We start from the raw sequence: 71716 nt of genomic DNA, 5'->3' as shown, positions 1-71716 counted from the left end.
CCTCCCGTCTTCAAATGACTCGCAGAGACTGCATTTAACCCTTCACATTCCAACAGAAACTGAACAGGCAGATTCGAAGTATTTATTTCTTTGGAAACATTATTTTACACACAATTAAATCAAGTTATTTTGGTAAAACTAATGAAAAATATAACAACAAAAACATATATAAAAAAAAAATATTTAAAAGAAAATGTTTTTTTTTTTTTAATGTTTTCAAATATTATTTCTTAGAATATCTTAGGCCCTCACAGAGGGCCTAGAGGGCCCTGACGGCTCGCCACTGGCTCTGGGAAAAAAACTAAACTTGAGTCTGTTTGTCCGGGAAGACAGGGTGCGCCTGCCTGAGCGCAGCCGTACGAAGTGCTCGTTACCCGGGTGGTGTGGGTCCTTGAGGATTTTGACTGCCTTCTTAAAGGGAAATGGAAACACTTTTCAAACTGCTTTCCATGCGACAATATTACCATTAGGAAATGTATTTATCTAGTCTATTTCCAATGTAAACGATCGAGATACGCGAATTTACTTTTTGAAATACATGCCTAATGACCATGGGCGCTTCCATTGCTCCGGGACTTTTCCAGTGACGTCACTGATTGGGTACGGCTTCCTGGGCCAAAGCTCAATAACAAACAACATGGCGTGCAATGCACCAGTAGTTTACATTACAAGAAAACGGTCGTCGTCAGGAGTTTATTGTATTGCCCCAGGCTGCACAAATGGATTTTATACAAAGAAGGAAGAAGTACATTTCCATAGGCTGCCACTAAAGGATGAGAAGCTGCTCAAAGTCCAGTCTGGATGCCTGGTTCAATACAAAACATTGGATTTGAAGCCAGGATCTGTTCCCACAATATTCGATTTCTCAACGTATGCAGTCGGGAACACCGACCGTCCCAGCACGTCGGCCGCGCAAGACAATGACAGTGTCAACAAACGTGAAGTTCGAGCCACCAAACGAGTTGCTTCAGCTGCCGAGAGAGAGGTAAATATTGCAGCACTACCAGATTACTAGCTCACACATGTATTTACTGACACAGTGTGACCTTATTAATTAACGCAATCGCGTCCAAACTAAATGGTAGCTATTATTATGACGCACAATAGAGAATTGGGGGTGTTCTATAGCTCAACTAATTAAACTGGCACACACACGCTCATCTGTCGAAAACAGCCCTAAAAAGGCTAGTATTGCTATTGATGGATGGTATTGCAGGACCCAGAGCGCACGGAGCACAGAGCGGACAGCAGATAACGGAATTGCAGTTGTATTGCTTATAGATTATCAGAACATTTCAAAGGGGACACAGCCCCATTGGATATTAACCTATGGATTAACTACATCATCGTTTTTAACGTTGTAATGCCATTGAAGACCAGTTTAGATCAGACAATGAGGAAGGTAAGCCGTTAGCCTGGCGTATGTTAGTACCTAGCGCCACTTGTTTTGATGTACGTTTTTGTGGATAACCTCGCGAGTTTGTATCTTCCAGTGTTGAGGTGGGCACCGTTAGATTCTGTGTCTCCTTGCGATCATAAACGATGTGTTGGATGTGCGGCTAGGATAAGTAATAAGGGAGCTAGGAGTGATTTTCGGTGCAGTAATAGGTTAGCATTTTCGCTCGGGGCTAATTCAGAGGCTCACTGTTAGCATTGTGTTTTTTTAATTTTTTTATTCCGGATCGTATGCCACTCTATTCGACCGAATCGGTTCATAAGCATAGGCCATGGGATGCCTGGTAACTGTAGATGCTTCCACATCAATGTCATCTCCCGACGAATAGTCAAATTCATCGTTCAAAACGTCGATCTCATTGCAAAATTCCTCCATCGCTGCCATATCTGCTACGTTGTGTTGACTTCCGGTGGAGCGAAAACACAGCCAGTGACCTCACCATTTGGGACTCCCCTAATGGCGGTGGCCTGGTCCCGGAATTCCCCACCCGGCCGGCGGATAATTAATTTTCTTTTGGCGAGTAATATCATATACAATAAATATTACGATCAATATCCATTGTAAAATGAATAAACTACCGGAATATTATAACTGTAATTGGTGTTTCCTTTCCCCTTTAAAGGAATGGTATGCTCATGACACTCATTTTTAAATAATTATCATCCGATAAAACAGACCAGTCTCTGCCAGTCTTTCTTTTTTTTTTTTTAATCCGATGACATTATCAGTGATTTTAAACTGATTATATACCGAAATAACATCAACACTGTGGGCGCCGCCATTTTACGGACGTGACGTAAACCATGCGTTTGGTTTTCGAGGACACGTTGATCTCCATGTTATTTACTGTAGTTTCTCTCTTCAAATATGCCTCACTGTATCGCGAAATATTGCCATAATTCTGATAGGAACAATCCACGGAATGCTTAGTTCCATCTGTTGCCAAAAGGTAAGCGTAAGAAGTACATTCAGAGGCAGTGGCTAGCGAAATGTGGCCGGCCCGAACCGAGAGATTCACAGGCTCATGTATGCAGCGAACATTTCAAATTTCCGGACGACTACTCTGAGAGTATGATCAAACATAACATGGGATTTATGGAACAACCATTACTTAATGGAGATGCAGTACCATCGGTCTTTCTGGTGTCATCACCGACCAGGACACCAGTTCGGCCAGTTGAGAAATCGCCCTCTGCAAGTGTGAAGCGACGGAGGAGCAGAAGTAGTGCTCGGAGTAAGAATAAGGTATGTTATAGCGCATTTCCATTGCAGCGGCTAGCCCCGTTTCAACGTCCTTTAGCGTCCAGGCCAGGACAGTTTTTGGTGGCCTTTCCATATAGCGTAGTACCGACTAGTGTGTATTTTCCCCCAGTTTTTTCCGGCCCCTTAAAATCGTGATTCTATGGCCAGGGACAACGAAGCTGAGTATGCTAAACTAGAGAGGGAATCGCTAGCAAGGGTGGTACTACATGCATACATATAGTATCTTATATCATCTTCCTATTATACACACATGCATTTCCAAACATTTGGACTACCTATGTTGCAAATGTATTATCTCTTCAATTTACACACGGCATCTATTGCACGTCTGTCCGTCGTGGGAGAGGGATCCCTCCTCTGTTGCTCTCCCTGAGGTTTCTCCCATGTTCCCTTTAAACTGGGGGTTTTCTTCGGAAGTTTTTCCTTGTACGATGTGAGGGTCTTAGGACAGAGGGTGTCGTATTGTCATACTGATAAAACATCAAAACTTCTTCCTCTGCTGACGAGTCCGAACTCAAATATTCAGCCATGTTTCCGTGTGTTGACAAAGTGAACGCATGGATGACGTCACGACCATCACGTGACTACTGAAAATGGCAAAAATGGCGGCGGCCAGACGGAATATAAAGGCTTTGATAAAAAACAGCTATAAAATCATTATTTACCGGGGAATATCGCTGATTTCTTCAGGGTATGGTTTAAACATAACGTTTCACTAAATACTGAAGTTTTGATTAATTATCTAATGAGTGGACCATTCCTTTAAGGCAACGAGAGCTGTACAGTACCTCCAGGGAGGGGAGGGGGCAACCGATGATCTTCTGGGCTGAGTTGATGACCCTTTGGAGCGCACCCCTCTCTGCGGCTGTGCAGCTGAGGAACCACACGCAGATGCAGTAGGTGAGGATACTTTCCATGGCGCAGCGGGAGAAGGACACAAGCAGATCCTGTCTGAGGTGGTAAATCCTGAGTATTCTCAGGAAGTAGAGTCTGCTGTGCCTTCTTGACGGGTGCCGTGGTGGTGTGTGGGCTGTCTTTCATTTTGACACACAGACATTTTTTATAATAAACATACGTATGTTAAATGGATAGATCCGCCTTCTTTCATTTATCTTTCCATTCCCAACAATATACATAAAGAAATGGCATATTTTGGACATAGTTCGAATGGTGATTAATCATGATTAATTAATTTTTAAGCTGTGATTAATCTGATTCAAAATTGTAATCGTTTGACAGCCCTAAAAAAAACATATTCAAGGTAAGTAAAATAAAGTACCTCAGCATCTATCTTCAGTACAAAACTTGACTGCATGTAGTGTATACGTCTGTCCACTAGGGGGCGAGACACCCTCAAAGTTCACATGGAAACACCTGGTACTAGTAACACACCTTTACAGAACTGCTTTAATGACACAGGTATTTACGCATCACCACTAAAACTAAATGTGCTTTCCTCAGAATGTAAATGGAAGATCCTTTGCAACAGCATTTACTTTAATAAGAAGTTTCAAATGTACGCCTCAATCCAGAAATGCCAATAAAAAAGAACTGATATAATACATTTAGAGTCACATACTATTTCAAACACAGCTTGCACAATCATCCTCAGTGTCATCTACACAGTGACCATCTTTAAAGATTGTTATGTCATATGAATATGAATGTCATCTAGCCAGTTATCCATATTTCAAGGCAAGGCATGTTTATTTATATAGCACCTTTCAACACAAGGCAATTGAAAGTGCTTTACAAAAATGAAAGACATTACTTTTAGTAAACGTTGCATGTGTTGTCAAGATGGTAACGATGATTCTTCATTTGCATGTGTTTTGGCAGGTTTGTGTTTTTATATTTGCATCGTTTTGAAACTGCAGCGTGTTTATAATAAGTATGTTGGCACCTGTCGGCCTCCATACTTATCCATGTCAGTTTTGGTTTAAACAAAAAGTGGTCATATGAATTAGTTACAATTTTTTTTAACTTAATTACCGTGTACTGCAAAATGTAAATTCACAATACAAGGCCTTTTTAATTGTGTTATCAAAATAGTGGTTTGTTCATATATCATCAATAGCTAGATGTACTGAGTGATTATTGATGATTGCGTTAAGGATTATAACATCTGTTTCAGAAAACGTGTACTGTAATAAAAAACAAAGTCATGATGTAAGTGAAACATTTTTAATTGTAATATTATTCACCATCCACCTCTTTAAAAATAATGACATTTCAAATGATAAGCTCCATCTTATAAACAGGACATTCATAAAATAGACTTTACAAGCATATTTCATGCAATTTTGATGTTTAAAAAAACCTTTATTTATCTCCCAGTCAGACGGGACGTTTGCAGTCAGTTAGTGTCACCTGTACAGGCAATGCTGGAGTGTGTTCAAGGTGAAGAATGAGATAATAATCATTAGAAGCAGTCCAACCAGTCAGCCCGCTCTCACTGACACAGGCTGCAGCCATCAGACACTTAGATTAGCTTAGTTTAGCATGTATACTAGGAAAGGGGAAAATAATTAGCCTGGCTTTTTCCAAAAAATGACAAAATACACATTTAAGTGTACTTAATATATCTCTGTACAAAAACTGAAATGTAAAAACAATTTGTTTTGGTCCCAGCCAAGAAATAGCCCGACCCATAATCCCCTGTTAAACGTCTTATTGATGTTTTTACTCCTCTGATTCGGTATGGATTAAACAAACTGGATTCAGAGCTGCTGATTGGTGGATTTTGTTACCTTTGGACAGGCTGGCTTTGTCTTCCCCTGTTGCCAGTCTTTTTGCTAAGCTAAGCTAACCAGGTGATGGCCTTATTTCTAACAAACATATACAGCAATCTTAATATCTATTATCAGCTGATCCAAGAGGGTTTTAAATAGTTTATAAAGCTTCAGAAGAACCAAATCTATCAGACAAATGTAGTTCAGTAGAAATGGAAATAGTTAAGTAAATTTTTTTAAGCTACTTTCCCTAAGTTGAGAACTAGTGAAAACTGTACTTCAGTTATTACATTTAAAAAAAATAACATTCTTTGTTCCTTTGTTTTTATCCATCGAGGCTTTGTTCAAACTTTACAAGCAGTGTGCAGAGAGGTGGATGAAATACAATTAACACAACAGACAGCTGAGATGTGACATTTTAATTTCCCTCGTTTGTGAAACCACTGCAGCCTAATGTTTAATGATCAGGTATTGTTGATGTTCCAAGTAACTGTCAATACATTTTGTACCAACATACTGTAATTCAATAATCAATCCTGAACTTCCCCTTTAAAACACACCAGAGAGACCCATCATTTTCCCCTCAATTGAAAATTATAAAAAAAATGTATATACAGTATTATACAAATGAAAAAGGAGTGCATTACTTCCACTAGTAATGTCTGCAAGTATGAAACACTTTTTGAACACACAATTCTGAGACAGTAAATAATTTTCTTGTCCCCCTGACATATAAAGAAGTGGTAAAAGTTTATTTCTGAGCAAATAGTTTTCTGATCACTTCAAGTCATTGCGGCAGGGAGTGCAATCCGTAGAATAAACTAGAGTACATTAGAACATACTCATCACTATTTTATGAGTTTTTATGCGTCTCATCAAGTTGAACCATAAGTGATCAGATTCTGAAGAATTAACAGTGTGTACAATGCACTTCCCCAGTTGAATACATTTATTATATTTAGTGAGAGTGAATCTTTCTGAAGCAAATCAAATGGTTCTTCTACTCAGTGTGATTGACAGGAGAGATGATCAGAGGGGCAGAGTTTTTACCACCTTTATTAAGACTGGGACTAAAGTATGGGTAGAGTTTCTCTTTGAAGCAGCAGCCAGTGAAGGAGTAGATCAGAGCTGCAGCATCAACATCATAAAAGGAGACCAGACCCTCCTCATAATCCACAAACACCCCCACCCTCTCAGGCTGAGACTTCAGAGAGAGACCGACATTAGGGTCGAAAGCTTTGTACTCATTTCCATTCCTCAACACTATCATCCAGTAACCATCCTTAGGAGTCCCCGAGATCTGTCCCTTCCTGTTGATCGACTCTCTGGCCACTCCTAAATCCCACTCAGTCTTCCCTTCAACCTGAACCTCGTAATAAAATCTTCCTGAAGAGAAACTCTGTTTTGCTAAAACACAAGCACACGTATCAAATCTCTCTGGTTTGTCTGGAAGATTCTTCCTCACATCACCATGTTTCACTTGTTTTCCATAATCAGACAGGATGAGCCATGGCTGTGCTGTATCAGGATCAAGAGTCACCCCCACCTCATACTGCTGGACCCTCTTCAGCTCGAGCAGCTTCTTCATCTGTTTCCTGAGCGTCTCCTCCAGCTGAGTCACAGCTCTCCTCACAGTCCCCTCATATGAAGGTGGACGGACCCTGACTTCTGTCCAGTTCTTGGTGGGTGGAGCAGCGCTCAGGGACGTGAAGCTTTGGAGGAGGTGGAGCTGGTCTTCAGAGCGTGAGAGCTGCTCCACCTCAGAGCTTCTCTTCTTCAGCTCAGAGACTTCCTGTTCCAGCTCTTTGATAAAGCCTTCAGCCTGTTCCTCTGTCTCTCTCTGCTTCTCTTTGATGGTGTCGATGAGCTCGGCCTGGCTTCTCTCAACAGACTCCTTCAGAGCGGTGAAGACCTGAACACCATCTGCTATCTCTCTGTCTGCTCCTTCCTTACTGAGCTCCACTGAGCGATTCATCTCCTGGATCTTCAGTCGTCTCTTCTGGATCATCTGCTGAATTTCAGCCTCTGTCTTCCCCAGCTCTGCCTTCTTTCCTTCATATCCTTCTTTCAGAGGAACAACATCATGTGCCTTGTGCTCTGAATAGGTGCAGTGGATGCAGACACACACCTGGTCGGTCTTACAGAACAGCTCCAGCAGTTTATCGTGCTTCACACACATCCTGCTTTCCAGGTTCTCCTCAGGGTCGATCAGCTGATGTTTCTTCAGGCCTGCTCTTGTCAGGTGAGGCTCCAGGTGAGTCTCACAGTAGGACTCCAGACACACCAGGCAGGACTTCAGGGCCTTCAGTCTGGTTCCAGTGCAGGCGTCACAGGGAACTTCTCCTGGTTTGACAACTTGTTGCTCTGAGCTGCTGCTGCTGGCTTTCTGTTGAGCTGACTGTCTGAACTGAGCAGCCATCTCAGAGATGAACGTGTTGACCAGCAGCTCAAGCTTTATGTTGAAAACCTTTTTACAGTTGGGACACTGACTCGGGACATTTCTGTCCCAGTGTTCAGAGATGCAGGCTTTACAGAAGTTGTGTCCACATGGTATGGTGACTGGATCAGTGAACACATCCAGACAGATGGAGCACAGAAACTGACCCTCAGTCAGCAGACAGCTGGCAGCAGACATGTCTCTCTGGGGACAAAACGTGTGAAAAAAACAAAAACTGTAATTACATATTCTCTATTTGAGTCCTACTATGAACCCGAAAATGTAAACTACCCCAACGTTTTATGTTAGAAATGACATACATAGACCAATGACAACCAAACACATTTAGGTTTCTTGTCTGTAAGAATTCAAATTCAAGTTCTCTGTTAATATCATAAATGAAATCTGGAAAGTCATAGCAGCATTCAGTTTAAACTCTAAGAAACACAATGTGTACGCTCTAGGGGTGTAACGGTACACGTACAAATTATTCGGTACGGGCCCTTCGGTTCGGTACACGTGTGTACCGAAGTGTACCGAACTAATATAACGTTAAACGTAAAAAATTGAGAACGTGAACAACTTCTTGGAAGTAATCTCAGGTGCTGCGTCGCAGCATTCAGAGTAATTTGCTCCCTTGTTTTCAACACGTCATAGAGCGAGCGAGTCATTTCATTGGACGAGCTGGTCAGAGGGATGCGTTCAAATGTAGTCAGTAATTTGAGGAACTGTCGAAATGGCGAACGCAGATAAAGTTGAGCTCGAAAATCCTCCAGCATCATTGAAGTCTCCGGTTTGGGAACATTTTGGTTTCGCAGTTACGTACAAGGATGACGGACAAAGACAGGTGGACCGAACCAAAGCTGTTGGTCGCCATTGTTCAACTAACATTGGTTACGCGGCTGGCAATACATCAAACTTGCACACTCATTTGAAAAGGCATCACCCGAACGTGAATATCACCGGTACCAAAAGACTGAAGTGCAAACCCAACTCCCGCTAGTATTTAAGCCTCCACCACTCGCAGAGAGTTCAGACCGAGCCAAAGCTATTACTATGGGCATAGATATGTCTCATAATTATTTGTGTGAGCGTAAAAATTATTTGTGTGTAAATATGTGATATGTAAATGTAAAACACCATCCACAAATGCATTTAAAAGATTTGCAAACTCACAAATAAATGTGGAAGTGTAAAACGGATCTGCAAATACGCTAAATATTTTCACAAATAAAAAAAAGATCTGTGAATATCTCTTTAACATTTACAACTTTCGATCAGGCATTTGTGAATCCATTTTGTATTTGTCGACCAAAAATGCGCTTGCGGATCTCAAATCTCTGCTCGTGGATCTCACATTTCTGCTTGTGGATCGTCTACCTGGCTGTATCTGCTACCTCTGTCCTTAGCAAGAGGGTGTTTTCTCCACAGCAGGAGACATTGCTAGTGCCAGCAGATCTGCCCTTTCGGCAAGCAATGTGGACAAGTTCATCTTTCTTTAAAAAAACATGAAAATACAATGACAAGCAAGTCCTAATGTCAAACTGGCTGCTTAGGTGCTAGTACAGTAAAGTTCAAATACAGATTATTTCAGTTCATCGAAATGCTGCACCTTAATGTTTATTTCATTATATTTTGTATTTATTTGAGTGAATACATTATTCACAGTTTAATAATAATGAAAAAAAAATATGTATATATGTTTTGTGATAATTTTTTCTGCTGTACCGAAAACGTACCGAACCGAAATGTTTGTGAACCGTTACACCCCTAGTACGCTCTAATACTGTTGGGGGATTTTGCCATTGTTGAACTGAGGAGTGAAACCTCCTGCTGAGCATCACTGAAGTTAATAGTAGTTCAAACCGGAGAGACGTGATGTAAGAATTACATATTTATTGTTTACACATCATATGAATGAAATGATTGCCATGATAATACAACAGGAGAATGTAATGGTGTTTGGCGATTAGGCCCCGGTTTGCAGGATAATCATTCAGGAGGGAAAGCACCGCTCCGATGAAATCCCCAAAACCAGTGAAGTATGAAATACTGAGATGAACTGAGTTGCTTACCTTGTGGGGTGACTGGTGATCTGGGAAGGAAAGATAATAGATTAACACATATATGAGCGACATAGTGCCGGAATCACTGCCGGAGCTTACGGGTCATGCTGAGACTCTGACTGCCGAAATCAGTGCCGGTCTTACCTGAAAACGACCTGCGGGTCGCATGCCTGGCCAGCAGGGCTTGACTACGCCGAGGAGCGAGCGGTTTCGTTTTGTAACGGTGGCCCAACGGCCACGACACCGAAGTGTACGGTAGCCCGAAGCTACGACACCGAAGTATACGGTGGCCTTCCGCCACGTCTGACTTCGCAGGCTATATATATATATATCTTTTTCTTTACTCTTTTCTCTTTCTTTCGTAACTGACACCGAAGTGTACGGTGGCCTTCCGCCACGCCTGACTTCGCAGGCTATATATATATATATATATATATATTTTTTTTTCTTTACTCTTTTCTCTTTCTTTCTTTCCTTTGTTTTGTAACTGACACCGAAGTGTACGGTGGCCTTCCGCCACGCCTGACTTCGCAGGCTATATATATATATTTTTTTTTTTTTCTTTACTCTTTTCTCTTTCTTTCTTTCCTTTGTTTTGTAACTGCCACGGGGGTGTACGGTGGCCCGAGTCCACGCCTGACTGCAGGAAATACATTTTACACTGATACGTTTGAGCAAGGCCTGGGAATGAAATACCTGTGTGCCGGAGATGAAGCCCGTTACATGTAGTTGCAGCGTGAGACGAGACATTATTCCCTGTGGGCGGGGCCCGCGGAAGTAGGACAGGAATGCAGTTTGAATATCAGGTACCTTAGTGAGACATGTATACTTGTGAATGTGTTTATGAGCCACCACCAGTTATATGCATAGATACCATAGTCAGGGTCTGAGAGATCTTTGGGAAGCCAGTACGGCGCTGATGTCCGGGCGAATGTAGGTTGTGAAGGCGGTGGAGGACCACCGTCCTAGTTGTTGTAGGGATGAGGTAGAGAGACCTTGATTAGCAGCAGAGGTGGCTGCACCTATCCTGAAGGAATGTCCCGGGTATGATATAGGTGATAGGCCGGATTTAATGAGAACTTGCTTGAGGTAGAAATTGACAGGGGCCATGACCCTGCGAACCACTCTCCCTGGAAGAAACCCCCAGAACCCACGGATGGGGCGGCATCCGTGAAGAACCTCATTGAGTCAGAGGAACGCACGAGGTCATCATAAAAGAAAGTAACTCCGTTCCAGTGGGCGAGCAGGAGGGACCAGAAACGTAGGTCTGAGCGGCAGCCTTCGTCTAAGAAAACGCAGTCATGGAGTTTGTCGACCGCCGATGCTGCGTCCAGGAGGCGGGAGATGAACGAGCGCCCCTGGGGGATGACGTGCATGGCGAAGTTGAGGTGTCCGAGAAGGGAGAGCAACTGTTGTTTTGTGATAACTTGTTGCTCGCAGTATGACTTGGTGATGTCCCGGATGCACTGCAATTTGTCGGAGGGGAGAGACGCCTTCATGTCTATGGAGTCGAGGATGATGCCTAAGAACTCTAAGCGTGTGTCGGGACCTAACGTTTTCTCTTTGGAGAGAGGGACACCTAACTCCTGAAGCAGTGTTTAAGCTTGGCCAGTGAGATCCCTGAGCTGTCCTGTGGCGGGTCTATGGGGAGGAGTCGTCCAGTAGGTGAAGGACGGAGGGGATTGATGTTCAGCAGGATCCAGCAGAGCGCTTCCGAGAAGGAATTGAAGATGCAGGGGCTGCTTCTGCGAACGGCGAAAATAGAGTTTGGACTCCCATTTAATACCGAACGAATTCCACTGAGACGGATGAATGAGGATGATTTCGAAGGCATCGGTAATGTCCGCTTTGGAGAGCCGAGCTCCGTGCCCTGTGAACTTGATCATCTTTATTGCATTATCCACTGAGGCATGGTGAAGGGAGAACTGATCTGGAGGGATGATGCTATTGACGCTGCTGAATGGCCAGAGCGGGGAGCGGACAGATCGAAAATCAGCCTTTTATTTACGTGTGGCTTATTCCGATGGGATTTGAACGGAACACTGAGAAGGGGGAGGAGCTAAAAGGGCCGATTATATATCCTTTGAGAAGTTCTTTGTCGATGAGCTGGGAAACTATGTTGGGTTCTTTAGCGGCTGACTGTAAGTTTCTTGCTACGAAAGTCACTGTGGCAGATGGGAGGACCCCTACCCTGAAGCCTTGGGAGAGCCCTGACAGGAGATAGTCAAGAAACACGGAATCTGGGTGAGTGGATAGCGCAGCTGCTAGCTGAGGGATGATAATGGGAGTGGAGGGGTGATATTCCAATTTTTTCTTTATTTTTTTTTCTTTTCCCCTCCACGAGGTTTCTGGCGCAGTGCTACTGTGACGGCCCGTCCACACGGTGGCGTGCGTTAAAGCTTCCAACCCTCCTGCCCATTCACTTTGAATAGGGTGACGTCACTTTTAGCAGAACTGTATTTTGGGAAGCGACGTGGAGCGTTGCTGGCGTTGCTCGCTTCAAAAGTTGAGCAATGTTCATTTTTTTTTTTTTTTTTTTTGGCGCCTCTGCAGAAGCGTCAGCCAATGAGATCCCGTTTATGCAAATCTGCCAGTACAAGCGCTAGCCAGGTCATTTCCTCATATTCCAAAAAATGGAGAGAAAATTCATTATAGCGGTAGTGAATCACCCGGTGCTGAATGATCGGTCTCTGTTCATCTACCGGGATACAAACCAGAGGAGCGAGGCATGGAGGGAGGTGGCAGAGACAGTGGGTGAAACTGGTAGGTTTTCGCCCAACCTGATCTCACCAGAATGCGTGACTCCACCACGACCCCTTAACACCTCAATGCGTGGTGGAGTCACGAACTTTGTTACATTTACGTGTCGGCACCACGCAAACAACCCCAATGTAAAGTGAATGAGGCTCCTTTGTCGTGGTGCACACACGCATTTCTACAACGTCCCGCAGTGAGCTTTTATTCTATACAACGTTTTTTAAATCTACTTTATAGCTTGTAGTAACTCACGGGAGGCTTCTTTTATTTGATTTGTATTCATAATTATTTTTATTTTTCGTCAGAATGTAAAAATTACATTAGTTACGAATTTGTGTTCTCAAAAAACAGTGCATTGTGTGTAATGCAACTGTGATTTTTATTAAATTAGTTAGTTTTTAAGGAAGGCCAGAGCTTCAGCTGTGTCAAATAGATTGTTCCCTTTAGTTAACGTTATTTAAAAGATAATGATCATGTCCCCTGTATTGTATTACGAGCGTCCATTCCCATTGGATAACGGAGAATTTTACACCCGGAAGTAAGCAGCCTATTCTCCTTACTGTCGATTGATTTTACAGTGATATCTGCACTACTCATCGACTAAAAAACACCAGATTATCCTTGTTAATTACACAACATTGATTGGTTTGAATTGTGTACAATGCTTTTGTATTTTCCCCCTTCGATTCGGAGAAACAAAGATTTTTTCGGAGTTTTAGGATGGCCGAAGACACTACACTACCCAGAATCCTCAGCTATCGTTTTGGACTACACCATGTGCTTAGCTTGACAAACTCCGTGATCAGTTCATTTAATTTAATTTCAAACCTTTATTTAACCAGATTGGTCCCATTGAGATCATAGATCTCTTTTTCAAGGGAGACCTGCAGCATATAGGTTCCACATGAAACATAAAACAATAAAGGACATTATACATTATATTTACAGGATACATAGTTATAGACATTTACAAGTGCCCATTGTATCGGCAAGCATTTCATTTACCCTAGCTTTAAAAACATGCAGAGTCCTCAACCTCTGTGATTGGATGCGTGACGTTTACACAGAGCGTCCAAAAGGACTTTGAAATGGAATGAAACCCATCGACGGCACACTATTCAAAACAGGAATCGAACGTGTCCTACCCCCTCCTCCCCCCTTAGGTCACAGGCTCCTCCAACAGTGCTACGCAATAAAACAGATACACAGAAAAAATAGTGAAATAGTGCAATAAGAGTCTATATACAAGTGATTGGAATATGATATATTAGATAAATAATTTCTAAGTAGCAGCCAGATGAATGTTATTTCTAAATTCAGGTGTTTAATAATCGTATAGCCTGTGGGATGAAGCTGTCTCTGTGTCTGGTGGTTTTAGTCCGGATGCTGTGGTACCGCCTGCCAGACTGCAGCAGACAGAACAGTTTGTGGCTGGGGTGATGGGGTCTTTTATAATCCTGAGGGCTTTCTTTAAGGTTAACCTGGTATTTTTACTCCACTACATTTATTTTAGTTACTTTACAGATTTGGATTAATGATGTAACAACCCTTAAATCAGACTTTAGTTACACCTGAATGAAATTCAGTGAAGGTGATTGTCAAGTGCCAACAATCAGACGAGATATTTGATAGTTGGTTGCTTGAGAAGACTAAATATTTATCTGCAGATCCGTTTAAAGCATATTCATTACTCGTTATTCTCTAATAGTTCATTAAAGACTGTATATAATTGCTATTTTGCACATCCCTTTCAAGATTTCAAGATTTTCTAAGGTTTATTGACATATCATATACACAACAGTGTAGTTATGCAATGAATGAATAACTTGGGTCACAGGTTCATCAACAGTGCATTACAAGACATCTATCAATGTGTGTATACTTCCACCATTACACTGTCGTATTCTGCACATTTCTTTAAATAAAGCCTTATTAGTTAGCACATCCTCCTATCAGGCACTAAACTGTTTTACTCTAGATATCATTTGAGTATCTTCTTGATATTTTCTATTCTATATTTATATAATTGACCTTCTACTTTCCCACTATTTTGTATGTACTCTTAATATTTGAATGTTTTCATAAAATATAACACATTCAAAAGTGCGTTACAAAAATGAAAGACATTAAGAAAAAGGCATTTTAAACAGTCATTAAAAAGCAACACAATCTTCCTGCATTGCAATTACTCTAAACGTGTAATAACGTGCTTTAACCAGAAGGTGGTTTGGGTTAAAAGGCTGTCAAGTTTACAGTGTTAACAAAATAAAATATACTGCTGTTTCCGGTTTAGTTTACGACGAATATTATTTTATTATTGTTTTGATATTTGTAACACAAAAGCGATGGAAAAAACCCGTAGCAACCAAAAAAAGATGGTCTTAACATGACCCAGCGGTCTAGAAGTTAATAAAAAACAATAATATCAAAACAAAATATTACTACTAACTTTATTGTGAAATTAAAACAGAACGGTAAAAGAATAGTTTCCGGTGTATTCTGATGCCCGATCTCTGTAGATAAATAAAGAACTAAGACAGATGTGTAATATTTAATGCAGCCAAACCATTTATTACAATGCATTCATGTGATGACTATCAAAGAGTAAAGCAAGCACTGCTGAATAAAGTATGATTTTCTCTTTTACGAAACGTTTTTTTTCATATGGAATGCAGTTGGAGGTCAACCAATCAAAGAACTTGAGGACTGATCACGGGGTTCATGGTGTAGTCCCAAACGATAGCTGAGGATTCTGGGTAGTGTAGTGTCTTCTGCCGTCCAAAAACTCCGAAAAAATATTTGTTTCTCCGAATCGAAGGGGGAAAATACAAAAGCATTGCACACAATTCAAACCAATCAATGTTGTGTAATTAACAAGGACAATTTGGTGTTTTTTAGTCGATGAGTAGTGCAGATATCACTGTAAAATCAATCGACAGTAAGGAGAATAGGCTACTTACTTCCGGGTGTAAAATTCTCCGTTATCCAATGGGAATGGACGCTCGTAATACAAGACATGATCATTATCTTTTAAATAACGTTAACTAAAGGGAACAATCTATTTGACACAGCTGAAGCTCTGGCCTTCCTTAAAAACAAACTAATTTAATAAAATTAACAGTTGCATTACACACAATGCACGTTGTAGAAATGCGTGTGTGCACCACGACAAAGGAGCCTCATTCACTTTACATTGGGGTTGTTTGCGTGGTGCCGACACGCAAATGTAACAAAGTTCGTGACTCCACCACGCATTGTGGTGTTAAGGAGTCGTGGTGGAGTCACGCATTCTGGTGAGATCAGGTTGTCTCAGATGTATACAAATATATAAGAAACATGTCTATGTGTTTTGCTCAAAATACCAAACGGTTCATGCATTTTAGACATCCCTCATATCCTCTATTCCAGCCCTGTTAGAGAAACGCAGATTTTGGGTCCTTAGCTTGAAAAAAAACAAAACGGAGAGATTGTCAGCTAAATGCTGCCGCGAGTAAACGTCATATGTTCCAAACCACATCAAGGATTATTTCTGAAACAGTATGACGCTCAAACTCTTTCTCTCTCTCAGGTTGACCACAAGGTGAGTTCCTTTTTATATTTCCTGCTGTTTTACACATGCTCTCTCCAGTACAGGTTAGCTCTGAGTGTTTGCGATGCTTGCTAATGTAAACAAAGACCATGTTACGTCCAAAACACGTCAGCCATTGTTTCTGATAGCAACTTTCTGATAGTGCCGAGGGTCCATATTTCTGATATTACGTCATATCAGACGCAAATCTGGATCAGCTCCGTTGTTCCCCCATTTTTAGAGATTAGGGTACGGAGGAAAAGAGAGAGGGTTTTGTTTTCTGACACCGGGGACACATATTTATGTTTAAAATACATGAAAATGTGAATTTTTCATAATAGGAGACCTTTAAATTGTGTCTTTTTGCAGCTGCTACTTGTACGTGGGCGTCGGGGCTACTCCCAGACGGTGTCTCTGGACCAGCAGGGCTGCCTGTATCACAGCACGGTTCAACACGAGCTGCTGCACTCGCTCGGGTTCAACCACGAGCAGTGCTGCTCCAACAGAGACCAGCACATCCACATCCTGTGGGAGAACATCCAGTCCGGTCTGTATCCTCTAAACGTTCAGTAATAATAGGGGGATAATGTGCAGCGAGGCGGTCATTAATGGGAAAAACAACAAAACAAAATCGATTAAAAAAAATATTCTGTCTTCTTCTGGTGATTTCCTTGAAATGTCTGTTTTCTGAACCTCGCTGTGATTGTCGTCCTCTCAGGTTGGGCGTACGCCTTCGACAAGATAAACACGCTGAACCTGAACACACCATACGACTACAACTCCGTCATGCAGTACCACAGGTTACCAAGCATTCATCATCATTTATAAACTAATGGATATAAGTCGAAGGAACAGTTCACCCAAAACAATGAGTTGCAGACAGAAGTGAGGCTTGAATTGCAATCACGAGAGCCCAAGAAATAAAAGTGCAAATGTATTTCTACGGACCCAAAAACAGCAAAATATGTTTCAAAAAGCTCAATTTTTACTTGAAAAAATAAAGCTTTGGACTACAGGTAGCCTGGACAGGTGAGTAACATTAAGCATTTATATCTTTTCGGGTAAGTTTGAATTCTGAGAAGAGAAAAAAACGGACTTTCGTCGACGGCCCAACATCTATCGACGCTGATAATTGGCTCGTGTGTAACAGCCTTTCGACCCCATTTACACGGAAGCGCAAACGGACCAAATTCATTATCAAAAAAGTCTTCCGGTCACACGCATTCGCCTCATTTAACGTGTCCGTTCACACGAGACCACTGGAAACGCTGTAGTACATATGCCGGGCCTGTAGGTGGCGCTGTACTTCTGCCACAGATTACACCAAAAGCAGCGAAGAAGACCCCCTAGCATGGTTGCCCTTCTGTTTATGCCCCGCGGTGGATTTAGCAACATGTAGTTCTCCATGTCCACTTGTTGCTGATGGTTGTGGTAGAGGAGCTGTAGCTGTAAGATATGTAGCACCAGCAGCAGCAGAGGCGGGGAGAGGCAGGGCTTCATCGTTATCAGAAAATGATCGTATAGGGCGTACCCACGGAGCCGTTTGGCCCCCAGAGCGTTCCGTTTGCGGGGTCCGTTACGGCCTCGTGTGAACACCGCCTTAGGAGCATTTGAGTCTCAATGGTTTCTAAATATTTAATATATATACAATCTAATAATAATGAAGCCTCTGTGCGCTAAATGTTTCCAGGTATGCCTTCAGCCGGAACAATAAGCCCACCATGGTGCCGATCCCCAACGCCAACGTAGAGTTCGACACGGCCAATCAGATGAGCAGGACCGACATCAGCAGACTGAACACGCTGTACAAATGTTGAAAGGTAAGAAAACACACGCTGGGTTCCCTTCATTCATCTGCTTTCAGGCCAAAGGAAAGTGTGTCTTTAACGTGTTTCTTCTGTTCCAACAGGTGGTGAGGAAACCCTGAGGACATGGGGCCATTTTAAAACATCAAACCAGATCTTTATAGCACAGTCTGAGAAAGTGTGTTGATAATAAATCTTCAAACATGTTCGATGAAGTGTATTTTGTAGTTTGTGCACTTATAAACACTTTTGTACTTTAGAAAATGTTCCTTAATTTAAATTCTACTACCTCAGTTTGACGAAAGGTGTGAAGAAGAGGTAAACGGAGATGTGTAAAAGCTGCGGAATCTCTTACGTATGAACTCAAACTCGTACTGTTTTTTAGTGTCTGTGTTTCAAACCATTAGCATTAAAACCAACTTAACTTACCAAAAGTACATATTGATGCATAAAGGTATATTTCATGTTATTGGATTATTGGTCCGTGCAGATGTTCTTTACTTAAATTACGCATGTGGTAAAACTGGGGCTTATTTAGTTTAAAAAAACAAACCCATTAAAAATCATCATCAATCATTTGTTGATCTTGTATTCAAGTAACTGAAGCTGACAAAATAATCGTTTTCGAGTCAAAAGTATGTATCATTTTGAACTGATGGCACTTGTCCCAATAGCCTGTTTTAAATTGAAGTTGTCTGAAGTCCTTACCACCAGCTGCTCTTGCAGTAATAAGTAGTGCACCTTTCTTACTGTGCACAATGTAGTGACTGCTTTCCGTCTTTTGGTTTCTTAGTTGTGTTCTCTGTATTTTATGTGTCTGTGTTGTGTGTAAGAATGTGTTGTGTTGCTGCCTTCTTGGCCAGGTCAGCATTGTAAATGAGATTGTATCTCAATGCTTTTTATGTGGTTAAATAAAGGTTAAATAAAAATAAAAATATTTATAATCTAATTTGCTAACAGTTCCTTTGCTAAGAAATATTGTTTAATATAAAATACTGACTTTAAAAAAGAGTATAATTTCCCCTGTGGCACGCTCCACTCTCCCTCATGGGAGACAGCACCTGGCATCAAGTTGAGACTGCCTTATCAAGAGAGGAGAACTGCTGCACACACACACACACACACACACACACACACACACACACACACACACACACACACACACACACACACACACACACACACACACATACACACACACACACACACGCGCCGCACACACACACACACACACCATCTGACTTCATATTGAGTATTTGTGGCTTCAGCATCATTTATTCTATCTCTTAGTCTTGTTGACTAGAACTCAAGGAGGACATTAACTCTCCAATCGAGGAAATAAAAGGTATTTCTTTATTAATACCTCAATAATGTGAAGCTGATTTTCCACATCTTTCTCGCTGACACTGTTAGTGGATATGAGGCTGCACTAATCCAAAGAAAAAAGAAGGTGTTTGAATGTTTAATGTTGATATTGATCTTGATAAACTGCTTTGAAATTAAGCGTTCACTCTGCAGGTCGTTGCTTAAAGACGCTCTGCTTTTAATGAATGAACAACGATGGAGAGAATGAACAAAAGGGTATTTTCTCCATGCAACTACAGTATACTTTATTTAAAAGACAAATTAATACAAAAAAACATATTCAAGGTAAGTCAAATAAAGTACCTCAGAATCTATCTTCAGTACAAAACTTGACTGCATGTAGTGTATACGTCTGTCCACCAGGGGGCGACACCCTCAAAGTTCACATGGAAACACCTGGTAGTAACACACCTTTACAGAACTGCTTTAATGACACAGGTATTTACGCATCACCACTAAAACTAAATGTGCTTTCCTCAGAATGTAAATGGGAGATCCTTTGCAACAGCATTTACTTTAATGAGAAGTTTCAAATGTACGCCTCCATCCAGAAAAGCCAATAAAAAAGAACTGATATAATACATTTAGAGTCACATACTATTTCAAACACAGCTTGCACAATCATCCTCAGTGTCATCTACACAGTGACCATCTTTAAAGATTGTTATGTTGTATGAATATGAATGTCATCTAGCCAGTTATCCATATTTCAAGGCAAGGCAAGTTTATTTATATAGCACCTTTCAACACAAGGCAATTCAAAGTGCTTTACAAAAATGAAAGACATTACTTTTAGTAAACGTTGCATGTGTTGTCAAGATGGTAACGATGATTCTTCATTTGCATGTGTTTTGGCAGGTTTGTGTTTTATATTTGCATCGTTTTGAAACTGCAGCGTGTTTATAATAAGTGTGTTGGCACCTGTCGGCCTCCATACTTATCCATGTCAGTTTTGGTTTAAACAAAAAGTGGTCATATGAATTAGTTACTATTTTTTTTAACTTAATTACATGTGTACTGCAAAATGTAAATTCACAATACAAGGCCTTTTTAATTGTGTTATCAAAATAGTGGTTTGTTCATATATCATCAATAGCTAGATGTACTGAGTGATTATTGATGATTGCGTTAAGGATTATAACATCTGTTTCAGAAAACGTGTACTGTAATAAAAAACATGTCATGATGTAAGTGAAACATTTTTAATTGTAATATTATTCACCATCCACCTCTTTAAAAATAATGACATTTCAAATGATAAGCTCCATCTTATAAACAGGACATTAATAAAATAGACTTTACAAGCATATTTCATGCAATTTTGATGTTTAAAAAAACCTTTATTTATCTCCCAGTCAGACGGGACGTTTGCAGTCAGTTAGTCTCACCTGTACAGGCAGTGCTGGAGTGTGTTCAAGGTGAAGAATGAGATAATATTCATTAGAAGCAGTCCAACCAGTCAGCCCGCTCTCTCTGACACAGGCTGCAGCCATCAGACACTTAGCTTAGTTTAGCATGTATACTAGGAAAGGGGAAAATAATTAGCCTGGCTTTTTCCAAAAAATGACAAAATACACATTTAAGTGTACTTAATATATCTCTGTACGAAAACTGTAATGTAAAAACAAATTTGGCAACTTGTTTTGGTCCCAGCCAAGAAATAGCCCGACCCATAATCCCCTGTTAAACGTCTTATTGATGTTTTTACTCCTCTGATTTGGTATGGATTAAACAAACTGGATTCAGAGCTGCTGATAGGTGGATTTTGTTACCTTTGGACAGGCTGGCTTTGTCTTCCCCTGTTTCCAGTCTTTATGCTAAACTAAGCTAACCAGTTGATGGCCTTATTTCTAGCAGTCATATACAGCAATCTTAATATCTATATATATGTAGTTCAGCAGAAATGGAAATAGTTAAGTAAATGTTTTTAAGCTACTTTCCCTAAGTTGAGAACTAGTGAAAACTGTATTCAGTTAGTACATTTAAAAAAAGACAAAAAATAACATTCTTTGTTCCTTTTTTTTTTATCCATTGAGGCTTTGTTCAAACTTTACAAGCAGTGTGCAGAGAGGTGGACGAAATACAATCAACACAACAGACAGCTGAGATGTGACATTTTAATTTCCCTCATTTGTGAAACCACGGCAGCCTAATGTTTAATGATCAGACATTGTTGATTTTCAAAGTAACTGTCAATACATTTTGTACCAACATACTGTAATTCAATAATGAATCCTGAACTTCGCCTTTAAAACACACCAGAGACCCATCATTTTCCCTCACTTGAAAATTATAAAATATATGTATATATACAGTATTTTATAAATGAAAAAGGACTGCATTACTTCCACTAGTAATGTGTGCAAGTATGAAACACTTTTTGAACACACAATTCTGAGACAATAAATACTTTTCTTGTCCCCCTGACATATAAAGAGTAAATCGTTTTCTGATCACTTCAAGTCATGACGGCAGGGAGTGCAATCCGTAGAATAAACTAGAGTACATTAGAACATACTCATCAGTATTTTATGTGTTTTTATGCGTCTCATCGAGGTGAACCATATGTGATCAGACTCTGAAGAATTAACAATGTGTGCAATGCACTTCCCCAGTTGAATACATTTATTACATTTAGTGAGAGTGACTCTTTCTATAGAAAATCTAATGGTTGTTCTACTCAGTGTGATTGACAGGAGAGATGATCAGAGGGGCAGAGTTTCTACCACCATCATTAAGATGGGGACTAAATAATGGGTAGAGTTTCTCTTTGAAGCAGCAGCCAGTGAAGGAGTAGATCAGAGCTGCAGCATCAACATCATAAAAGGAGACCAGACCCTCCTCATAATCCACAAACACCCCCACCTTCTCAGGCTGAGACTTCAGAGAGAGACGGACTGCAGGACCAGCAAGAGCTTTGTACTCATTTTCATTCCTCAACCATATCGTCCAGTAACCTTTCTGAGGAGACAGTGTGATGCTTCCCTTCCTGTTGATCGAATCTCTGGCCACTCCTAAATCCCACCCAGTCTTCCCTTTAACCTGAACCTTATAGTATAATCTTCCTGAAGAGAAACTCTGCTTTGCTAAGACACTGACACAAGTATCAAATCTCTCTGGATTGTTTGGGAGATTCTTCTTCACATCAACATGTTTTCCATCAGCAGACAGGATGAGGCTGGGATGTGCTGTATCAGGATCAAGAGTCACCTCCACCTCATCCTGCTGGACCCTCTTCAGCTCCAGCTCAGAGATCAGCTTCTTCATCTGTTTCCTGAGCGTCTCCTCCAGCTGAGTCACAGCTCTCCTCACAGTCCCCTCATATGAAGGAGGACGGACCCTGACTTCTGTCCAGTTCTTGGTGGGTGGAGCAGCGTTCAGGGACGTGAAGCTTTGGAGGAGGTGGAGCTGGTCTTCAGAGCGTGAGAGCTGCTCCACCTCAGAGCTCCTCTCCTTCAGCTCAGAGACTTCCTGTTCCAGCTCTTTGATGAAGCCTTCAGCCTGTTCCTCTGTCTCTCTGTGCTTCTCTTTGATGGTGTCGATGAGCTCGGCCTGGCTTCTCTCAACAGACTCCTTCATAGCGGTGAAGACCTGAACACCATCTGCTATCTCTCTGTCTGCTCCTTCCTTACTGAGCTCCACTGAGCGATTCATCTCCTGAATCTTCAGTCGTCTCTTCTGGATCATCTGCTGAATTTCAGCCTCTGTCTTCCCCAGCTCAGCCTTCTTTCCTTCATATCCTTCTTTCAGAGGAACAACATCATGTGCCTTGTGGTCTGAAACAGTGCAGAGCATGCAGACACACACCTGGTCGGTCTGACAGAACAGCTCCAGCAGTTTATCGTGCTTCACACACATCCTGCCTTCCAGGTTCTCCTCAGGGTCGATCAGCTGATGTTTCTTCAGGCCTGCTCTTGTCAGGTGAGGCTCCAGGTGAGTCTCACAGTAGGACTCCAGACACACCAGGCAGGACTTCAGGGCCTTCAGTCTGGTTCCAGTGCAGACGTCACAGGGAACTTCTCCTGGTTTGACAACGTGTTGCTCTGAGCTGCTGCTGCTGGCTTTCTGTTGAGCTGACTGTCTGAACTGAGCAGCCATCTCAGAGATGAACGTGTTGACCCGCAGCTCAGGCTTTATGTTGAACACCTCTTTGCAGTTGGGACACTGACTCGGGACATTTCTATCCCAGTGTTCAGAGATGCAGGCTTTACAGAAGTTGTGTCCACATGGTGTGCTGACTGGATCAGTGAACACATCCAGACAGATGGAGCACAGAAACTGATCCTCAGTCAGCAGACAGCTGGCAGCAGACATGTCTCTCTGGGGACAAAACGTGTGAAAAAAACAAAAACTGTAATGTATATATGATTGAATCTCTTGTATCTGTTTGCTATAAGTCAAATAGATGGTGATACTGAACTCTGCTGATGTATCATGATTATGCGGAGGGTGAAAGATTGCTCAAATTTGCAGTACACTGTTATTGTTAAATGTTAAAAAAAATATCTGTTTGTTAATATTATAAATACATCTGGAAAGTCATAGCAGCATTCGGTTTAAACTCTAAGAAACACAATGTGTACGCTCTAATACTGTTGGGAGATTTTGTCATTGTTGAACAGAGGAGTGAAACCTCCCGCTGAGCATCACTGAAGTTAATACTAGTAAAAAACAGTACACGTTATCAGCTTCAAAAGGCAGACAGCAGTTACTACAGAAACAGGTTCAAAGCTCAAGGATACTAACCACAGTGTGTACAAATTATATAAAATAAAATATGTAATTGTCATGCCTTTTTATAAGCAACACTTGTAACATAACACCAGATCCCTTGCTTTGGAGAGTCCAGAACAAATCTAATATTTAGATTCTACTTTGTTTAATAGAGTCAATTATAAAGATGCTTTCAAATACAGGAAATATGAAAATAAGAGCTAATGCTAGCTTTGGCTGTATGCTCTCTGACCTAACTTAACCAGAGTTTACATTGCAGTTGTTTTGTGGCTGTTGCTAATGTAAATATTGAGGTTTTTATCTTAACTGAACATTTATATTGTGTAATATTCTTTATATGGTCAAATGGATGTAATACAGACAGATTCTGATTTTAATCCAACTTTGACTACATGTTTAGTCAGTGATGTGTCTGTAGTGAACTCACCAGTGTTTGCAGAGTCCTGCTGTGTTGCTGAGAAGAAGCTGCTGGATTCAGTTGAGTGTTTCTTCAGAGAAACAGAGACTTGTCTCGGCTGCTGCTCTGCTGTCGCTCAGACAAACTTCAGCTTTGATTTCTGGGAAATGGAAACTCTTCTCTTACAGTGTGGTTCCACCTCTCAGTGGTAGTTTGCCAAGAGGGAGTGGAGGAAGAACTGTTGAGGCTTGTTATATAACTTTGTGACGATGCATTTTACAGCTGATCCAAGAGGCTTTTCAAATAGTGAATTGAGCATAAGTAGGAGTATTTTCTCAATACATAAAGGACATCTCTTTACACATCTGGAGATTCATAGCTATATTTCACAACGCTGTGTTATGGTCCCTGTTTAAGAGCAGCTGGTGAAACACTTCCTCCTCCCTGAACAGACGGCTTGAAAATGGGTCTTGTAGGAAATATGAGGAGTAAAGGCTTGTGGAGTTATACAATAAACACACAACATCTAAATCCTGTTATTAGATACGATATTAATAACAGAGGAACGAACCCGGGAGGAAGACCCGCCCCCCGTCGAGACCGGCCAATAGGAGAGGACTATAGACTATAACATATGATGGACAGGAAAAAACGCTCTCTCTCTACCCCGGCCACGCGATAAACAACAGCTGGGAGGAGGCAGCTTCACCCCACGCGACCGGGAGAGCCGCACCACTCTTGCTCATTCCATTTGTATCACCATATCATTTGTTTGTTAAATGAGCTTCCTTGGGCTCTTTTCAGCTAATCCTGCTCTCAGGTTTAAATCACCTTTAACAGTCTGTTATTAAGTGCCGTTTTTGTTGCTGCTTTGTACTTTTAACATTTATTTAATATCTTTAGTTACAGATGTGGATGAATGGTGTGAGATATAATCAAGTGTTGAATCAGACTTTAGTTCCACCTGGAGTAAATCCACAAGCTACCCTGCAGTATACAAAGTCATTCAAACTAGCTGCACCTTTGAGAACACTTTAATGATCAATAATTATAAAACATATCATATATATTAATCTGAAATGGACCAATCTTCACAATGAGTACTTTTACTTTTGCTACTTTAACTATATGTTGATGATAATACTTTTCTACTTTTACTTGAGTCACATTTTGAATGCAGGACTTTTATTGAGTATTCCTACACTCTGGTACTTCTACTTTTACTCAAGTACAGATCTGAGTACTTCTCCCACCTCTGAGGAAAGGTCTAGGAACCTGAATGTGACCTTTGACCTCCATTGAACCTCAGCTGCTTTGTTTCTTTCCCCTCAGCTTCTCGTGAGCGCTCCATCACCGAGCGCGGCCTGACTTCCTTCCACGATGTTTCCTGCATTGGCTTCGTCAGACGCACGAGCCAGAGAGACTTCCTGAACATCCAGTCGGACGGCGCGTAAACCTAATTGGCAAAAAACCTGATTCAGGTTCTTAAAGGTCTCCTATCATACTATTTTTAGGCATATATTATAGGTCTCAGATGTATACAAATATATAAAAAACATGTCTATGTGTTTTGCTCGAAATACCAAACGGTTCATGCATTTTAGACATCCCTCATATCCTCTATTCCAGCCCTGTTAGAGAAACGCAGATTTTGGGTTCTTAGCTTGAAAAAAACAAAACGGAGAGATTGTCAGCTAAATGCTGCCGCAGGTAAACGTCATATGTTCCAAACCACATCAAGGATTATTTCTGAAACAGTCTGGAGCTGAAACTCTTTCTCTCTCTCAGGTTGACCACAAGGTGAGTTCCTTTTTATATTTCCTGCTGTTTTACACATGTTCTCTCCAGTACAGGTTAGCTCTGAGTGTTAGCGATGCTAATGTAAATAAAGACCATGTTACGTCGAAAACACGTCTGGCATTTTTTCTGATAGCAACTTTCTGATAGTGCCGAGGGTCCATATTTCTGATATTACGTCATATCAGACGCAAATCTGGATCAGCTCCGTTGTTCCCCCGTTTTTAGAGATTAGGGTACGGAGGAAAAGAGAGAGGGTTTTATTTCCTGACACCGGGGACACATATTTATGTTTAAAATACATGAAAATGTGAATTTTTTGAATTTTTATAATAATTGTTCCTTTTTATAATCCATCGAGGCTTTGTTCAAACTTTACAAGCAGTGTGCAGAGAGGTGGACGAAATACAAATAACACAACAGACAGCTGAGATGTAACATTTTAATTTCCCTGGTTTGTTAAACCACTGCAGCCTACTGTTTAATGATCAGGTATTGTTGATTTTCTAAGTAACGGTCAATACATTTTGTACCAATATACAATATTCAATAATCAATCCTGAACTTCCCCTTTAAAACACACCAGAGAGACCCATCATTTTCCCCTCAATTGAAAATTATAATATATATGTGTATATACAGTATTTTACTAATGAAAAAGGACTGCATTACTTCCACTAGTAATGTTTGCAAGTATGAAACACTTTTTGAACACACAATTCTGAGACAATAAATACTTTTCTTGTCCCCCTGACATATAAAGAAGTGGTAAAAGTTTATTTCTGAGTAAATAGTTTTCTGATCACTTCAAGTCATGACGGCAGAGAGTGCAATCCGTAGAATAAACTAGAGTACATTAGAACATACTCATCAGTATTTTATGAGTTTTTATGCATCTCATCAAGGTGAACCATATGTGATCAGACTCTGAAACATTAACAATGTGTACAATGCACTTCCCCAGTTGAATACATTTAGTGAGAGTGAATCTTTCAGTAGAAAATCAAATGGTTGTTCTACTCGGTGTGATTGACAGGAGAGATGATCAGAGGGGCAGAGTTTTTACCACCATCATTAAGACAGGGACTAAAGTATGGGTAGAGTTTCTCTTTGAAGCAGCAGCCAGTGAAGGAGTAGATCAGAGCTGCAGCATTAACATCATAAAAGGAGACCAGACCCTCCTCATAATCCACAAACACCCCCACCTTCTCAGGCTGAGACTTCAGAGAGAGACCGACTCGAGGAACAGCACAAGCTTGGTACTAATTTTCATTCCTCAACCATATCGTCCAGTAACCTTTCTGAGGAGACAGTGTGATGTTTCCCTTCCTGTTGATCGACTCTCTAGCCACTCCTAAATCCCACTCAGTCTTCCCTTTATCCTGAACCTCGTAATATAATCTACCTGAAGAGAAACTCTGCTTTGCTAAAACATTACCACAAGAATCAAATCTCTTTGGATTGTTTGGGAGATTTCTGCGGCTGACAACCCAGGGGCACAGCAGAGGACCAGGAAGGGATCTCGGGCGGACGGCCCGGGGGCAAAGCAGAGGACCAGGAAGGGATCCCGGGCAGACGGCCCGGGGGCAAAGCAGAGTTCAAAAAGGAGAATTCGGGCGGAGGGCCCGGGGGCAAGGCAGAGTTCAAAAAGGGGAATTCAGGCGGACGGCCCGGGGGCAAGGCAGAGTTCAAAAAGGGGTTCTCGGGCGGACGGCCCGGGGGCAAGGCAGAGTTTGAGAGGGGCGAAGACCACAGCTCTCAGAGGATCGGGCAGGAGCCGGTGTTGACCGGACAGTAACCAGAGCCGGTGGGACAGTTGTCGGCAAGATTCCCCACGGAAGAGGACAAGGAGTTGGCAGGACCCCCGGCGAGACATGTAATGTCGAGGCCTCCAACGAAACAGGACAAAGGATTGGCAGGACCCCCTGTAGAAGAGTAGTCGGCGGGGCCTCCAACGGCACAGGACACAGGGTTGGCAGGACCCCCGGCAGGAGAGCAGTCGGCGGGGCCTCCAACGGCACAGGACACAGGACCGGCAGGACCCCCGGCAGGAGAGTTGACGGCGGGACCTCCAACGAGACATGACAAGGAGCTGGCAGGACCCCCGGCAGAAGAGTAGACGGCGGGACCTCCAACGAGACATGACAAAGGGTTGGCAGGACCCCCAGCGGAACCTCCAACGGTACTTGAGTAGGGACTTGAGTGGGAACTCGAGAGAGGGCTTGAGAGGGAACTCGAGAGGAAACTTGAGAGGTAACTCGAGAGGTGATTTGAGAGGGGACTCGAGAGGTGACTCGAGAGGAGACTTGAGAAGTAACTCGAGAGGAGATTCGAGAGATGAATTGAAAAGGAACTCGAGAGGGAACTTGAGAGGGAACTGGAGAGGTGTCTTGAAAGGAGACTCGAGAGGAGACTCGAAAGGGAACTTGAGAGATGACTCGAGAGGGAGCTCGAGAGGGAACTCGAGAGGGGACTGGAGAGGGGACTGGAGAGGAGACTGGAGAGGAGACTGGAGAGGGGACTCGAGAGGGGACTCGAGAGGGGACTCGAGAGGGGACTCGAGAGGGGACTGGAGAGGGAACTGGAGAGGGAACTCGACAGGGGACTCGACAGGGGACCTGAGAGGGGACTTGTGTCGTTCGGTACACCGACAGGACACGGGGAGCTGGCGTTGGCCGGTACGCCGACAGGACACGGGGAGCTGGCGTCGGCCGGAGAGCCAGTCCTGGAGCCGAAACTGGAGTTGGGACCATGGCTACTGGGGCCGGTACTGAAGCCGGAACCATGGCTGCTGGGGCCGGAGCCATGGCTGCTGGGGCCATGACTGGGACTGGGACCATGGCTGTGTGGGCCGGTTCTGTAGCAGGGACCATGGCTGCATGGGCCAGTTCTGTAGCCGGAACCATGGCTGTGGGGACCGGTTCTGGAGTCGGAACCATTGCTGCTGGGCACGGAGCAGAAGCCTGGACCCTGGCTGTGTAAGCCAGGTAATGGAGAATGGAAGCATGGCTGCGTGGGCCGGTACTGGTGCATGGATCCATGGCCTTGTAGGCCGGTTCTGCAGCCGGAACTGGGTCTGGAACCCTGGCCTTGCGTCTCTTAGGAGTCTTTTGGAGGCTTCGTGGACCTCAAAACGCCAGACCAGACCCCAAGAAAGGGTCAGAACATGAAGACTGGCACTCAGGGCTACGTGAGAAAACCCTAAGCCACTCGGGCAACAAGCTCCAGAGCCAGGGCTTGCGAGCAACCTCCTGACGTGCCTCCTTCAACGCAGCCTCTCTACCCCGTCTAGATGAGGCGCCTTTCCACATATAAAAAATGTACTCCAGAGAGTTTCCAAGACATTCCGCCTGTAGCATCAAATGGGCTGAGTCTGCTGGGTCCATAGTGGTCGGTTCGTAATGTTATGATGTGTGAAGCAGTAGGACCCAAATGCAGATTAACGTGAAATTCCTTTATTTCAAGGCTATAATGACAATGACAGAACAGCACACTCACCGAGGACAAGCCAATACACAAGACGAACCGACAAAGACAGACAGAAAAACCAGAACTTAAATACACACAAGACTAATCACACAAACAAGACACAGGTGAGGAGGGAGGAGAAAACACAGGGGCCACAGGTGAACACAATCGGGTAATCAGACACACCAGGGAAACTAACGACAGGGAACCACAGACAGATCTAAACAAGACAAAACACAACGCAAAAAGAAAACCAAAAACAGATATAGACAAGACACCATAAAGACAGATCGTGACACAATTACCATATAGCAATGGCCATACAACTGCCAGACTGATGCACATAACACTCAGTCAGTAGGCTAACTCACCAGTGAGCAGAAAGCAGCGGTTTCTATTATGAACATATGAAGAATACAAATAACCTTTCAAAAATAGGTCTTAATAACATTTCAACTATTATTGGCAGTCACAGGCTGCTGTACAAATAAAAACCACTATCACTAACATAACACCTCACTGAGCTTAACTCATATGTCTGGCTTGCAGGTTTTTCTTAAGGAATATAAGTTGATCAACATGATCAGGATGAAGCAAGCTGCGCTTTGCTGTCACTATGTCACCGGCTGTACTAAACACTCGTTCAGAGGGTACATTTGTTGCAGGGATGGACAGGTAGCTCTTTGCCAATGTTGAGAGCAGTGGAAGATCCACTTGTTTTTTCCACCACTGCAACACATCACCACTCAAACCTAAAGCATCCCTCTCTCTGTACTTTAAGATTTCCTCCTTAGCTCTCTCCTTTGTGGTCTTCTTTACTGGTGATCTTGCAGGGAGGAAATCACCAAACATCTGGTCCAAGGCCGTCTTCTTCATGGGAGGGACATCATCTAGGGAGTGGAAAAGAAGAGAAGAGAGGATTTTTAGATTTTTAGATTACAAAAATGATGACATACAATACTATACAATACATAGTATACACCCATTTTCAAATCAATACACTTTTATAACTTTTGGCATAGTTCCTATCAAAACAAACCTGTCTCTTCTTCCTCTCTGTGGGGGCTCCGGTCACCTTCTGTTTCAGCTGCCTGGTCCTCAATAAGTGTATCACCATCCCCTGCCTGACAATAATCAGCACAGATGAGCTATTAGATTTCCTTAAACTAAACAAATAAGCGTCAGTTAAGTAAACCACAGGTAAATAACAGTGAAAGTGAGACAGACACTAGCTACAATATATTGAGTAGTATATTCTTACCCGTCCATCCATCTTCACCACCTCTGCTGTTATCTTCATGAAAATAATGTCCTTAGTTTCATTGTCATCCAGGAAAGCTAGGTATTTGAAGCGGGGATCCAGTGCTGAGGCGTAGTGGAGGAGGTCTTGGAGATATGTGTAGCGCCCATCAAAGTCCAGTCTGAATCATTCCTTCATCTGGGAAATGACCATATGATCGCTCTCATCTGGCTGGAACTGCCTCTGCAGTGTGGTCTGGATTGGGGAGATCATTGAGATGGTGGGGTTTTTTTCCTCACTGAGGAGTGGAGTTGCTACTTTCAGGGGGGACATCAATTTGATAACCTCTGGGATTAATGTCATGTCATCCTCTGTCAGGCTGGCCATGGCTTCTCCCCTCCTTATCTTCTTTGACAGCAGGGTGTTCAACACAGCAGGCTGCTGTTCCCAAAAACGCTCCAACATGTCCAGGGAACTGTTCCACCTTGTGGAAACATCATGCACTAGCTTGTGGTGAGGCAGGTGTAACTGGATCTGCATTTCACGGAGAGCTTCAGTTGCTTTTGGGCTTTTGTGGAAATAAGTCACCACCTTCCTCATTTTCACCAGAAGCTCTGACACCCTGTCCACCTTCAGGGCTTTTTGGGAGGCCAGGTTTAGTGTGTGCGCGATGCATCGCACATGTGGCTCCATCTGTGCACCAACTCCAGCCAGTATCATGTTTCTAGCATTATCTGTGACCAACGCTGGATTCTTGTCTTCAATTTTCCACTCGCGGCAAACTTCTTGCAGTAACATTGCTAGATTATTTCCTGTGTGGGCCTCGTTGAACACTCTGGTCTGCAGAACATGGTTTTGCAATACCCACTCGTCATCAATATAGTGTGCTGTGACCGTGACATATGAGTCAGTGGCGCAAGACGTCCAGCCATCAACTGTAATGGCAACTCTTTGGGCATTGCTCAGCGAGTCAACTAACTCTCTTCTCACTTTGTCATACAGAGCAGGGATTTGTTTCTCGGTAAATAACCTCCTATTTGGTACATGGTACCTGGGCACCAACATGTGGAGGAGGTGTAGGAAGCCCTCATTCTCCGTGACACTGTACGGCTGGATATCTTTACAGATAAAGAAGGTGATGGCGTCAGTTATTGCCTTGGAGCGGGTAGAACTGTTAGCCAGCGGAGCATGAAAAAAGGTTGTGATTTCCTGCTGCTCACCAGTCTTGCTGCCGCCAGGGATAGCCGGGTTAGCTTCAGCTGAATCCGAGGAGGATAGGGAGACAGCCGCAGAAGTAATATTCACCCCATGTCGCCTCTTTAGGTGCGTCGCTAAATTCGTTGTACTGCTCGTGTATTTTATAGCGGCACGGCATTGTTTGCAAATTGCTTGTGATTTATCAAGTTGTCCGTCATTTTTGAAGAATCCGAAGTGTTGCCAAACGTTTGATTTATATTTATTTTTCGGTGCGCTGTGTATTTCTTTCTCCTCGACTTCCATGCTTGTTGATAACTGTGACGCGTGCACGCGGCTCTCGGGCACAATAGTGGCGGATCAAAGATTGTCTCTGCAGAGTGCTGACACGAGTGGATGAGTGGATAATATTATATATGAATGAATCGGTTTTAACCGGTTTTTACCGATGCAAAGAGACGCGACAATCGATGCATTGCGAGTTCAACCCAAACTGTAGCCGATGTGCACTCTTTCAACCGGTGCACTCGCATCTTGAACGTTTATGCCTGTGCACCGATGCGAATCGGTGAATCTTAACATCCCTACAGTGAACACATCCAGACAGATGGAGCACAGAAACTGATCTTCAGTCAGCAGGCAGCTGGCAGCAGACATGTTTCTCTGGGGACAAGAGTTTTAAAAAAACAAAAACTGTAATGTATATATGATTGAATCTCTTGTATCTGTTTGCTATAAGTCACATAGATGGTGATACTGAACTCTGCTGATGTATCATGATTATGTGGAGGGTGAAAGATTGCTCAAATTTGCAGTTCAGTGTTATTGTTAAATATTAAACAAATCTCTCTGTTTGTTAATATTATAACTAAATCTGGAAAGTCATAGCAGCATTCGGTTCAAACTCTAAGTTCTAATATTACACTAGATAGAAAACTAGAATGCTTTTCAGCCATAAACCTTGAACAATTACATTCAATGATTCTCTCTTCTAAACCATCAACGTGCATGTTAGACCCAATTCCAACTAAGCTGTTGAAGGAAGTTTTTCCATTAATTAGCACTTCTTTATTAAATATTATGAATATGTCTTTATTATCAGGCTATGTTCCACAATCATTCAAAGTAGCAGTGATAAAACCGCTTCTTAAAAAGCACAACCTCGATCCAGAGGTTTTAGCCAACTATAGACCTATTTCTAATCTTCCGTTCCTCTCAAACATTCTTGAGAAAGCGGTCGCAAAACAGCTGTGTGATTACTTAAAAAACAATGATTTATTTGAAGATTTTCAGTCTGGCTTTAGAACACATCATAGCACAGAGAAAGCTCTGGTTAAAGTCACAAATGACATTCTAATAGCCTCAGACAAGGGACTTGTCTCTATTCTTGTTTTGCTCGATCTCAGTGCTGCATTTGATACTATCGACCATGATATCCTATTGCAAAGACTAGAGCACTAGTTCACTTGGCATACAGAGAACTGCTTTAGGCTGGTTTAGGTCCTATCTATCTGAACGCTCTCAGTTTGTACGTGTTAACGATGAATCTTCCACGCAAACCAAAGTTAGCCATGGAGTGCCACAGGGCTCAGTGCTCGGACCTATTTTGTTCACATTATATATGCTTCCGTTAGGCAATATTATAAGGAATCATTCTGTAAACTTTCATTGTTATGCGGATGATACTCAACTATATTTATCAATCAAGCCTGATGAAATTAATCATCTAAATAAAATTCAAGACTGCCTTAAGGACTTAAAAACGTGGATGACCTTAAACTTTTTGATGTTAAACACGACCAAAACTGAAGTTATTGTACTTGGCCCGAAGAATCTACGAAACAAATTATCTAAAGATATACTAACTATGGATGGCATTAATTTGGCCTCCAGTGAGACTGTAAGGAATCTTGGTGTTATATTTGATCAGGATTTATCCTTTAACGCCCACATAAAATCAATTTCAAGGACCGCCTACTTCCATCTACGTAACATTGCAAAAATCAGGCATATCTTGCCTCAAAACGATGCAGAGAAACTAGTCCATGCATTTGTTACTTCTAGGCTGGATTATTGTAACTCTTTATTATCAGGGAGTACCAAGAAGTCAGTCAAGTCGCTGATTCAAAATGCTGCAGCTCGTGTACTACCCAGAGTTAGGAAAAGGGACCACATTACTCCTGTTCTGGCTGCCTTACACTGGCTCCCTATCGAACACAGGATAGAATTTAAAATTCTTCTTCTCGCCTACAAAGCCCTTAATGGGCAGGCGCCATTTTACCTTAAAGAACTCATTATACCCTAACCATAACCCTAACCCTAGGGCATTGCGTTCCAAGAATGCAGGGTTGTTGGTTGTTCCTAGAGTCTCTAAAAGTACAATGGGAGCCAGAGCCTTTTCTTATCAAGCTCAATATTTGTGGAATCAGCTTCCAGTTTGTGTACGGGTGGCAGACACCCTATCCGTTTTTAAGAGTGCGCTTAAGACCTTCCTTTTTGATAAAGCTTATAGTTAGGGCTGATTAGATTCAGCCCCTAGTTTTGCTTATATAGGCTTAGTTTGTCAGGGGACATCTTACTTCTTCATTCTCTCTGTCTATACCTGTGTACTCTCATGTTCCGATTAACCCAGCTTCCCCAAATGTCTTTCTTTTTGGTGTCTATATACGCCGGGATCCGGAGTCATGGATGATCCTGCGGTCCTGTGTCCTGGATCGCGAGCCCTGGATCGTGAGTCGTGGCTGTGGTCCTGGATCATCGGTCCTGGATGGATATCCTCGTGGATTCATATCCTCGTGGATTCATCTTCGCTATATAAATAAACATTGATTGATTGATTGAAAGGGCGGTGGGTACCCATCAAAGAAGGATCTTTGCCCGGTTTAGGCAACAATGAAATACTGGCCCTGCTCATGGAGGGAGGCATGGCTTCAGATTATAATATTTCATTGAATAACAACAGTAAATATGGTGAAAGCTGTTCTTTAAAACATTTATAAAACCGTCGTCCCCTGGAGTTTTTCCTGATGCCATCTTCATGATTGCATTTTCTATTTCATTTTGGGAAACGGGTGCCTCCATAACAGATCTGTCAATCAAGCTGACGCTAGGGGGGTTCAAACCTCCGAAAAAGCTATCTAAGGCTTCTTCATTCAAGTTATTTTTTGTGCTATATAATTTAGAATAATAATTCTTGAAAGATTCATTGATTTTGGCTGCATCACACTGTAGCCTATCATGCTCATCTCTGATCGCTGGATCAGGCAGCAGCGCTGGAGTGTGTTCAAGAATGAGATAATAATCATTAGAAGCAGTCCAACCAGTCAGACCGCTCATACTGACACAGGCTGCAGCCATCAAACACTTAGATTAGCTTAGTTTAGCATATACACTATGAAAAGGGGAAAATAGTGAGTGACAAAATACACATTTAACTGTACTTAATATGTACAAAGTCTTAATATACTGTACAAAAACTGAAATGTAAAAACAATTTGGCAACTTGTTTTGATCCCAGTCAAGAAATAGCCCGACCCATAATCCTCTGGTAAACGTCTTATTGATGTTTTTACTCCTCTGATTCGGTATGGATTAAACAAACTGGATTCAGAGCTGCTGATAGGTGGATTGAGTTACCTTTGGACAGGCTGGCTTTGTCTTCCCCTGTTTCCAGTCTTTATGCTAAGCTAAGCTAAGCTAAGCTAACCAGTTGATGGCCTTATTTCTAACAAACATATACAACAGCAATCTTAATATCTAGGATCAGCTGATCCAAGAGGGTTTTAAATAGTTTATAAAGCTTCAGAAGAACCAAATATATTAGAAAAATGTAGTTAAGTGGAAATATAAAAATGGTATAAAAAAGCTACTCTCCCTAAATTGGGAACTAGTGAAAACTGTACTTCAGTAAGTAAATTAAAAAACACACAAAAAATAACATTTTTGTTCCTTTTTTTTTAATCCATTGAGGCTTTGTTCAAACTTTACAAGCAGTGTGCAGAGAGGTGGACGAAATACAATTAACACAACAGACAGCTGAGATGTGACATTTTAATTTCCCTCGTTTGTGAAACCACTGCAGCCTAATGTTTAATGACCAGACATTTTTGATTTTCAAAGTAACTGTCAATACATTTTGTACCAACATACTATAATTCAATAATGAATCCTGAACTTCGCCTTTAAAACACACCAGAGACCCATCATTTTCCCTCACTTGAAAATTATAAAATATATGTATATATACAGTATTTTATAAATGAAAAAGGAGTGCATTACTTCCACTAGTAATGTGTGCAAGTATGAAACACTTTTTGAACACACAATTCTGAGACAATAAATACTTTTCTTGTCCCCCTGACATATAAAGAAGTGGCAAAAGTTTATTTCTGAGTAAATAGTGTTCTGATCACTTCAAGTCATGACGGCAGGGAGTGCAATCCGTAGAATAAACTAGAGTACATTAGAACATACTCATCAGTATTCTATGAGTTGTTATGCGTCTCATCGAGGTGAACCATATGTGATCAGATTCTGAATAATTAACAGTGTGTACAATGTACTTCCCCAGTTGAATACATTTATTACATTTAGTGAGAGTGACTCTTTCTGTAGAAAATCAAATGGTTGTTCTACTCGGTGTGATTGACAGGAGAGATGATCAGAGGGGCAGAGTTTTTACCACCTTCATTAAGACAGGGACTAAAGTATGGGTAGAGTTTCTCTTTGAAGCAGCAGCCAGTGAAGGAGTAGATCAAAGCTGCAGCATCAACATTATAAAAGGAGACCAGACCCTCCTCATAATCCACAAACACACCCACCTTCTGAGGTTGAGACTTCAGAGAGAGACCGACTCGAGGAACAGCAAGAGCTATGTACTCATTTTCATTCCTCAACATTATCATCCAGTAACCTTTCTGAGGAGTCACTTTGATGATTCCCTTCCTGTTGATCGACTCTCTGACCACTCCTAAATCCCACTCAGTCTTCCCTTTAACCTGAACCTCGCAATAAAATCTTCCTGAAGAGAAACTCTGCTTTGCTAAAACACAAGGACACTGATCAAATCTCTCTGGATTGTTTGGGAGATTCTTCCTCACATCACCACCTTTCACTTGTTTTCCATCATCAGACAGGATGAGCCATGGTTGTGCTGCATCAGGATCAAGAGTCACCTCCACCTCAGACTGCTGGACCCTCTTCAGCTCCACCTCAAGCAGCTTCTTCATCTGTTTCCTGAGTGTCTCCTCCAGCTGAGTCGCAGCTCTCCTCACAGTCCCCTCATATGAAGGTGGACGGACCCTGACTTCTGTCCAGTTCTTGGTGGGGGGAGCAGCGCTCAGGGACGTGAAGCTTTGGAGGAGGTGGAGCTGGTCTTCAGAGCGTGAGAGCTGCTCCACCTCAGAGCTTCTCTTCTTCAGCTCAGAGACTTCCTGTTCCAGCTCTTTGATGAAGCCTCTTTGATGAAGCCTTCAGCCTGTTTTGATGGTGTCCATGAGTTCGGCCTGGCTTCTCTCAACAGACTCCTTCAGAGCGGTGAAGACCTGAACACCATCTGCTATCTCTCTGTCTGCTCCTTCCTTACTGAGCTCCACTGAGCGATTCATCTCCTGAATCTTCAATCGTCTCTTGTGGATCATCTGCTGAATTTCAGCCTCCGTCTTCCCCAGCTCAGCCTTCTTTCCTTCATATCCTTCTTTCAGAGGAACAACATCATGTGTCTTGTGGTCTAAAACAGTGCAGAGCATGCAGACACACACCTGGTCGGTCTTACAGAACAGCTCCAGCAGTTTATCGTGCTTCACACACATCCTGCTTTCGAGGTTCTCCTCAGGGTCAATCAGCTGATGTTTCTTCAGGCCTGCTCTTGTCAGGTGAGGCTCCAGGTGAGTCTCACAGTAGGAGGCCAGACACACCAGGCAGGACTTCAGGGCCTTCAGTCTGGTTCCAGTGCAGGCGTCACAGGGAACTTCTCCTGGTTTGACAACTTGTTGCTCTGAGCTGCTGCTGCTGGCTTTCTGTTGAGCTGACTGTCTGAACTGAGCAGCCATCTCAGAGATGAAAGTATTGACCAGCAGCTCAGGCCTTGTGTGGAATAACTTTTTACAGTTAGGACACCAAGAGGAGACATTAGTATCCCAGTGTTCAGAGATGCAGGCTTTACAGAAGTTGTGTCCACATGGTATGGTGACTGGATCAGTGAACACATCCAGACAGATGGAGCACAGAAACTGATCTTCAGTCAGTAGGCAGCTGGCAGCAGACATGTCTCTCTGGGGACAAACAAAAACTGTAATGTATATATGATTGAATCTCTTGTATCTGTTTGCTATAAGTCACATAGATGGTGATACTGAACTCTGCTGATGTATCATGATTATGCGGAGGGTGAAAGATTTGCAGTTCACTGTTATTGTTAAATGTTAAACAAATCTCTCTGTTTGTTAATATTATAACTACATCTGGAAAGTCATAGCAGCATTCAGTTTAAACTCTAAGAAACACAATGTGTAAGCTCTAATACTGTTGGGAGATTTTGCCGTTGTTGAACAGAGGAGTGAAACCTCCTGCTGAGCATCACTGAAGTTAATACTAGTTATCAGCTTCAAAAGGCAGACAGCAGTTACTACAGAAACAGGTTCAAAGCTCAAGGCTACTAACCACAGTGTGTACAAATGATATAAAATAAAATATGTAATTGTCATGCCTTTTTTATAAGCAACACTTGTAACACAACACCAGATCCCTTGCTTTGGAGAGTCCAGAACAAATCTACTATTTAGATTCTACTTTGTTTAATAGAGTCAATTATAAAGATGCTTTCAAATACAGTAAATATGAAAATAACTACAAGCTAATGCTAGCTTTGGCTGTATGCTCTCTAACCTAACTTAACCAGAGTTTACATTGCAGTTGTTTTGTGGCTGTTGCTAATGTAAATGTTGAGGTGTTTATAACCGACACATTTATATTGTGTAATATTCTTTATATGGTCAAATGGATGTAATAAAGTCAGATTCTGATTTTAATCCAACTTTGACCAAATGTTTAGTCAGTGATGTGTCTGTAATGAACTCACCAGTGTTTGCAGAGTCCTGCTGTGTTGTGGAGAAGAAGCTGTTGGATTCAGTTGAGTGTTTCTTCAGAGAAACAGAAACTTGTCTCGGCAGCTGCTCTGCTGTCGCTCAGACAAACCTCAGCTTTGATTTCTGGGAAATGGAAACTCTTCTCTTACAGTGTGGTCCCACCTCCCAGTGGCAGTTTGCCAAGAGGAAGTGGAGGAAGAACTGTTGAGGCTTGTTATCTAACTTTGTGACGATGCATTTTACAGCTGATCCAAGAGGCTTTTCAAATAGTGTATTGAGCATAAGTAGGAGTATTTTCTCAATACATAAAGGACATCTCTTTACACATCCGGAGATGTATAGCTATATTTCACAACACTGTGTTATGGTCCCTGTTTAAGAGCAGCTGGTGAAACACTTCCTCCTCCCTGAACAGACGGCTTGAAAATGGGTCTTGTAGGAAATATGAGGAGTAAAGGCTTGTGGAGTTATACAATAAACACACAACGTATAAATCCTGTTATTAGATACGATATTAATAACAGAGGAACGAACCCGGGAGGAAGACCCACCCCCGTCGAGACCGGCCAATAGGAGAGGACTATAGACTATAACATATGATGGACAGGAAAAAACGCTAATCCTGCTCTCAGGTTTAAATCACGTTTAACAGTCTGTTATTAAGTGCCATTTTTTTTGCTGCTTTGTACTTTTAACATTTATTTAATATCTTTAGTTACAGATCTGGATGAATGATGTGAGATATAATCAAGTGTTAAATCAGACTTTAGTTCCACCTGGAGTAAATCCACAAGCTACCCTGCAGTATACAAAGTCATTCAAACTAGCTGCACCTTTGAGAACACTTTAATGATCAATAATTATAAAACATATCATATATATTAATCTGAAATGGACCAATCTTCACAATGAGTACTTTTACTTTTGCTACTTTAACTATATGTTGATGATAATACTTTTCTACTTTTACTTGAGTCACATTTTGAATGCAGGACTTTTATTGAGTATTCCTACACTCTGGTACTTCTACTTTTACTCAAGTACAGATCTGAGTACTTCTCCCACCTCTGAGGAAAAGTCTAGGAACCTGAATGTGACCTTTGACTTCCATTGACCCACAGCTGCTTTGTTTCTTTCCCCTCAGCTTCTCGTGAGCGCTCCATCATCGAGCGCGGCCTGACTTCCTTCCACGATGTTTCCTGCATTGGCTTCGTCAGACGCACGAGCCAGAGAGACTTCCTGAACATCCAGTCGGAGGGCGGGTAAACCTACTTGGCAAAAAACCTGATTCAGATTCTTAAAGGTCTCCTATCATACTATTCTTAGGCATATATTATAGGTCTCAGATGTATAGAAATATATAAAAAACATGTCTATGTGTTTTGCTCAAAATACCAAACGGTTCATGCATTTTAGACATCCCTCATATCCTCTATTCCAGCCCTGTTAGAGAAACGCAGATTTTGGGTCCTTAGCTTGAAAAAAAAAAAACCGGAGAGATTGTCAGCTAAATGCAACCTGATCTCACCAGAATGCGTGACACCACCACGACTCCTTAACACCACAATGCGTGGTGGAGTCACGAACTTTGTTACATTTACGTGTCGGCACCACGCAAACAACCCCAATGTAAAGTGAATGAGGCTCCTTTGTCGTGGTGCACACACGCATTTCTACAACGTCCCGCAGTGAGCTTTTATTCTATAAAACGTTTTTTTAAATCTACTTTATAGCTTGTAGTAACTCACGGGAGGTTTCTTTTATTTTATTTGTATTCATAATCATTTTTATTTTTCGTCAGAATGTAAAAATTACATTCGTTACGAATTTGTGTTCTCAAAAAACAGTGCATTGTGTGTAATGCAACTGTGATTTTTATTAAATTAGTTAGTTTTTAAGGAAGGCCAGAGCTTCAGCTGTGTCAAATAGATTGTTCCCTTTAGTTAACGTTATTTAAAAGATAATGATCATGTCCCCTGTATTGCATTACGAGCGTCCATTCCCATTGGATAACGGAGAATTTTACACCCAGAAGTAAGTATTCTCCTTACTGTCGATTGATTTTACAGTGATATCTGCACTACTCATCGACTAAAAAACACCAGATTATCCTTGTTAATTACACAACATTGATTGGTTTGAATTGTGTACAATTCTTTTGTATTTTCCCCCTTCAATTCGGAGAAACAAAGATTTTTTCTGAGTTTTTGGACGGCAGAAGACACTACACTACCCAGAATCCTCAGCTATCGTTTGGGACTACACCATGTGCTTAGCTTGACAAACCCCGTGATCAGTCCTCAAGCTCTTTGATTGGTTGACCTCCAACTGCATTCCATATTAAAAAAAAAGGTTTCGTAAAAGAGAAAATCATACTTTATTCAGCAGCGCTTGCTTTACTCTTTGAAAGTCATCACATGAATGCATTGTAATAAATGGTTTGGCTGCATTAAATATTACACATCTGTCGTAGTTCTTTATTTATCTACAGAGATCGGGCTCAGAATAGACCGGAAACTATTCTTTTACCGTTCTGTTTTAATTTCACAATAAAGTTAGTAGTCATATTTTGTTTTGATATTATTGTTTTTTATTAACTACTAGACCGCTGGGTCATGTTAAGACCATCTTTTCTGTGTTGCTGTGGGGTTTTTCCAGCGCTTTTGTGTTACAAATATCAAAACAATAACAAAATAATATTCGTCGTAAACTAAACCGGAAACAGCAGTATATTTTATTTTGTTAACACTGTAAACTTTACAGCTTTTTAACCCAACCCACCTACTGGTTAAAGCACGTTATTGCATGTTTAGAGTAATTGCAATGCAGGAAGATTGTGTTGCTTTTTAATGACTGTTTAAAATGCCTTTTTCTTAATGTCTTTCATTTTTGTAAAGCACTTTTGAATGTGTTATATTTTATGAAAACATTTAAATATTAAGAGTACATACAAAATAGTGGGAAAGTAGAAGGTCAATGATATAAATATAGAATAGAAAATATCAAGAAGATACTCAAATGATATCTAGAATAAAACAGCTTAGTGCCTGATAGGAGGATGTGCTAACTAATAAGGCTTTATTTAAACATTAAAGAATACTTTAGGTTAAGGTCTTCTTTTAAATAGGAAAAAAGCTTTGGGGGTATCTATCTACAGATAAATATTAAGCCTGACAAAGTCTAAATTGCATGGTTTGTTTTGGAACTTGACAATCAACTTTCCTGCAATGTTAACTATGTTGAAGCACTTATTTTAACTGATATTATACACATTAATTATAATCTTATGTATGTAGATAGTATAAGAAATGTGCAGAATACGACAGTGTAATGGTGGAAGTATACACACTTTGATAGATGTCTTGTAATGCACTGTTGAGGAACCTGTGACCCAAGTTTTTCATTCATTGCATAACTACACCGTAGTTGTGTATATGATATTTCAATAAACCTTAGAAAATCTTGAAATCTTGAAAGGGATGTGCAAAATAGCCATAATATACAGTCTTTGATTAACTATTAGAGAATAACGAATAATGAATATGCTTTAAACGGATCTGCAGATAAATATTTAGTCTTCTCAAGCACCAACTATCAAATATCTCGCCTGATTGTTGGCACTTGACAATCACCTTCACTGAATTTCACTCAGGTGTAACTAAAGTCTGATTTAAGGGTTGTTTATATTTCACATCATTAATCAGAATCTGCAGAGTTACTAAAGTAAATGTAGTGGAGTAAAAATACCAGGTTAACCTCTAATTGTAGTGGAGTAGAATATATATTAATGCTGCCGATTATGGATACAAGCGATTTTCACCCATGTGGTAATTACATGTTTTAAATGTGTACACACCAATGTGTTTCCTATCGCCTAAACCTCCAGGGCTGTACACAGTTTAATACTGTCAACTTCTAAATTTGGAAAAACGAAAACGTCTTTTAAAACTACAATTCCCAGTAGAGACGTGCCATAGAGAACATGTGTTGCGAAACACAATAGCCAGCATGTGTAGTTCTGGGGGGGGGCGTTCAAGTCCAGTTTTGAATAGTCGTTCTATTTCAAAGAGCTTGAAGCTCGGAGTAACCTTGGCGCACTGCCACTCCAACATCCAATCACAGAGCTTGAAGATTAATCATGGGGTTTGTCAACGGGACTGTAGTCCCAAACGATAGCTGGGGATTATGGGTAGTGTAGTGTCTTCGGCCATCCTAAACTGAATTTTTTTTTGGATATCATATCGCATTAACAACACCACATCTGGCGTCACAGAGATCTTCTGTTGCTGTCCTTTCTTCTTAGAGGAAGTACAGAAACACGTAACTGGATTTGTTTTAACGTTTGAGGCACAATAAACGACGTTTGGCATGTTAAAACTATTATGTTCTGCCTCGCTCATGAGAGTAACAGCTGGCAAAATTACAGCCTCGCCTACTGATTTCAAATGTGTGCTCTAAAATGATATTTATAAATCACTATTATCATTATTATAAGCAAGACAATAAATGGCAAAGATATGTAGAAAATAAACGTATTTAAGATACGTTCATAACGAACGTAAGGTGGGAGAAAATACGTTTCTTGCTTAACGTAATTGAGAATGCAGTTTAGTTCTGTGGGAACGTAATATTTAGGAGACAGGGTTGATTGGATATCATTCAAAGGAACAGTTCACCCAAAACAATGAATTGTAGACAGAACTGAGGCTCAAATTGCAGTAAGGACGGCATAAGTGCATATGTACTTTTATGGACCCAAAAAACAGCAAAATATGTTTTGAAAAGGTCCGTTTTTAATTGACAGGTGAGTAACATTAAGAATTTAAATATTTTCGGGTAAGTTTGAATTCTGAGAAGAAAAAAAAATATCTTAGAAAAATCTAATTATGAAAAATAAATGATGAGAAAAAGTGAGATTTTGAGGAGCATTTGAGTCTCAATGGTTTCTAAATATTTAATATATATACAATCTAATAATAATGAAGCTTCTGTGCGCTAAATGTTTCCAGATATGCCTTCAGCGGGAACAATATGCCCACCATGGTGCCGATCCCAAACGCCAACGTAGAGTTCGACACGGCCAATCAGATGAGCAGGAACGACATCAGCAGACTGAACACGCTGTACAAATGTTGAAAGGTAAGAAAACACACGCTGGGTTCCCTTCATTCATCTGCTTTCAGGTCAAAGGAAAGTGTGCTTGTCGCCTTTAACGTGTTTCTTCTGTTCCAACAGGTGGTGAGGAAACCCTGAGGACATGGGGCCATTTTAAACATCAAACCAGCTCTTTATAGCACAGTCTGAGAAAGTGTGTTGATAATAAATCTTCAAACATGTTCGATGAAGTGTACGTTGTAGTTTGTGCACTTATAAACACTTTTGTACTTCAGAAAATGTCCCTGAATTTAAATTCTACTACCTAATGCTCCATTCACACCTAATCGCTCTTATTGCATCGCTCTAAACGCTCGAGTTTCACCGCGGCTGTCAGCTGTGTTTACTCGCATCATTCAAACAAGCAGCGCTGGCCAAGGGGCTACAACTACAACAAGATGAACATATTTGACCGTGATTTAATTGTCATACACGTTTCAAAATCATGCCGGTTAGTAAAAACCATGAATTAATGCTTTGACAAGTCTGCAGACAGACAGCAGGCGAAGCACCTTTTAAAATGCGTGTTTTCTGAATGGAGATCGGCTAAGCCAGTGGTTCTCAAACTTTTTCTGTCATTCCCCACAGGTGGGCCTTTTCAAGCCCCACCTGTTCCTCATCGCTCCAATAAAATGGTAGGCCAAGCTTACAATTGTCAAATGTATCGTTCTATAACAGGGGTCTCCAACTTTTTTTAGGATGAGGGTTACTTTAAAAAAATAAAACAAGTCGTGAGCTACTTATACTCCTCTTTTTTGTTTTTTTGCAGTGTATATATTTAGCACATTTTAACATTATTATATGCTACCTTTAACCTTTGAGTGCTGTTTGGGTCTGTGGGACCCATTTTCAGTGTTTACTAAAATAAAATGTATGCAATTTAATTATTTTAACCTGCTTTATTTGGTGGTGGACGTCACATCCTCGAGGGTCCGGGGGCATGCACCCCCAGGAAGATTTTTTTTAAATGTTGAAGTTGAATGCATCAAGCTGGTGCACTTTGAGCTAGGGCTGCTCAATTAAATCGTATTTTAATCGCAATTACGATTTTGGCTTGCAACGATTATGAAAACAACATAATCGAAATAAAACGATTTTATTTATTTTTTAAATAGGTTTTTCAGTTGAATTATACTTAAAGTTCAGGGTAATCAACTGTTAAAAACATACTTTTCAAATTATTTTCTTCAATAAATTGATGTTTTTCAAAGTAAATGGTTAATCGTTTTTAATAATCGTGATATCAATTATTGACCCAAATAATCGAGATTATGATCTTTGCCATAATCGAGCAGCCCTACTTTGAGCCCAACATGAATTTATGGATACAGCTCTCAACACTCGGATGAAAGGGAGCTGTATACTTTTCAATAATCCAAACATCTTTAGAATATGATCACAACAAATCATTTAAACTTGTTTATTCTTATCTTATGTTACCTAGTTAGCATTCTTTCTTTTTATTTATGCATATTTGACTAATCACTCCCCTTTTAAACTTTTTACTGTCCTATAGTACACATTGGAATGATTTCTTACTTTATTTTGTACAACTTTATTAAATAGATAAAGGTGTGCTCTCTCTCTTGCTCTCTCGCTCTCTCGCTCCACATTGCTTTTCTTCCCGACTGCAACGCTGTTGTGTGTGTCTGTGAGAGCGTTTCACACGTGTGTATGAGAGATTTTTACCAGTGGCGAGCCTGTCTCTGAGGGCCTAAGAGATTCTACAAAATAATATTTAAAAACATTAAAACAAATTATATTTTTCTTTATATATTTTTTTTTAAATATGTTTTTAGTAATATTTGTCAATAGTTTTACCAAAAATAACTTGATTAAATTGTATTTAAAATAACATTTCCAAAGAAATAAATCCTTTGAATCTGCCTATTCAGTTTCTGTTTGAATGTGAAGGGTTAAATGAAAGAAGCTCCTCTCTGCGAGTCTGTGAAGACAGGAGCTGATTGGACATCCAGCTATGAATTCACAGAGGGCCAGCTATAGTAACTGAACGAGAGTAATGTTAAATGACAGTACAATTGACCAATCATATCTTCCCTCTAAATGGGTGGGCTTTATTATCGCGGACTTTATGACAAGTTCCGCCCGCTGTGAAACGTTTATTGTTTCCATAGCAACAACAACTGTCAACAGCGTAAACTTGCCTTCAAAATAAAAGCATGCCAAATTACACTTAAGACATACAACTGCAACGAAAGTAACAAACACAATGCAATATCCTTTTCAATTTCAAAGAACACAAATTGGGTTATCTACAGGTGTTGTTTTGTGTGGTAGAGGGTCGCTTTTCATTGATACGTTTTGCACCCCGGGCGTTGTTTTGATATTCCACCAGTGTATAAATAATAAATAAATGTGAAAAAAAAAAAAAAATTCCGCGACCCACCTATCACATCTCTGCGCCCCACCAGTGGGGCGCGCCCCACACTTTGAGAAACGCTGGGCTAAGCTAACGCAGTATATCCTCCGTCCGTCGACACTCACAACAACTGGCCTACAGACATAAATAAACCAGCGACTGTATTCGCCATGACACAGACAGTCATGTGTGTAAGATTGATTCCTGATTTTTTGTATTCTACTACCTAAGTTTGATGAAAGGTGTGAAGAAGAGGTGAAAAGCTGCAGAATCTCTTATGTATAAACTCAAATCACTGCTTTTTAGTGTGAGTGTTTCAAAGGTCAGCATCAACATAAACGTAACTTACTAAAAGGTATATATCATGTTATTGGTGCATGCAGCTGTTCTTTACTTTAATTTCACAGGTGGTAAAACTGGAGCTTAGTTAAAAAAAGAAACCATTAAAAAGCATCATCAATCATTTGCTGATTTTGTATTTAAGTGAGTGTTATGTATAATATTTGGAATAGTACGGAAGATGATTAGTGCCACAACTGAAATATTTTTTTAAGATCTCACCAAAAGTGATTTTTTTTTGTTTTGAGAAAGAAAGTTGGAATACATTGTTGTATGATGTGATTTTTTCCCCCTACAAATTCAGATTTTCGTTTTTTAAAGAGTTACACTTTTTGACAGATTTCAATTGCCCCAAATAAATTCAGAAAAAAACATCACTTTTTTTCAGATCTTCTTAAATATTTAATTTCACCTGTGGCCCTGATCTTACTCCGTAAAGTAGAAGTATACATTTGCATCAAATTGAAATTGTCTAGCTATGTATATTAACTCAGATTCTGCAACTATTGGACTTTTACAAACACAAACTCAATGGGATCCAATTGCTCTTTTTCCACTTAACAAAAAGTATCATGACTAAACTATAGAAACACTCAGTTTCAAGTTCACAGAACACGATCACAGAACATCTGTATTGGAAAATATATCATCAATTATATTCCCATTGGCTAATAGTTCCTTTGGTAATAAATAGTGTTTAATATAAAATCAATGACTTGAAAGAGTTCTGAGTACTTCTACTTTTACTCAAGTACAAGATCCAAGTATTTTTATCGTAATATGTATTATTTTGCAGACCATTCACATGCACATAAACCTCCAGAACACACTACAGGAAAGGGGAAACCCCAAAAGCATAACAGTGCCTCTTTAATACTTCTTCCACTACTTGCACTCAGTCAGTCAGACAGTTCAATGTCAGTGAGGCTTTTTTGTGCTCTCGTTTTTTAAAGGTCAAAGTCAGTAAGGCATATACCAACATATTCCCTATCATGTCTATTTAAGTCCCATTTATTGTTTTTATAGTGTCTTGTTGTTTTATATTGTCTTGTTGTTTTTATATTGTCTTGTTGTTTTTATATTGTCTTGTTGTTGCGTGTTGGCACCTTGAGTTCATTGTAATTTTGTTGTACCTGTACAATGACAACATTAAAGATCTATCTAACAGTCTTTAAGATCCCTCACAAGTGCAAATACTCAGTTGTTAAGTCAATTACTTTGTCATTCAGCACAGAAACAACCTGAAACACTACTTCCAGTATAATTCAATGAACACACATTGAAATATAACCTTTGACCTCATTCACACAGTACAACTGAGGTATTCTTAGACAGATATCTGTGTGTTGGGACGTACTATGAGATTGCACATTTGTTCACTGTCTCATAGCATATTTTAGTTTACTCAGTGCAGACAGGTTGTATTGAATCTTTCAGACACTGCCCTTATTTTAACCTCTTATTCCTTGAGCCAACTCCCTATTAGAGCACGTGCTATTCAAGCATTGTGTCGCTAACAGGTGAAGGTACATCACTATTGGTTGACGGTTTTGAAAGGTAGGGCTATTTTGATTCCTTACTATGTTATCATTAAATAATGCCAGATTAAATTAGAATCTAATACAAAAAGTGGTCATAAGAATTAGTTACTATTTTTTTAAACTTAATTACCTATGTACTGCAAAATGTAAATTCACAACAGAAGGGATTTTTTTTTTCAATGTTATCAAAATGAGTTTCACTCCCATCTGTACTCTGAGTGGTTTGTTCATACGTTCAAACCCATATCAAAACTCCCCTCTGTAAAAACCTTTGACTCCAATAAGTCAACAATAAAACAAGAATGTGATCCTGGCTTTAACCAGTGTACACATTTCTCTGCTGTTTCTGTATGCGTTAGTAGATTTAAAGATAACATTTCAGAAAACGTGTACTGTAATAAAAACAAAGTCATGATGTAAGTTAAACATTTTTAATAGTAATATTATTCACCATCCACCTCTTTAAAATAATGACATTTCAAATGATAAGCTCCATCTTATAAACAGGGCATTAATAAAATAGACTTTACAAGCATATTTCATGCAATTTTGATATTTAAAAAACCCTTTATTTATCTCCCAGTCAGACGGGCATTTGCAGTCAGTTAGTTTCACCTGTACAGGCAGTGCTGGAGTGTGTTCAAGGTGAAGACTGAGATAATAATCATTAGAAGCAGTCCAACCAGTCAGACCATTCTCACTGACACAGGCTGCAGCCATCAGACACTTAGATTAGCTTAGTTTAGCATATATACTATGAAAAGGGGGAAATAGTGAGCTAGGCTTTTTCCAAAAAATGACAAAATACACATTTAAGTGTACTTAATATATCTCTGTACGAAAACTGAAACCTAAAAACAATTTGGCAACTTGTTTTGGTCCCAGTCAAAAAATAGCCCGACCCATAATCCCCTGTTAAACGTCTTATTGATGTTTTTACTCCTCTGATTCGGTATGGATTAAACAAACTGGATTCAGAGCTGCTGATAGGTGGATTTTGTTATCTTTGGATAGGCTGGCTTTGTCTTCCCCTGTTTCCAGTCTTTATGCTAAGCTAAGCTAACCAGTTGATGGCCTTATCTCTAACAAACATATACAGCAATCTTAATATCTATGATCAGCTGATCCAAGAGGGTTTTAAATAGTTTATAAAGCTTCAGAAGAACCACATCTATCAGACAAATGTAGTTCAGTAGAAATGGAAATAGTTAAGTACATTTCTTTAAGCTACTTTCCAGAGATGTTCACAAGTCTTTTTTTGCAAGTCCAAGTCAAGTCTCAAGTCTTTGGTCACGAGTCCAAGTCAAGTCTCAAGTCTTTGTGGGGTGAGACTTGATCAAGTCTCAAGTCTTTGGTCACGAGTCCAAGTCAAGTCTCAAGTCTCTAACGAATAAAAGTCTCATGTCTCTTCTGGTTGTAATAAGCCTTCTATTGTCTGCTGCTATCCAGTCTGTTAAGAATACTGCACGGCTATATCTAAGAAATTCAAAGCATTTACTGTGTTATTATCACTCCTATATCTATTAGCATACAGTATCAGTACTGATTAGTTGCTTGTTATATGATGCAATATGAGGAAAAACATCACACTTTAGCTAAATGCAAACAACTTATAAGCAAAACACTTCAGAATCAGAAATCAGTATCACAAATACTTTATTAATCCCCCGCAGGGAAACTGTTAAAAGTACTTAAAAGCGGGTAATGATTAACGTTACCGACCTTTTTTATGTCATGTCAAGAGTTGGATGTCAACGCCACTCAACTCAAACAAGTGTGACAAGCAATTCACTAATCTTTTCAAATATTCAGTTACAAAGCTAGTAGCAAGCTAAGCTAACATTACACAGCTGATGCTGAGCTAAACATGTTTGCTAACCGTCCATGCGTTAATGTGACTGACCTCTCCGGGTGAGTTTTCAAGTGCCTGATGAAATTGGACGTTGTTGCGCCAGCATCCTTGATTTTGATATTGCAGACTTTGCAGTGTGCGCTCCTTTTGTTGGTGCCGCCGGCGTTTTGTTCGAAGTTGTTGTAGTTGAACCTAATTACAAGCGGTACAGCCGCAGGTGTGCCGCCGGTCGCTATTGTGTTACTACGAGGTAGTAACAGAGGCGCGCACGTCTGCGTAATGAGCCCGGCTAAAGTAACTGGATGGCCTGCCTGCCTGTCAGCCTTCCATCTGGGCACACATTTCTCTCGTGCCATCATTGGTCATGTGCGCGTTCGTGTGTGTTGGAGGAGGCGGGCTCTATAAGGAAGTAGCAGCCTCTAGCAGATTATCTCCGGTTGTGTATTTTCAAATTCTAGCGATCTCAAGCCGGTTTCTCTCAAATGTACCGACCCCACCTTTAATACGCCAAAAATAGAAAACACAATGATTGTTCACGAGTCCCAACACACGAGTCCAAGTCGAGTCTGAAGTCTTTTGGTCACGAGTCCAAGTCAAGTCTGAAGTCTCTGTGTGTGCGACTTAAGTGCGACTCGAGTCCGAGTCGCAGACTCGAGTCCCCATCTCTGCTACTTTCCCTAAGTTGAGAACTAGTGAAAACTGTACTTCAGTTAGTACATTTAAAAAAAATAACATTCTTTGTTCCTTTTTTTTTAATCCATTGAGGCTTTGTTCAAACTTTACAAGCAGTGTGCAGAGAGGTGGACGAAATACAATTAACACAACAGACAGCTGAGATGTGACATTTTAATTTCCCTGGTTTGTTAAACCACTGCAGCCTAATGTTTATGATCAGATATTGTTGATTTTCTAAGTAACTGTCAATACATTTTGTACCAATATACTGTAATTCAATAATGAATCCTGAACTTCCCCTTTAAACCACACCAGAGAGACCCATCATTTTCCCCTCAATTGAAAATTATAAAATATATGTGTATATACAGTATTTTACTAATGAAAAAGGACTGCATTACTTCCACTAGTAATGTCTGCAAGTATGAATCACTTTTTGAACACACAATTCTGAGACAATAAATACTTTTCTTGTCCCCCTGACATATAAAGAAGTGGCAAAAGTTTCTGAGTAAATAGTTTTCTGATCACTTCAAGTCATGACGGCAGGGAGTGCAATCCGTAGAATAAACTAGAGTACATTAGAACATACTCATCAGTATTTTATGTGTTTTTATGCGTCTCATCAAGGTGAACCATAAGTGATCAGATTCTGAATAATTAACAGTGTGTACAATGTACTTCCCCAGTTGAATACATTTATTACATTTAGTGAGAGTGACTCTTTCTGAAGCAAATCAAATGGTTGTTCTACTCAGTGTGATTGACAGGAGAGATGATCAGAGGAACAGAGTTTTTACCACCATAATTAAGACTGGGACTAAAGTATGGGTAAAGTTTCTCAGTGAAGGAGCAGCCAGTGAAGGAGTAGATCAGAGCTGCAGCATCAACATCATAAAAGGAGACCAGACCCTCCTCATAATCCACAAACACCCCCACCTTCTCAGGCTGAGACTTTAGAGAGAGACGGACTGCAGGACCAGCAAGAGCTATGTACTCATTTTCATTCCTCAACCATATCGTCCAGTAACCATCCTGAGGAGTCAGTGTGATGATTCCCTTCCTGTTGATCGACTCTCTGGCCACTCCTAACTCCCACTGAGTCTTCCCTTCAACGTGAATCTCGTAATATAATCTTCCTGAAGAGAAACTCTGCTTTGCTAAAACACAAGCACAATAATCAAATCTCTCTGGATTGTTTGGGAGATTCTTCCTCACATCACCATGTTTCACTTGTTTTCCTTCATCAGACAGGATGAGTTCAGGATGTGCTGTATCAGGATCAAGAGTCACCTCCACCTCATCCTGCTGGACCCTCTTCAGCTCCACCTCGAGCAGCTTCTTCATCTGTTTACTGAGCGTCTCCTCCAGCTGAGTCACAGCTCTCCCCACAGTCCCCTCATGTGAAGGTGGACGGACCCTGACTTCTGTCCAGTTCTTGGTGGGTGGAGCAGCGTTCAGGGACGTGAAGCTTTGGAGGAGGTGGAGCTGGTCTTCAGAGCGTGAGAGCTGCTCCACCTCAGAGCTTCTCTTCTTCAGCTCATAGATCTCCTGTTCCAGCTCTTTGATGAAGCCTTCAGCCTGTTCCTCTGTCTCTCTCTGCTTCTCTTTGATGGTGTCCATGAGCTCGGCCTGGCTTCTCTCAACAGACTCCTTCAGAGCGGTGAAGACCTGAACACCATCTGCTATCTCTCTGTCTGCTCCTTCCTTACTGAGCTCCACTGAGCGATTCATCTCCTGGATCTTCAGTCGTCTCTTCTGGATCATCTGCTGAATTTCAGCCTCTGTCTTCCCCAGCTCAGCCTTCTTTCCTTCATATTCTTCTTTCAGAGGAACAACATCATGTGTCTTGTGGTCTAAAACAGTGCAGAGCATGCAGATACACACCTGGTCGGTCTGACAGAACAGCTCCAGCAGTTTATCGTGCTTCACACACATCCTGCTTTCCAGGTTCTCCACAGGGTCGATCAGCTGATGTTTCTTCAGGCCTGCTCTTGTCAGGTGAGGCTCCAGGTGAGTCTCACAGTAGGACTCCAGACACACCAGGCAGGACTTCAGGGCCTTCAGTCTAGTTCCAGTGCATACGTCACAGGGAACTTCTCCTGGTTTGAAAACGTGTTGCTCTGAGCTGCTGCTGCTGGCTTTCTGTTGAGCTGACTGTCTGAACTGATCAGCCATCTCAGAGATGAACGTGTTAACCAGCAGCTCAGGTCTTTTGCAGAAGAGCTTATTACAGTTGGGACACTTTAACTGGACATTTCTATCCCAGTGTTCAGAGATGCAGGGTTTGCAGAAGTTGTGTCCACATGGTATGGTGACTGGATCAGTGAATACATCCAGACAGATGGAGCACAGAAACTGATCTTCAGTCAGCAAACAGCTGGCAGCAGACATGTCTCTGGGGACAAGAGTTTGAAAAAAACACAACTGTTTTACATATTCTCTCTTTGCCAGTTCATAGAGTCCTACTCAGTGCCGGTTCTACGGGGTATCACGGGGTGGCAGCTGCCATCTCAGAAAAAGGCCCTGCAACCCCAGCTGCCACCCCATTTGGCAGCTTTGTTTTGAAAGAAAAGTTGTGGCTCATCGGACATTTATGAGAGAAAATCTCTAATGTCCGAGTGCAAGTGAATGCAGCACAAGACGTGAGCCTTGTAACCCCTCCTCCCCTGGCGCGAGCGTGGAAATATGATTGGCGGCGATTTCATTTGAACGGGGGACAGCTCAAAACGAGAAGCATTTCGGATCCAAGTAGACGGAAGGAATGAGGTATTTGCGGTCAGGGTATGGCTGGGGTAGGCTACAGCCATACCAAGAAATGTCTTAGCCCCACCATGAAAATGATGTTAAAGTAAGCAAAATAAAGTCAGCCAACTCACGCGGAGTAAATTGCACAGACAGCAGTTCGTAAGATTGATTTCAGTAGCCACTTGTCTGGAAATACCGAAGACTAGAAACGGTTTTGAAAACTTTTGTCACGTAGTGATCGTGTTCTTAATAGAACATCTTTGATAATGTCTTCTGGCCAATCAGAATCACGATAACGGCGTGGTGTTGTTGCAGGAAGTCCCGACGGAGAATACTTTTGCTGTAGTACATCTCTATATACATCGATACAATATTACGTGTTGATAGAAATCAACACGTAATGAAATAAGACCCCACCGTTTGATGATTGATAGGTGTGTGGGCTGTCTTTCATTTTGACACACAGAACAATGGGGGCTATCAACCCTTATCCACAATGTAAAGTAATTCACACAGCCTCTTCCGTCTTCTCTCTGTGAGGAGCAGCAGGTTCAGCTTTCAGAACAAAGTCACAAAAAACTAAAATGGCATTCATTTTTTTAAATATGTAGTAATAGATTTATTTATTTTTCTTCTCAAGAGAGTACCAGAATGTGTATTTTGTTAGTATTTCAAAAAATCTCCTGGGGGAGAATCCCCTCAGTCCCCCGCAGGTTGGGTTTTCAGCATGTCAACTCTTTCACTTGGGTGAGCAAGCATCTTGAGGAACATTCATCATTAACTTTAATAATAACACTGAATATGTGAATCATAACAGTGATTGACAGCTAATAGGAATAATATGATTGTTAATATTATCATATTCATACAGACAAACATCGATGAGACAGTTCATTAATGTACTTATTGCAGCAGTCTGCATAGATTGGTACCCCTGCTGGTCTAAGAGTGAAACCAACTCATTCAGTTATTATTCAGTTAAAATTCATTAAATTATGTCTGCCACCTTATATATGTATATGTAAGGCTTTACTGATGTGCCACAATAATGTCATCTAATGTTATTGAGTTAAAATATCAATATTGTGGCTTTCCAAGTTAACATTGTTGATATGACTGCGATTAAATCAGCATATACTTCTGCCAGGGGATGCCACCCCTGAAATTCTCCTGCCACCCTCTTGCCACCCCATGAATATTTGTCTAGATCCGCCCCTGGTCCTACTATAAACCCGAAAATGTAAACTACCCCAACATTTTATGTTAGAAACTGCATACGTAGACCAATGACAACCAAACACATTTAGGTTTCTTGTCGGTACGAATTACAAGAAACACAATGTGTAAGCTCTAATGCTGTTGGGGGATTTTGCTATTGTTGAACAGAGGAGTGAAACCTCCCGCTGAGCATCACTGAAGTTAATACTAGTTGTTAAAAAACAGTACACGTTATCAGCTTCAAAAGGCAGACAGCAGTTACTACAGAAACAGGTTCAAATCTCAAGGATACTTACCTCAGTGTGTACAAATGATATAAGATGAAATATGTAATTGTCATGCCTTTTTATAAGCAACACTTGTAACATAACACCAGATCCCTTGCTTTGGACGGTCCAGAACAAATCTACTATTTAGATTCTACTTTGTTTAATAGAGTCAATTATAAAGATGTTTTCAAATACAGGAAATATGAAAATAAGTATAAGCTAATGCTAGCTTTGGCTATGTGACTACCTGATTTGCATTGCGCATGCTCGAGATTGTGCGCCATATTGGACAGCTACACACAGCAACGATAGTTACGGCTGTAACTACGGTTCTATGAGTGCCGGATGACCGCCAGAGGCGGTGCTTTAAGCACTGGATATGTCCATCGCGCGCATGCGCAGCTCGAGTACCAATAACAACAAAGTCACCTGTGACCAACGTGACACCGGTTATAGCAGCCGGTGTCGTCAGAGAATCTGTTCCCAGAATCTTCTCGCGAGCACACAAGAATTCTGAGTGACAGGGAACTCTGGCGGTCATCCGGGACTCATAGACCCGTAGTTACAGCCGTAACTATCGTTCAATTTCGTCCCTACTGACCGCCAGAGGCGGTGCTTTAAGCACTGGATGACTTATACCAACAATGTCATGAAGAATCCAAGCCCTTGCTCACCACTGGAAGCAGCAGAGCTCGGCAAAAGGACCACGCCCAAAGAATGGGGAGTGGCAACATTGACCTGATGACAACTGGAGAATGTGCCAGAAGACGCCCCAGTTGGGGTAGAAAGTGCGTGAGTGCAAGCTGCACAGCCCGAAGCTCTAGCACGTTGACCTGCCGCGCACTCTCCTGGGCAGACCGCTGACCCTGAACGGTCCTGCCCTGCCGCACTGCACCCCACCCTGAGAGACATGCACCAATGGTGATGGTCTCCTGGCGGGATGGGATGGCGCCCATGGGCACGCCTACCAGGAGATAGCCCCTGCCCCTCCAGCGTGACAGAGAGTGGAGGCAATGCTGCGACATCCCTGACTTCCCTGTGCCTGTGCCACTTGGCGTCCAAGTGAAGGCTGTTCAGCCACATCTGCATGGGGCGCAACGACAGCGGGCCTAAGGGCCCAGCGGCCGAGGCAGCTGCCAGTCTGCCCAAGGGCAGGAAGGAACTGAATATAAGGCACCCTCTTGCCCGGCCCACGTGGAAGTAGGCATCCCTCAAGTCCACGGTTGAGAACCACTCCACCTGTGCATATGCAGTGGTCAGCATATAGAATGGCAGCACCTTCATGAATCTGTTGATTCCGACTTTCTTGCTCACGAGAAAGTACGCCGAGTAGAACCCCCTGGCTAAGCAGAGGGTCTTACTGGCTTGATTGCGTCCTTGGACAGAAGGACGGACAACTCTTGGCCCAGAGCTAGGGCTCCTGCCGGATCGCTGACGACTGTCAATTAGACCCAGCCGAAGGCTAGGGGCCGGAGCTGCGGTCCGTACCCCTTGGTTAAGGTGAAAACTACCCAAGGGACGAAAGTACAGACCGCCCAGTAACTGAGCTGCTGCTGGGAAAGCAGCCGACGACCACCCCCGGGATTTGAGGGCCCAGCCCCCCGGACCCTGGAACCTCTTGGGGGGCTCCGGTAAGGCTCTGGGGCACGAGGCCGCCTAGAAGGCGGGCGACCTGGGACACAAAAGTCATTGGGAGGCGGTTGAGTGGGCCGCTAAGACCTCTGCAGACCACCCCTGTAATCCGGCGGCTGAGTGCGGCTGCTAGAGCGGCCCCTGGGCCTGCTGGGAGCGGGCACAGGTCTGCGAAGACCCAAGTGCTGCTGCCTGGTCTGCCTAGGTTGGGCGGCACGCTCCAGTATCTCCAGGGCAGCAGACCTAAACAGCTCCCCTGGCTCGACTGGTACGCTACGGAGGACTCTCCTACATGCCTCAGTTAGTGGTGACTGGGCCAGCGAAACCTGGCGATGAGTCTGTACCAGCGACAAGGCGTCCTCATACAGAGGTGCGCCAACCGAAGGAGGGGCGCCAACCGAAGGAGGGGCGCCAACCGAAGGAGGGGCGCCAACCGACTTCATCATGCCACTATCGGCAGCTAGCCGATCCACTTTAGAGGACAGCCTGTTTCTAGTCCTTCTATTGGGGGGAGCACACATAGCCATCGCTCCCTCATGTTGCCGGGAACGGCCGAATTGATCTGGAGGAGGATGTGACAAGGAGAGGTGTCTGTTGGCTGCTGCCAGACGTTCCACCTCAGTAATTCTAGCCACTCTGAGCGCCCGAGGCATGCAGCTACCTGCTTAACGGAGAAACAAGGCAGTTTGGCGTCTACCAGGAGCGGGGGCGAGAACTGCCTTCACTGGTTGAGTTAGAGACGAATGCCAGATGCAGCGTAACCGGGAGCGGGTGCGGGAACACAGCCTTCACCGGCTACCTGCTTAACGGAAAAACGAGGCCGTTTGGCGTCTACCAGGAGTGAGGGCTACCTTACTCTCTGCATCTAAACGAAAAACGGGTTTAAAGTATGACACGCTGGGCTTTCCATAGTAAATTGAATGAGGGACACAGCCAAAGCTGGGATTCAAATGCTAATGATAGCTCGGGCACAACGCCACAAGCAGAACTTTCAAAAGAGCATAAGGGCAACTTTATGGGAGAGGAAGCGGGAACACTGTCGTCACCAGAAAGTATAAGCCAAACAAAAAATAAGACGGCAATCAGGACAACTGGGCTGGGAGAGGGTGCGGGGACACAGCCATCACCAGCAACAAGCTGACACAAACCTGTCTGTCGAGGCTCTGTACAGCCGGCCACAGCTCCTGGAGGACGTGTTAACGACCCGTAGCTCCGACTGTCAGTCGCGAAGCTGCACACGGCCAGCTGCTTGCAGAGAAATCCCTCAGATCAAACGTTCAAACCTGAACGCTGTAGGCTACAAAAATGTAGCCACGGTATCCTCGCGCAGCGAGAAGATGAAAGGAACAGATCCTCTGACGACACCGGCTGATATAGCCGGTGTCACGTGGGTCACAGGTGACTTTGTTGTTATTGGTACTCGAGCTGCGCATGCGCGCGATGGACATATCCAGTGCTTAAAGCACCGCCTCTGGCGGTCAGTAGGGACGAAATAGAACCCAAATAGCAACCAACCAAATCTAATTACATTAACTGTGAATGTCTTTCATTTTATTTCAAATAAAATAAAATATTGTTGTATAGATATTTGAGACGTTTATGACTCGCGCATGCGCAATGCAAATCGGGCAGACGTCTAGACGTCTAATGTCCTATTAGGGTTGCCGTATGTAGCTGTGCAATATGGCGGACCATCTCGCGCTTGTGCAATGCCAAACGGGCAGTCACAGGCTGTATGCTCTCTAACCTAACTTAACCAGAGTTTACATTGCAGTTGTTTTGTGGCTGTTGCTAATGTAAATGTTGAGGTTTTTATCTTAACCGACACATTTGTATTGTGTAATATTCTTTATATGGTCAAATGGATGTAATACAGTCGGATTCAGATTTTAATCCAACTTTGACTAAATGTTCAGTCAGTGATGTGTCTGTAGTGAACTCACCAGTGTTTGCAGAGTCCTGCTGTGTTGTTGAGAAGAAGCTGCTGGATTCAGTTGAGTGTTTCTTCAGAGAAACAGAGACTTGTCTCGGCAGCTGCTCTGCTGTCGCTCAGACAAACTTCAGCTTTGATTTCCGGGAAATGGAAACTCTTCTCTTACCGTGTGATTCCACCTCCCAGTGGCAGTTTGCCAAGAGGGAGTGGAGGAAGAACTGTTGAGGCTTGTTATATAACTTTGTGACGATGCATTTCACAGCTGATCCAAGAGGCTTTTCAAATAGTGAATTGGGCATAAGTAGGAATATTTTCTCAATACATAAAGGATATCTCTTTACACATCTGGAGATTCATAGCTATATTTCACAACGCTGTGTTATGGTCCCTGTTTAAGAGCAGCTGGTGAAACATGTCCTCCTCCCTGAACAGACGGTTTGAAAATGGGTCTGTACTTAAGTGCCATTTTTTGCTACTTTTACTACTACATTTAATTTATACCTTTAGTTACTTTACAGATCAGGATGAATGATGTGAAATATAATCAAGTGTTAAAGCAGACTTTAGTTCCACCTGGAGTAAATTCACAAGCCACCTTGCAGTATACAGGGTAGCTTGAAGCTGATAACGTTTACTGTTTTTTAGATTAGATTACTTTATTGTTATTACAAAATGCAAGCACAGTGTAACGAAATTAAGGAGGGTCTAACCAGAGTGCAAAACAGTCAGTTATATACACAATTATCAGAAGTATGTACAAAATAAATGATACAAAAATAAAGGTAAATAGATGGGAAATGTCAGACAAATGTCAGACACAACCACCATATTCAAATCCCAATTAAAAACCCACCTGTTCAAATCTGCTTACTCACTGTAGTGCCCCCATTATATGTCCCATGTGTGTCCACTTGACTGTCTCCTCCATGATTTCCTGTTTGTGTTTTTTTTATCATGTTCTGTTGCCTATTAGCTTTTATTTTATTTATTTTAATTTAGTTTTTTTTTTATTTTAGTTTTTTTTTAAATAGTACGGTGTCCTTGGGTGTCATGAAAGGCGCCTAAAAATAAAATGTATTATTATTATACAAATTCATTCAAACTAGCTGCACCTTCACCAGCTTTGAGAACACTTTCATGATCAATCATTCTAAAGCATATCATATATATTATTCTGAAATGGACCAGTCTGCACAATGACTACTTTTACTGTCGCTACTTTCACTATATTTTGATGATAATGCTTTTCTAGTTTAACTTGAGGAACATTTTGAATGCAGGACTTTTACCGTAACAGAGTATTCCTACACTCTGGTACTTCTACTTTTACTCAACTACTAAATCTGAGTACTTCTCCCACCTCTGAGGAAAAGTCTAAGAACGTGAATTTGACCCTTGACCTCCTTTGACCTCCTTTGACCTCCATTGAACAACAGCTGCTTTGTTTCTTTCTTCTTCAACATCCAGTCAGACTACTACTTTGCACGAAAACAGATTATGAATCTTAAAGGTCTCCTATTGTACTATTTTGAGGCATCCTTTTTTTGTATTTCCTGCTTTTTTACACATGCTCTCTCCAGTACAGGTTAGCTGTGAGTGTTAGCCATGCTTGCTAATGTAAACAAAGACCATATTACGTCCAAAACTGTCACGCATTGTTTCTGATAGCAACGTTTCTGATTGGGCCGTGGGTGTAAAGCCCGCCCACATTTCAGATATTACGTCATATCGGACGCAAATCTGGATCAGCTCCGTTGTAGCCCCGTTTTTAGAGATTTGGGTACGGAGGAAAAGAGAGAGGGTTTTATTTTCTGACACTTTGTGAGTTCCCTGACGCACCGGGGACACATATCTATGTACAAAGGACATGAAAAAGTTGATTTAGCATGATAGGAGAGTTTAAATCTTGTGTTTCTTGCAGCTGCTACTCGTACGTGGGGCATCGGGGCTACTCCCAGACGGTGTCTCTGGACCGGCAGGGCTGCCTGTATCACAGCACGGACAACCCGAGCTGCTGCACGCGCTCGGGTTCAACCACGAGCAGTGAAGCTCCGACAGAGACCTGCACATCCGCATACTGTGGGAGAACATCCAGACCGGTCTGTATCCTGAACTGTTCTTATTATACATCCATGCTCCAAAAAACCCTCAAATAAGCCCTTAATAAAGTATTTTTTAAAACATCATCTGAGGCGTGTCCCATGTCTCACCTGCACCACCTCCCTAGACCTCGGCCTGGGTTTTAAACACTTTTAGGGACACTTGGTTGACTTTATTTTAGGATATTTTCCCTCCCCTTGTGCCTACTAACCCGTATTTTATATTTTATATTTTTTTTATATTTTACATATTTTAACATTTGGGTTGATGAGATTTTTATTACCAGCACTTATTTTTAAAAGCAGTTTTTTAAGTATTTATTTATCATTTTTTAACACTAATTTTACCTGCATGCCGATTTTAAACAAAGTCAACCTCGGTTCTTTTAGCCAGATGTTTTGGGACGCAGCCTCGGACACCCCACCGGGGGAGACCCCCTCGGGGGGGCAGGAGTACAAGTTTTAACCCCGCCGCATACACTTTGTACTTCAGCCGCTGCTCTCTTTTATCCCTTTTATTGCATTTTCTTAAAAAAAATTGAACACAGACCAAACAGGGCTTTTATAAACTTTTATTGGTTTTACTACAGGAGTTTTTAACAAAAAATATTGACCCGAGAATCCGTGCATCACGCTGCGTGTTCCCAAAAACCCTAACCAAGTCTTCACCCTAAAATTAATGATTCCCCTCATGGGGACCTCCCTTATGTCCCCATGAGGGAGTTGAGTCCCCACACGTGATTGTGTAAACAACTTTTGGTCCCCACAAGGATAGTGATGCTAGGTCACACACACACACACACACACGCACACCCTGTCTGACTTCGTATTAAGTGTTTGTGGCGTTAGCATAATTTAATTTATCTCTAATGGCGCATTTCCACTACACTGCCTCACTCGGACTCGCTCGGTATGGCTAGTCCTCGTTAGGCCTTGTTAGGACTGGCTGACTTTATGCAGCGTTTCCATTACAGTTTATGAACTGGGGCAGTAACTATAGTAACGCAGTGTAGGCGGAGCCGTGACGTCATCTTCAATGAGAACTACAGAAAAACAACATCTGCCGTTAGCTGTTAGCCCTCAGAGCTCACAGCTCCTCATATCTGTTCAGAAACTAGACAACAGTTAAACAAGTACAAACCACAGACTGCCTGTGTCATGGAGAATACAGTCGCTGGTTTATTTATGTCTGTAGGCCGTTGTTGTGAGTGTGGACGGTCGGAGCATATACTGCCAATCTCCATTTAGACAACACGCATTTTAAAGGGTTTTTCGCCTGCCGTCTGTCTGCAGACTTGTCAAAGCATTAATTCATGGTTTTTACTAACCGGTATCAGTGTGTTTTTACTTCGGCATCATTTTGAAACGTGTATTACAATTAAATCACGGTCAAATATGTTCATCTCGTTGTAGTTGTAGCCCCCTTGCCAGCGATTCTCTCTCTAGTTTAGCATACTCAGCCCGACTCAGCCTGGTTGTTGGCCCGGAAAGAACCTCGATTTTATGGGGCCAGAAAAACTGTGAAATAGTACCCGCTAGCCGGTACTACCCTAAGTGGAAACACAACCAAAAACGGGCCCCCCACGCAGTGGCGTTTTTATATGTACAAAAGTGATGGGGCACAAAAAACTTAGATAATAATAATAATACGTTTTATTTCGAGGCGCCTTACAGGACACCCAAGGTCGCCTTACTGTACATTTAAAAGTTAAAACAGCTAAAACAAAAACAATTTAATCAAACCGACAAGGCAATACAGCAGCATAAAAGCATAGAACAGGCAAGACAAGAGAGTGGAGTGACGGAGTGAGAGGGGGATCTGTGATAGCAGGTTAGAGTGAGTAGGCCAGTTTAAACAGGTGGGTTTTGAGGTGGGATTTGAATGTCGTGATGGAGTCAGACTGTTTGATGTGTGGAGGCAGAGAGTTCCAGAGCCTGGGCGCGGTGCAGCTAAAAGCCCTGGCTCCCATGGTGCTAAGGCGGGAGGTGGGGACAGTCAGGAGTCCGGCTGAGGATGAGCGCAGGGAGCAGGAGGGGGTGTATTCCTGGAGGAGGTTTGAGAGATAGGTGGGGGTGAGGTTGTTGAGGGCTTTGTATGTAAGCAGAAGGTTTTTGTAGTCAATCCGGTGCTGAACAGGGAGCCAGTGAAGTTGGATGAGGATGGGGGTGATGTGGTCAGACGATTTGGTACAGGTAATGATCCGGGCAGCCGAGTTTTGAATGATTTGGAGTCTGTTGAGTAGTTTTGTGGGTAGGCCAGAGAGGATAGCATTACAGTGGTCAATCCGGGACGTGACAAATGCATTAACCGGGATTTCGGTGCTGGATTGTGAAAGGGATGGGCGGAGTCTGGAAATGTTGCGGATATGGAAGAAGGCAGTCCGGGTGATGTTTTTTATGTGGGGTGCAAACGAAAGGGTGCTGTCCAGGATGACGCCAAGGCATTTGACTTGGCTGGTGAAGGATACAGGGAAGCCGTCGTTCATGATGCTTGGGGGTGGGGTGGTTAGGATTTTGGAGAGGGTGTTTTTTGAGCCGATGAGCAGGGCCTCAGTTTTACTACCATTTAGCTTCAGGAAGTTCCTGCTCATCCAGCTCCTGATATCCTGGAGGCAGGTGGTGAGGGAGGTGGGCGGGAGGGCGGTGTTGGGTTTGTTTGAGATATAGACTTGCGTGTCGTCAGCAAAGCAGTGAAAGTGGATGCCATGGTGACGGAGGATTGTGCCTAGTGGGAGGAGGTAAATGATGAATAGGAGTGGACCCAATATTGACCCCTGGGGGACACCCAGTGAAACAGGAGAACACCCTGACCTGTGGTTCCCCAGCTGGACAAACTGTTGTCTGTTGGTAAGGTAGGATGAGAACCAGGAGAGTGCAACACCAGTGATCCCAATGTCAGCAAAGCGTTCCAGGAGTAGTGGGTGGGAGATTGTGTCGAGGAGGATGAGGATGGTGAGCAGTCCAGGGTCAGCTGCACGGAGGAGGTCATTGGTGATGTTAACCAGAGCTGTTTCGGTACTGTGCATTGAGCGGAAACCAGATTGGAAGGGTTCATGGAGGTTGTTTGAGTCGAGGTGGGACTGGAGTTGAGCGGCAACCACCCTTTCAAGGGTTTTTGAAATGAAGGGAAGGTTGGAGATGGGCCTGTAGTGGTTAAGGTCAGCTGTGTCAGCATTGGGTTTTTTGAGGGTGGGTGTGATTGCAGCCATTTTGAGGGTGGGGGGTACAGTTCCAGAAATGAGGGAGGAGTTAATTATTTTTGTGATCGTGGGGGAAATGGACGGCAGACAGGCTTTGATGAGGGTAGTGGGGAGGGGATCAAGCTGGCAGGTGGTGCATTTGGCTTTGCAGATGAGCTTGGAGATGGTGGCTTCTGATGCTGGAGTGAAGTTGGAGAGGGTGCTGGTGGGTGGTTGGACCGTGGTGGCCATCCAGAGTGGGTCCGTTGAGGGGGCGCCTGATGAGGCCAGCTGTAGGTGGATGTTGCTTACTTTGGAGCTGAACAATTGCAGAAAGTCAGTGCAAATATCTATATATAAGCTTTTGCAGTGACGTGCAGTGAGGTTCATGGCTGGTGAGGCACTGCCACTGACTCTTCAGGTTTACAAATATTATATTTTGACCTAAATCAAAATATAATATTATTTTTAAAAGCTTCTTTAGTCTGATGCTTCGATTAATTTTAAACAGACAGTTCAACAAAAGGATACCCACATTTTTTTTATTTTATCATTTAAATATTGAATTGTTCTCTCTTAGTAAGATCCCATTTTCAATAAAATTGCGGTCTTACCTTGACTTGAAGATGAAGTCCATTTGCCTTTCCTTTGGCAAAAATCTCTATTACTTTTTTGTAAAAGTCCTCCTTATCTTCTTTTAGTTTCAAAAGTCGAAAAAAGTAGACATGTGGATATTATCCGGCTGAAGAAAACGTGCATTTATCTAACAGGTACGTTTCCCACAGATCTTATTTCGAGCTATTTTCTAAAATCCTATGGAGAAATCTCTCTTTTTTGTCGAGGGAAGCCATGCGCAGCTTACTTCCGGGCTTTATGACGCATCACTGCACCTCTCTCGTCTTCTCTTCACACACCACACTTTTCGCGGCACACGTACTTACAGCCAATCAGCTCTGAATTATGTGAGATGACTTATGGTGGGGATGGCAGCTCTATGCCTCTATGTTCATTATTTTTTTGCCACACACATTAAATAGGAAAATACTCTAAGCATGCGCAGTGTAGTTTTTACAGTCACCATTCAATAGACATTGAGAGGGAGGGGCAGGATCGGGTTTTGTCCCACATGGTTCTAAACGGCTCAATAGGCACACACTGTAGACACTAATTAGAAGAACACTACGGAGCCCCTAAAGGTTCATGGAGAGAAACAAAAAGTATCTCGTGGTGACGATATACTTTCTCGTGCGCACTAAATACTATTTCGTGCGCACGAGATGTTTCGTGCGAACGAGAAAGAATTTCGTGACCACGAGAAAGTATTCTGTTCTCACGTTACAGGTGCGCCAAGTAGGAAGTGGAGCACAGAGGAGACAACCGTTTATTTGCAGACTGTTATGTTTATGTGGAGAAATGGCAGTGCATACATTATTTGAGATATATTTCACTTCATTTCGGCACATTTTGGCCAGGGGTTTAGAGCTATTTGTTTAAGCACCGGATTTGCAAAACAGAAGAGTCTGTAGTCTGCTTTGATCTATGAATTCCTGTCCGTGACTCACAGTATCTGCCCACAGCTGTTTTAAAGAAGGAAAACCTCCTTCACTTTATGAAATCTCTGCGTCACCAGTGGTATGTACTGCGAAGCAGGATTTGCTATTTAAGCCCATTCCCAAACCGCCCCCTACACCCTACCCCTCCGTTTGCGCGTTCACGCGGAGGGTCCGCCATATTGAGGGCTGTTCCAAAGCAACGAGTGTGGAGGGGGAGTGGGCTATCAAGCCCTCAAACAGGGAGTCTGCAGCGATGCTGACTTGAGACCGGTCTCTACCTGACCGGAGTCACGCTGTGTGTGTCCGCCAGGAAACACGCTGTTTACAAGTAGTTCCAGCAAACATCCACTGATAAACTGCGATGTTAACAACTTCTTGATAACCTATATGTTTTAATTTAGGATCATACCTGTGTTTAATCTAGAAACAGGTTAATGTGTGCATTTTATTATAAAGTTGTGTATATTTACAGACTGTTGCAAAAACTAAGAAGCTTATAAACATCAGGTTTAAAACTAAAAGAGCTTTGAAACACAATGAAAGATGTTTGGAGTTTTATTTGAGTTATTCATTTAAACTTTTTGTCTAAGAGATGTTGATTTGAACCGTTGTTACATACAGTTACGGAACTTCCTGTTTCTGCCGGAGAGAGGGGAGGCCGTCCCAAAGCCTGCCGCTGTATTTACTCCCTCCATCTGACAGGAGGGAGCCTCGTTGAGCTGCGAGTGTGGCTACAGACGGAGTTCACTCCATCACGGAGGGGTAGCGTCGAGGGAGTGGTTTGGGATTGGGCCTAACTATTCATTCATGAAGTATGACGCTGAGCTGTCAGCACGCTTCTCCATGTTTGTGATTGGTCAAATGTTGCTAACCCCGTCCCTTTCACGTGAACGCGCTCTCAGCCGGACAGAGAAACCCTGGTTGATTTACTGAGTTGATAACCAGCTTCGTAGGACCGCTTAGCTACATCGTGTTTGTTAGGGTTAGTTAAGCCGGGTAAATCAAACATATCCAGGGTCTGTTGAACTAGCTTCGTCGTACAGGGCACTGGAGGCAGTAACGTGTAACTCAGCAGAATCTGAGAAGAGCAGCACCAGCTGCAAAGAGCGGTGCCTTTTACTGTTTACTTCACTGCGTTGCCCTTCATTAGAACCGCTGAATAGAGATCGAGGCTGCTTCGTTTAACCACACACACCTCTACACACATCGAACTACCAGAGTATTCCCCCTCATCGTTTTATGAAGGAGATGTCCTGTCACCATGCAGGGCGCATGATGTGTGTGCTCAGCTCCGCTCTGTGTGTGCGTGTTCGGTGTGTTTGTGTGTGTCCGACACCACCGGCATTTGTTTTCAAATTACCACGAACAGTAATTTACACAAATCTGGTTCTCCATAGTTATATATGTATTCCCAAGTGAAAGATATGTGTTTAATATTAATCTCGATGTAGTGCTATAGTCCTGCCGGAGTGCACCGGAACGAACGACACTATCATAAACAAATGCCCCCCCCCCCCACACACACACGCCCTGGCGACAATAATAATAATAATCGGGCAGTTCGATGTGTTTTACCATAAGAAGATCTTGTGCGCACGAGAAAGTATCTTGTGCGAACGAGAAAGTATATTGTGCGCACAAATTAATAAAGCGTGGCCTCGTTTTATTTAAATTGAGGCCACACTTTATTAACTCGTGTGCACGAGTTAATGTGGCCACGTTTTATTTATTTTTCTCTCTATGAACCCTCCAGGGCTCCGTACAGACTAAAACAGCAATGTACAGACAAATCAGATGATTAAACATGATCTTAAAATATATATATATATTTTTTTTGTAATCATTATTTGTAATACTTTCTGCTGACACTAGGTGGGGCTGTGTCTGTCTTGTTGACTAGAACTCAAGGAGGACATTACCTCTCTAAACGAGGAAATAAAAGGTATTTTCTTTCTATTAAAACCTCAATAATGTGAAGATGATTCACCACATCTTTCTTCCGATACTCCAAAAAAAAAGAAGGTATTTGAACGTTTTATGTTGATTTTGATTAACAGCTTCATTCTGCAGATCGTTGCTTGGCTTTTAATGAATTAACAACGATGGCTTTGTACAAAAAGGACTCTGATAGAATGAAAGACAGGGGTAATAACACAGTATACTTTATTTGAATAACAAATTAATACATAAAAGCATATTCAAGGTAAAAATAAAGTACCTCAGAATCAGAGCCATATAATAGAAGAGTTACGACAACGGAAGTTCAAAAACGGTTATCGTCACGTGGTTCATGTAGACGAGGATCGTTCCCCGGAAGTTCATGGCGGGCAATGTGAATGCATTGATAACAGGAGATAGAACTATGATTTTTGGTAATTATTAGTGAATAAAGGTTTTGATTTGCAATATTTATACAACAAATCGATATGTGTATGTATTTACATCAATATGTTTTAAAAAATAAAATAGAATTTGCTAATATTAAGTGATAATATTAGGATTAGTGTGAACAACAGTTTACATGTTAGGCTAACAGTGCCTTGGTTAAAGAGCCTGTTGCTGTTTATTTATAGCTTTGAATTCTTTAAAACCAACATTATCTTCTTAAACTTGTATGGTAGTCAGGAGCATCTCTTTCTAATGTTTATTGATACATTTAGAGGGAGGGGATCTAAAGTAATGCTTTCAAATTCAGATTAGATTCATTTCTACCATTTTCTTAAATTCATGGTAGTTTCAGTAATCCCATGGTAATTGAGGACACAAGTTATCTAAATGACTAATGTCATCTTTATGGCTTTCAGAAAGGACAGGAGACCGAGGGGTGACTATCAAAGGACTAGCAGCAGCAGCAGCATGATGATGATGATGATGATGTTAAATGTGTTGTTTTAGGAACATCCATTGCAAATACATGGAATTCAATAAACATTGAATAGCATATCATGCTGTTTGTCGGTGCCTTTTCCTCCGTGTTGTCCTGGTTTGCTGTGCTGCCTCCTAGTAGCCACCATGGTTTGCTGTGCTGCCTCCTAGTCGCCACTATGGTTTGCTGTGCTGCCTCCTAGTCTCCACCATGGTTTGCTGTGCTGCCTCCTAGTAGCCACCATGGTTTGCTGTGCTGCCTGGGGATGCTCAAATCGATCAGAGAAAGGAGTACGAATGTACGGCTTCCCCACTGACAGAGAGCGGAGGAAAAAATTGCTGGCTCAAGTCAGCAGGAGCAATTTCACGACCAACAGCAAAAAAATATGTGATGTAATTATATACAAACACTGCATTTGCACTTTTTCACCAAACGAAAACCACACCATTGGGAAAGCTTAATGTTTTGTTTAATACAAAAAAACAGGGAAAGGCTTGAAAAACACTGAGAGTTGAGACTCAGGGTGCAGGGTGAGGGTCTCAGTGCAGGTATTCAGGCTCCATTGAATCCCCCTCTGGTTCTTGTGCTGAAAGAGGGAGTAACAGACAGGAGAAAGGGTTATACACACCTATATAGCACACCTATTGGATGGGAAATGCCTTGGGGAGATAAGGTGTGGTCTTTGTTCCCAACTGACGTTATGGAACTTTATTATTTGTGAGTTTAACAAAGTATGACAAATGGCATCAGTAACAGATGTGATATGAATTTCTATAAAGTTGTCTCACATTCTTGGTCATATTTTATATACAGTATGTAATGAGTATAACATGTCCAGTAAGTATAAAGTGTTTCCTAATACTGTGTATTCAACCACTATGGAATATGTATGTGGGCAGACAAAACTGAGTTGTTCTGTGTGTGAAGTAACCTCAAGTCACTCTGCAGGCACATTTTGATGCAGACCAGTTTGGCAAGACTAGGCTGAGAGCAGAGGCTATACCCACCATCTTCGTGCATCACCCTGTGGTCAAAAAGAGAAGGGCCCCTGCACCACGATTCACCCCGGGACCTGTATCTACAAAGCCCATAGCTCATGATCACAGCTATAGTGTGAAAGGTGACACAGGTATAATAAGTATGAACTCTTAGTAACAAAGTAATATTTGTTATTTTTAAGTGGTATAATATTTAAAATGTTCGAAAATGTACAGTGCCATGTCTTCTACTTACATTAGTCTCAAAGATTGAGGGAAGAAGGGATGAGGAGACTGAGAGAAAGGAAAGTGAGGGTGAAGAAAGAGAGGACATGGCTAGTGAGGAGAGACAGGGAGGGCGGACGAGGGAACCAGCAGCCAGTCAGCATACGAGGGAACCAGCAGCAAGTCAGCATACGAGGGAACCAGCAGCCAGTCAGCATACGAGGGAACCAGCAGCCAGTCAGCATACGAGGGAACCAGCAGCCAGTCAGCATACGAGGGAACCAGCAGCCAGTCAGCATACGAGGGAACCCGCAGCCAGTCAGCATACAAGGGAACCAGCAGCCAGTCAGCATACGAGGGAACCAGCAGCCAGTCAGCATACGAGGGAACCAGCAGCCAGTCAGCATACGAGGGAACCCGCAGCCAGTCAGCATACAAGGGAACCAGCAGCCAGTCAGAATACGAGGGAACCAGCAGCCAGTCAGCATACGAGGGAACCAGCAGCCAGTCAGCATACAAGGGAACCAGCAGCCAGTCAGCATACGAGGGAACCAGCAGCCAGTCAGCATACAAGGGAACCAGCAGCCAGTCAAACAGATCTATTAAAACAACTAAAGAGAAAATTAAAGAGCCAAGAAGGAATCACCAAAAAAGCAAAGGCTGCACTAAGAAAAATCAGGAAGGAAAATGCCGCTCTCAAGAAAACAATGAAAGTTAGGGACAAGAAATATAACAAAACGTTTTCAAAGACCAACTTAAGGCATTAGGCAGACTCACAACAAAGGGGATGACATGGAGCAATGAGACAATTAAGAAGGCTTTGAAAATTCACTTTGGGTGCGGACCAACGGGTTACAAAACTCTGCAGGAATTGAAGATTCCCCTTCCAGGAATAAGGCCACTGCAAAGAAGGATGCAATGTGTTAAGTTTGAGCCTGGTGTGTTGACAGAGGTCTTTGATTTCCTAAAATTGAAGGCAGATTGATTGACAGACCTTGAAAGGGAGTGTGTGTTGACCTTGGATGAAATGGCAATCACACCAAGTGTGGAGTTAGACATGATTACAGGCAAACTGTACGGTGATGTGACTTTACCAGGTCACACAGGGGTGGCAACACATGCTTGTGTGTTTATGTTGGGTGGAAACACAACACGGTGGAAGCAAGTAGTGGCATATCATTACACTGGCAATTCTACCAATGGAGCAGAGTACAGGCCAATCATTATTGATATAATACAGAGGGCAGCATCCATAGAGCTACATGTCCTTGATGTCACCACCGACATGGGTAGCCCTAACCGAGCCATGTGGAAATCCTTTGGGGTGGACCAAAATAAAACATCGGTGCCACATCCAGCAACACCAGACAGCCAGCTTTATTTCATGCCCGATGTCCCACATCTGGTAAAAATGGAGTAAGAGAGGGACTTGAAAAACCTTGGTGGCTCTCTACTCATGTTGTTACAGTTGTCTTGGTTACAGCTCTCACGTTTTTTTTTTGCCATTTCCACATCTTTAGAAAATATGAAATAAAAAATTGAAGTGAAATCAACCTCTTCTCTGGAGAACACACTTTGATTTCTCTGTCTTGTGAGTTTGCAGTCTTGCAGTGTTGCTCCTCCACCTGTAACATCACTGCCCCTCCACCTGCCATACAGTAGGTTAGTAACAAGATTACTTATATAATACAGTGATAGAATACATGTTTAGT

The 71716-nt window shown here is 42.0% G+C and overlaps 5 protein-coding genes and 1 pseudogene across 6 annotated transcripts; 1 reads left to right on the top strand and 5 right to left on the bottom strand.

The window, feature by feature from the left end:
* Positions 1-6451: 6451 nt before the first annotated feature.
* On the bottom strand, positions 6452-8086 carry LOC117448151 (E3 ubiquitin-protein ligase TRIM39-like). 2 transcript variants are annotated; one of them, XM_034085299.1, is made up of 2 exons: positions 7860-8086; positions 6452-7823 (listed from the first exon to the last, which is right to left on the bottom strand). In XM_034085299.1, exons 1-2 carry the CDS (start codon positions 8084-8086, stop codon positions 6452-6454), a joined length of 1599 nt encoding a protein of 532 aa, XP_033941190.1. The 2 variants fall into 2 exon arrangements, with proteins under 2 accessions (XP_033941190.1, XP_033941189.1); XM_034085298.1 differs by having other exon boundaries at positions 6452-8086.
* An 8164-nt stretch (positions 8087-16250) lies between these two features.
* Positions 16251-18096, top strand: LOC117448532 (high choriolytic enzyme 1-like; annotated as a pseudogene).
* A 3456-nt stretch (positions 18097-21552) lies between these two features.
* Positions 21553-24916, bottom strand: LOC117448150 (E3 ubiquitin-protein ligase TRIM21-like). Its single transcript, XM_034085297.2, has 2 exons — positions 24611-24916; positions 21553-23769 (listed from the first exon to the last, which is right to left on the bottom strand). The coding sequence occupies exon 2, from the start codon at positions 23761-23763 to the stop codon at positions 22126-22128; it is 1638 nt and encodes a 545-aa protein (XP_033941188.1). The 5' UTR covers positions 23764-23769; positions 24611-24916; the 3' UTR covers positions 21553-22125.
* Positions 24917-29737: 4821 nt separating this feature from the next.
* Positions 29738-32719, bottom strand: LOC117448153 (E3 SUMO-protein ligase ZBED1-like). Its single transcript, XM_034085300.2, has 3 exons — positions 31107-32719; positions 30885-30969; positions 29738-30735 (listed from the first exon to the last, which is right to left on the bottom strand). The coding sequence occupies exons 1-3, from the start codon at positions 31143-31145 to the stop codon at positions 30371-30373; spliced, it is 489 nt and encodes a 162-aa protein (XP_033941191.1). The 5' UTR covers positions 31146-32719; the 3' UTR covers positions 29738-30370.
* A 3494-nt stretch (positions 32720-36213) lies between these two features.
* On the bottom strand, positions 36214-39467 carry LOC117448152 (E3 ubiquitin/ISG15 ligase TRIM25-like). Its single transcript, XM_071203392.1, has 2 exons — positions 39358-39467; positions 36214-38551 (listed from the first exon to the last, which is right to left on the bottom strand). Exon 2 carries the CDS (start codon positions 38543-38545, stop codon positions 37751-37753), a length of 795 nt encoding a protein of 264 aa, XP_071059493.1. The 5' UTR covers positions 38546-38551; positions 39358-39467; the 3' UTR covers positions 36214-37750.
* Positions 39468-49236: 9769 nt separating this feature from the next.
* LOC117448149 (E3 ubiquitin-protein ligase TRIM21-like) lies at positions 49237-59261 on the bottom strand. The gene is made up of 2 exons (XM_034085296.2): positions 59116-59261; positions 49237-53703 (listed from the first exon to the last, which is right to left on the bottom strand). Exon 2 carries the CDS (start codon positions 53697-53699, stop codon positions 52056-52058), a length of 1644 nt encoding a protein of 547 aa, XP_033941187.1. The 5' UTR covers positions 53700-53703; positions 59116-59261; the 3' UTR covers positions 49237-52055.
* Positions 59262-71716: the final 12455 nt, after the last annotated feature.

This window comes from Pseudochaenichthys georgianus, chromosome 6 (assembly GCF_902827115.2).
Source record: "Pseudochaenichthys georgianus chromosome 6, fPseGeo1.2, whole genome shotgun sequence".
NCBI classification, from domain to species: domain Eukaryota; kingdom Metazoa; phylum Chordata; class Actinopteri; order Perciformes; family Channichthyidae; genus Pseudochaenichthys; species Pseudochaenichthys georgianus.
Note: the sequence above shows the minus strand (reverse complement) of the source record. Positions and strands in the feature narration are given on the sequence as shown.

Coding starts and splice junctions, on each gene's coding strand:
- LOC117448151 (XM_034085298.1), bottom strand. CDS start 8,086: ATGTCTGCTGCCAGCTGTCTGCTGACTGAGGGTCAGTTTCTGTGCTCC.
- LOC117448150 (XM_034085297.2), bottom strand. CDS start 23,763: ATGTCTGCTGCCAGCTGTCTGCTGACTGAGGATCAGTTTCTGTGCTCC.
- LOC117448153 (XM_034085300.2), bottom strand. CDS start 31,145: ATGAAGATAACAGCAGAGGTGGTGAAGATGGATGGACGG. Junction 30,970..31,106: donor TGGTGAAGATGGATGGACGG/GTAAGAATATAC, acceptor GATTATTGTCAG/GCAGGGGATGGTGATACACT. Junction 30,736..30,884: donor CAGAGAGGAAGAAGAGACAG/GTTTGTTTTGAT, acceptor TCCACTCCCTAG/ATGATGTCCCTCCCATGAAG.
- LOC117448152 (XM_071203392.1), bottom strand. CDS start 38,545: ATGTCTGCTGCCAGCTGCCTACTGACTGAAGATCAGTTTCTGTGCTCC.
- LOC117448149 (XM_034085296.2), bottom strand. CDS start 53,699: ATGTCTGCTGCCAGCTGTTTGCTGACTGAAGATCAGTTTCTGTGCTCC.